The 64774-nt window shown below is 39.6% G+C and overlaps 6 protein-coding genes across 6 annotated transcripts; 3 read left to right on the top strand and 3 right to left on the bottom strand.

Annotated features, from left to right (window-relative positions):
* The first annotated feature begins 14990 nt into the window (after positions 1–14990).
* LOC134745006 (asparagine synthetase [glutamine-hydrolyzing]) lies at positions 14991–19949 on the top strand. The gene is made up of 2 exons (XM_063678974.1): positions 14991–15125; positions 18283–19949. Exon 2 carries the CDS (start codon positions 18292–18294, stop codon positions 19945–19947), a length of 1656 nt encoding a protein of 551 aa, XP_063535044.1. The 5' UTR covers positions 14991–15125; positions 18283–18291; the 3' UTR covers positions 19948–19949.
* Positions 19950–24449: 4500 nt separating this feature from the next.
* LOC134745005 (protein farnesyltransferase/geranylgeranyltransferase type-1 subunit alpha) lies at positions 24450–28527 on the bottom strand. The gene is made up of 5 exons (XM_063678973.1): positions 28147–28527; positions 27604–27727; positions 26969–27059; positions 26231–26370; positions 24450–24980 (listed from the first exon to the last, which is right to left on the bottom strand). Exons 1-5 carry the CDS (start codon positions 28277–28279, stop codon positions 24461–24463), a joined length of 1008 nt encoding a protein of 335 aa, XP_063535043.1. The 5' UTR covers positions 28280–28527; the 3' UTR covers positions 24450–24460.
* Positions 28528–30447: 1920 nt separating this feature from the next.
* LOC134744946 (pupal cuticle protein C1B-like) lies at positions 30448–31908 on the bottom strand (the record flags this gene model as incomplete). Its single annotated transcript, XM_063678893.1, has 3 exons — positions 30448–30586; positions 30872–31123; positions 31738–31908. Coding segments are annotated over 3 exons (525 nt in total), but the record flags the coding sequence as incomplete, so codon positions are not given.
* Positions 31909–38060: 6152 nt separating this feature from the next.
* On the top strand, positions 38061–42320 carry LOC134745003 (uncharacterized). Its single transcript, XM_063678971.1, has 8 exons — positions 38061–38676; positions 39471–39628; positions 39988–40096; positions 40249–40334; positions 40704–40844; positions 41380–41479; positions 41893–42045; positions 42181–42320. Exons 1-8 carry the CDS (start codon positions 38217–38219, stop codon positions 42279–42281), a joined length of 1308 nt encoding a protein of 435 aa, XP_063535041.1. The 5' UTR covers positions 38061–38216; the 3' UTR covers positions 42282–42320.
* Positions 42321–42565: 245 nt separating this feature from the next.
* LOC134745004 (3-ketodihydrosphingosine reductase) lies at positions 42566–45337 on the bottom strand. Its single transcript, XM_063678972.1, has 3 exons — positions 44703–45337; positions 43981–44222; positions 42566–43202 (listed from the first exon to the last, which is right to left on the bottom strand). The coding sequence occupies exons 1-3, from the start codon at positions 45244–45246 to the stop codon at positions 42996–42998; spliced, it is 993 nt and encodes a 330-aa protein (XP_063535042.1). The 5' UTR covers positions 45247–45337; the 3' UTR covers positions 42566–42995.
* Positions 45338–45979: 642 nt separating this feature from the next.
* On the top strand, positions 45980–64435 carry LOC134744729 (death-associated inhibitor of apoptosis 2). Its single transcript, XM_063678649.1, has 10 exons — positions 45980–46597; positions 48532–48677; positions 49646–49768; positions 51710–51926; positions 53605–54336; positions 55612–55683; positions 56797–56899; positions 57609–57753; positions 63224–63515; positions 64134–64435. The coding sequence occupies exons 1-10, from the start codon at positions 46193–46195 to the stop codon at positions 64254–64256; spliced, it is 2358 nt and encodes a 785-aa protein (XP_063534719.1). The 5' UTR covers positions 45980–46192; the 3' UTR covers positions 64257–64435.
* Positions 64436–64774: the final 339 nt, after the last annotated feature.

Below are 64774 nucleotides of genomic sequence, written 5' to 3'. Positions count from 1 at the left end.
TCGTCCGGCGGACTGATAGTCAGTGGGCCCAATTAACGTAGTGGTTATATACTCTTTGGTGGGCCCTTTTACGTGGAAGTGGCACCATAGCCATCTCTAAATGTTTTCGCGCCATTTTATGTAGTTATTTGCCGCCTTTTTGTACAGGCAAAACTGGTTTGTCAGTTTTGTAATTATTTTCTGGACTCTATGGTTCTTACATTCAGTTTGTCTGCAGTGGTCCCTTAATCCTAACCCTACTTTTATGTGTTCCATCCTTAACTATTTGGCAAAATGACAAATTAGAACCAATATCGGATTATGGCCCAACCACCAATTGCCGTCGATGGATAATTTATTGGAACAATATTGGATCAACAACTTATTGGTTATCGGCTACTACAAACAATGAAACTTGTTTTTAAACAATGAAAATTGTTTTTGGATGTAAGCCAATAAAAACTTGCTCTTTAATTTTTTATAATATAATAACGCGTTCCGGGTGTTGATGGGGTTGCCGCGATTGGTATGTTTGCGGAGGCACAAGTTGACAGCTTTGCGGCGATAATGCGCAAGAGGTGCGCTTCACTGATGCGTCGCCTGCGCGGCAGCCCCAGCAGCATTCTGGGCGTGTTCATGGAGCGCGAAAATGGCCCCATGCTCAACCGTTGGGAGGGGCTGCATGCACTCGCCGTCTAGTTTTTAGTTTTAGTTTTTATGCGCTACTAACACTAGTAATAAGATTGTAATGTTTGCTAACCATGTATGGACCTTTTAGTCTGCAATGTTTTTTTTTTTTTACATAGGTACCTATATCGTGTATGGTTTCATGCTGTTTTTCGTCTACTGCGGCCGTAGCACGGTCGCGTTTTTATCACTCGTCACCATGCCTGTCACGTTCTAATAATGGAACCATGCTGCCCCCGCTGGTGACACAAGTATTGTGATAAGATATTTCAAATAAAAATATATCACTGTTTAGAGAAGAGGTAGTCAAATTCACAAAAATGCCACGTCAGTCACGGGCTCTAGATCATGGCGCCCCTACACGATGGGCCATCACACTGGCCCACTAAGATGTAGAGAGGGTAGTGGTGTCGGAACTGTCGGATGCCTTATCGCGCGGCGGGATGGCGATGGGATGGCCACGGTGTCGATTTTTCGTCCGTAGATCAAAGGTAATGAATGGGCCAGCGATTGTGCATACACGTGGCCCATTCCATAGTGCGTGCTCTCAGCCATCGCATGGCCATCTCCATAGATTTAATATTTATTTCTGTGTCCATCTCGCTGGTCCAGCGATGGGCCATCGTGTAGAGGAGCCATAACCATCTCATGGCCATCTCGCTGGTCCAGCGCTGGGCCACCGTGTAAAAGAGCCATAACAGTAAAAAAATGCTTTTAGGAGCGGTATTTTACTTTGTTCTTTATCCAAGTGAAAGCTTGTGACATAGCCATCATCTTATCACAAAATACTTACTCTACATCTATAGTCCAGCAAACCAATTTATCAGTAAAAAGAGGCGCGAAATACAAAATATATTTTTCAAATTTTACGTTTTTCCTACCGAAAATTTGGTTTTCCACTTCTCGCTTTGTTACGAAATTGGTTTCCTTGCACCCATTATTCAGCAAACTTCCAACGTTAAAGATACGTCCCGCATCCGCCCGCAAGCCGCAACCGAATCGCAGCGAACTTGTGCAGCTGCCAAATCTCGGGTAAATCCATCTGTTAGATTATGCGATTTTAGTATTAAGAAAAGGTAATAGGGTAAATATTTGCTGAGGGGCGAATGGATTTAGCCGAGGTTGAAGTTAAGCGACACAAAGGGTCTTTTTGTCTCTGTTATGCGTAGCAACCGTGAATCGGTATTCAGATTGCGAGTGCAGCATGAGCCAGCATCTTCGCAGCAGCTCCGTCAACTTTTTCGGTACATTGCGTTGCATTGCGTTCGGGACATTACTCAGCTACCAAAATTGTCAGTAGAAAAATGCGGCAGATTTGAAAAGTGTAAGTGCAATGGCTCGATTTCCCATATAAATTTTCAATTTCGCGCCTTTTTCTATGATGATAAAGTTGGCTGAGTAATTGAGTATATCAATATTATCAATGCCACATTGCTGTCGCGATTAGAACGTTCAATCCGTCACATTTTTACGGTAGGGGAGAAAAAAATAAGTACGCGATTGATTTTTTCTTTATGAAGACTGACAGTGCGTGCCAATGATCAGTAAAGTATAACTGTCTCATTTCAAACATAGATATAGAATCATACTATCTTTGTCTTACACTAGTACTAGCACCGGAAAGAAAAGGATGAGCATAGTTTTTTTTTTGTTCTTATTTACTGACAATTTGGTTTGACCAATTATCTTTTTTAACGAAACACAATATTAATCAATCAAAGTAAGTAAATTCTGTAGCCGTCAATCAATAGGTTTACTGTATTATCCCGTAACAATGTAACGAATTTGATCGTTACCCGCTAATATTTGGGATACTATTGCCAGCCTCTTGTATATAATTACATTAGGGCTGTTATTCCCTGAATCCGAGACGAGCGCAAGCGAGTCAGGTTGGACTGGCAAAATAATGAAAAAGCTACCACGAACCAAGATGTAAATCGATCAATTTATTCAGTTTGAACTCATTGCCCTAACAACTACGTATGTTTATTTCAGTTTATAGTTTAAATAGTAGTCATAGAAAATAATTTAATTTGTTCTTAGAGAACTACGTATGTTATGTGATTTTCACTTTAATTTTTTTTTTTCAGTAACGCAACAATATTTCCACAGATCTTTCTTCAAATGATTCGACGACGTCGACTTGGCTTATATCGCTGCAGGGTGACAAATGAGGAAGCTTCTTGGTAACAGAATATGAATGGCTCACAACTCATTCCAGTTACTTGCCGATAAAGTTGATCATTCGTGTAAACTTATTTTATAATTTTATGATGGCAAACAAACGTACCGCTCACATGGGGCGGTATGCGGACATCGCAACTAATGGACGTTTAACTCAACGATGTCACATGCATGCCTTTATACTTAAGTAGGTGACTAGGTGTTGACAGGAAAGTATGCATGAATATACTCTTTAATAGAGAAAGATAGTCTTATTGCGATTCCTATAAGAGGAAAGAGAAAATAATGCCATGCTTTGTCCTTATCACCGACCGGGTTCTTTTTCATGGTCGGGTTATGGCAGCATAGGTAGGAGGCGATGGCGAAATACCGAAATTTATAAGAGTGAAAGAGAAAAAGGATTATGCTGCCATACATTAACCTGTCAATACATGAATATGTCTTTCTCTTACCCCTGGTCGCTCGGTTTCATGTCTATAACTACTATACTATGGTCTATGTCTATGATTAATGTCACATCACAGGAGCTTATACTTATTGTTTGTCAAAGGACTGTCTCATTTCAAACATAGACAGAGAGACTTATACTATCTTTGTCTTACACTAGTACTATAGCACCCAAAAAAAAGGTTGAGCATAGTTTTTTTTTTGTTCTTACTTACTGCCAATTTGGTTTGACCAACTATACTTACCGCGCGTGCTCACCGTCAGGAACAGACAAGTCTACAGATCAACAGATTATAGATATAGTGAGTTCTGGAGTGACGAAAGTGCGACTTTCCTCACTCCGGGGAGTGAAACAAAGTAGCTTTTTAATTTAGTGAAGACCATGAACTGCCACATAATACTTCGGGGTCTATTACAAATAAGAAATACATTTTAACCTTTAATATGTTCTCACTACTGAGGTGAAAAATTATATGTGCAACAGAGAGCAAAGTTATTTTACATCTCGTGTTTTTGAGTCCCTCGCTACGCTCAAGATTTTAACTTAGAATCAATTATAGAATTTTTCGGTTTTTCGGGACTCAAAATCAACACTCGCAAGAAAAACCAACTTTCCTCTCTTGTTGCACAAATAACTATTCCATAATGTCAATATCCAGAGACGAAAATGAGAACTAACGTTTGTATGGACAATCGGCCGCAGTGTATCTTCTTAACTGTGTCCTAAGTATGTACTTATACTTATTATCCATTTACTTATTTTTCATCATCATTTTTTTTCACTCATTTTTTCGATGTCAACTTATGCTGGTCCAGCCAAGGACTCATACACGCGCACTCTCAAATAATGACAATACACAGGATACACACTACACAACCAGTCATCAAGATGCTACTAAACTTTTCATTGTGCTACTCCATCAATCATATAAGTAGAAAGTTGAGCCCTTCCATTGTATTGTGCCAAAACCTTACGCCTTATTTCCCCGCCAACTCTGAAAAAAACATTAATCTAAATCTTCTGAATACGGTTTCTTCAGTTTGCTTGGTATCAAAAAAGTATAATTATTGTTATTAAGTTTTCTTCAGCCATATCAGTTGGGGTTTGGCACACAAAGGGGGTGTTAGTTTTATGACAAATATTTATATAACCTTTTTTGTATAGTATTTTTTTTCTATTTTAGTTTGCGCATACAACACTTTTCGATATTACTGGCAGATTACTAGAAAAAGTTACCTCTTACCCCCCTCCCCCAATCCCTAACCACACCCCCCCCTACCGACCGAAATTCGAAGGTTTATTATCATTATCAACTTAAATATAAGTACGATTAATGAAGATTGTCGTAAAAGACTTAGAATTTTGAGGAACGAACTGAATAATCACGGGAGCTAATGCCGATACTGCGGTGTTCCAAAGTTCAATTTAGATAGAAATTTTGTACTCGCAGGTGACTTACCCCGTTAGTCCGTAGTCCTCGTTTATCATTCCAAAACTTAATCTTCTTAAGCGGATGTTCAATATTCTTGCGGTATGCGGCGGGAGCGATAGTATATATCAACTTTAGCGGGCTACAATTGCAATTCAATATGCGGAATCAATATAATAGGTATACATTGATATGTAATTAGCGGTAGTTCTTCTAGAGAAGATTAGTTTTCAAGTGAAGTCCGTTGTCACTCTGTCAAATATGTCAGTGTCCTGTCTCCGTGGCCAGAGTTTTTATGTAAAAGGGTTATGCCGAAAAGGAATTTGGCGCAGTAGCGCCACCAACAATAATCTACTCAAATTAAAAAAAAAGTACTCTTATAAGCATTATTTAATTATTTATGAAAATTATATATGAAAAACTCTTTAATAACAACTGCAGATTTCACTGAACCGTTTATATTCTAATTGAACACAATAATTACAACCACCAATTTGGTATATATCTCCACTATAACACAAATCCACATGTGCAATAAGAAATGAATCTACCCGTCCGTTTGGGTAGATAAGGGTAAATACCGAGTAGATTGGTAATTTACCTGGATGGAAAAATTGCATGAACATACCCGCGACCCATATTCAACACCCTACTATATAAGTATAGTAAGCAGTGTTTGCAACACAGGTCTAGCTAGGCTAGCCATGAAAATAATATAAGTAGGTTAATAAGCATTGATTTAGTGAATGTGATAAGTTTTTTTAATATAAAGTTGTAACGAGTAAGCAAACTTGGGCCGTTCTCTGCTTGCCAGCACACCGCAATTTGGCCATAGTTCGTAACTAGTGTGCATAGAGTTAGACCGAGGTGTATCTGCAACGATTTTGATAGCACACGCGGTGCGTGTTATTTATACGTCATAATTTCATAGAAGTTTGACGTTTAAAATAACGCACTGCGTGTGCTATCAAAATCGTTGCAGGCTTGTCTTGGTCTGACTTTGGTCTGACTCTAGTTATTTATTTAGTACCGTAAGGGTAAGGGGGCACAGAAATCACAGAATAGACCTAGACAACCGTACTATCTACCAGTGTTGCCAGGGTTTTTGTTTTGAGTCATACGTTTTTAAGGATCACGTCCTTTGATCACGTCACTTCTCGTTTGTTTTCACGTCATTGACATCCCAATACATAATGACTTTTTGATTGTCGTTCGTCGATAAACGAATGTCGTCTTGACTCTTGATTAGTACTCCACCGAGTAGGCCCTCCAGCCTGACAACGACGCGGTTATAAGATTTGATCGATTACGCCTATTACTCAAACTGATGTCATATTTTAAAGGTGCGGTTCAGTGGCATTTTATCTTAATCTGTGCCATATAGGAGCTTTAAGTTACCAAAATTTTCAGTACGTACAGAACGTGGAATGAGTTGCCTCCTGAGGTATTTCCTTTAGTTTGCACTACGACTGCGACATGGGATTCTTCAAGAAGCGGGTATTTAGGGTTCTCAAGGGTCGGCAACGCTTAAGTGGCTCCTGTGATGTTGCTTATGTCCATGGGCGACGATGACCGCTTCCCATCAGGCGGCTCGTCTGTACGTTTGCTATCATATAAAAAAAAGGCTTAGTTATGAAATTTTGTGTCGTAATGTTTTTGTGCAATGAACAAATCTTATTATTGTATCGTGGTCGATCCAGGAAGACGCATTCTCAGTATACACAGTTGCTATAGATATTGAAGTCGCTATTATGTACAGGTTACCAAGATACATGATACCTATTCGTTAGAGACAGAGACACCCCACACAGTCTCCCGAGCGTCGCCGTCTAGTCAACTCTATGGCTGCGGCTCGACGCAACGTTGGCGCAACTGCGTAGCGACGTCATTTCCCATAGCGCTGACTAGAAAGTTAATTGACTTAGTTCATAATGATAAGTCTTAAAATCGCTTTCAGGTGCAAATACCTACTTTATTAGATGTCATTTTAGCGACAAAAACGAAATCTTAAAAAATATAATTCATTAAGATGTGGTAAGAGAGATATGGGCAATGTCATCTCGCTTTGTGTGAGAGGGTACAGCACAGCGGATGTCATTCCACATCTAGAGCAGAGCCCAACTGGGGTATTAGTACCTTACCTTACTGAAAACCACAGCCAAATAACACTAGACTATTCAGCATAGTGTTCTGTTCCTGCCGGTGAGTAAGGTTGCCAGAGAGCTCAACGAGGGTGCGGTGTTAGGGTCGGCAACTGTGCTCGGCTCTGGAGTTGCAGGCGTACAAAGACTACGGAGACTGCTCAACATCAGGTGGGTCGTATGCATGTTTGCCACCGATGTAGTATAAAAAAAAACCCTTTATAGGGCACAATATTATAACATTTATAACGATAAAATTTCCACCCTATTAACGTCATCCTTTTGTATTTTTTCCTTAAGCAGAATTTTTAGAAATATGACGGCAATGAGACTTGAATTGAGGATTTCTTATGATCTCCGGTCCGTTAAATTAAAGGATTTTTAAAGTTCTAATTAGCTCCCTTCCTGGTTTTATACGCCTGGGCTCGAAGCATAATACAAAAATAAACTCGACCTTACCTAAGGGCCCTCTTCGTTCGAACATTGATTCATTGGAACGAATAATTTGATTTGATCTTATAAGTGAAGAAACGGTACCGTCAAATGGGGTGAATAGGGACGGCGGGGGCAATAGGGACAAGAACCGGGAATGATACTTACCTGATAATTTAAAATAAAATAATATAGTAGATTATATTGTTTTGGTAATAGAAAGTCTGGAATAGCATGAAAGTTGTGAGTCGTTGTCAAAGTTGCAGTTTAAAATTGAGTATGTCAACGAATGATTGATATGAGCTCTAAAACTTCATTTAAAAGTAAGTTAACTTAACATTTGTGGCCACCGATGAAAAATTCCTTTAAAATCTCTCTCAAAGTTTAAAACTGTCCCTATTCACCCCGGTTGACGGTAATTATTTTCCCAGAACCAATAAACGCTTAATGAAAGCATCCCTCTTGACTGCACTCCCGTGTTTTGAAAGGTTAGTAATTTTAACTTCCTAAGTATTAACAATTTTGAATGATTTACGGTTAGTTTCCTAGGTATTGTTTATTTAATTAATTCTAGACATTGAGCAACAGGCCGGGTAGATGTAAAGGGGTCCGAATTAATTCGAGGCAATTTTTTTTTGCACAGTTAAAGGCAGCTGCAAGAAAATAGTTATTTGGTTCACTAGGGGGTAATGTTGTTGTTTAACTCCTCGTGTTAATACTGATGCACGAGCAAGCGAAAGATACCAAAATTGAACCAAAAGCGGTGCGACATGTTCGAAGAGTGGAATCTTGAGTGGAAGCGGTGTGAGGGTTTCAAGCAAAGAGTAAAGTAAGTATGGTTTCAAGGCCCGAGGGTTAAACATTAAACAAACTTTGCTTGCTTGCTTTGCTGCAAAACGTTACAAATCAAATCCAAATGAACGTTACCAAATGTATCATTCAAAATCATCATCATCATCACTTAATTAATTCCACCAGCCAACACGAAGAACCAATCAGTGGTGGATTTGCCCTCAAAGCTAGTTCGGACTACGTTAGTAAATAACAAAAAATAAGCAGTGGGGTTTCTTGCTATCGTTATTTTTAGGGTTCCGTACCCAAAGGGTAAAAACGGGACCCTATTACTAAGACTTCGCTGTCCGTCTGTCACCAGGCTGTATCTCATGATCTGTGATAGCTAGACAGCTGAAATTTTCACAGATGATGTATTTCGGTTGCCGCTATAACAACAAATACTAAAAACAGAATAAAATAGAGATTTAAGTGGGGCTCCCATACAACAAACTTGATTTTTGACCGAAGTTAAGCAACGTCGGGCGGGGTCAGTACTTGGATGGGTGACCGTTTTTATAGATAATGGTACGGAACCCTTCGTGTGCGAGTCCGACTCGCACTTGGCCGGTTTTTCAATACACTGTAGCACTATAAACTAGTATAATCCTTTGTTCTTTGTACAAAAATAAGATAATGTATTCCGTTTTGTCCCCGGCCAAAAGCCTAAAAAGTTGGACCCAAACGGATACTTTAGCCGCTTGTGTAAGTATATTGAAGTAATTCAATGTTTTAGAAAGAAAAGAAAGGGCTTTAAGCTGAAAAGCCATTTAAGCTTAGTACGATCCAAGGAACAACCGTGCCAATCGGCATCGCCTTAGACAAAAGTGCTTACTCACTGCACTTACTTCTCTACTAGTAAGATGTATGAAACCCTTCAAGTTTCAGAGAGCTTCCAAACCCACTCTAAAAAGTCACAAAAGTCAGTGTAATAGATCACGTTTAGCGAAGCGGGCCCACGGCGTTCGCGTTCGCAACGAGATCGCCCACGTAGGACACTTCTATAAGTATCAAAGGATTGATTCACCCCGCGCCGCATCGCTTCGCTTCGCGTTCGCGTGTTGTTCGCCTACGTAGTACGCTGCGTTACACCCAGCGCTGTAACTGGGAAAGCGTTAAGATATACGCTTCACCTACAACTATGAATTACATGCTCTAAAGTTTCCTAATCTGCGCTGTTCTCAATTTAATTAACATTCAATTAGGCACCCTGGTTTAGACATTAAAACAGACACGTTTACCGTTATTTACTACATTCCAGAGTATTCCAATAGCTTACATAGCACTGGCCCGGGTAGCTCGGTTCTCTATACAAACGTAGTTCCGCTCTCATTTTAGGACGGCTAGCTAGATTAATCTGAAATTTTGTACTTACAATAGGATAAGGTATATCTATATCTGTAATTAGTTTATGTAGCTTCAGATATCATAGTTTATAAAATACAGCGAATTTAAGTTTTTCATACAAAACTTGTTTTTGCTCTATTTCGTTTGTTTTATAAATTATTGTATGTGCAAAGTTTCATTACAATCCAACACGTAGTTTTAAAATGAGAGCGGAACTACGTTTGTATAAAAAGGAGCTATTCGGCCGAGCTTGCCGGAGACTCAACCCCATGCGAGTTTCGTTACATTGCGGTATTTATTTGGTCAATCGACTGAATTAATTGTACTCTGAGGGTCTACCGCGAACCGCGTTCGACGTGTTGCCTCTCTGTCGCACTTGTAAATTTGTACGTAAGTGTGACGTGGAGGCAATACGTCGAACGTGGTTCGCGGTAGGCCCTGTATAGTTAGCAATGTATCAATCCAAGTAATAAGAACTTCTACTTCCAATTAATAAGGTGTATTGTATTCTTCTGTATGGTGTCTTCTTCGAAAACGGGATAATTTTGAAAATCACAAATGTCTACTAAACTAAAGAAGCATTTTCGGTTCTAGCCACTCTAGCTTATCTTAAGCTCCCTCCACAGTCCACACTCGTGCGCGAATCGCGATGCCGCGTAGTCTGAAGCGGACTTTAAGCAAGATCTGTTTGCAGGCCGATTTTTATTTGACATATGTAATTTATTTTATTTTATTTTTGACTAATGTACCATAATTCTCTCATTTTTTTCAATTTAATTTCATTGACATTGGTTTATTATGATATTGTTTTAATAATTGCATGTTAGTAATTAGTAAATGTACCTTAATGTACCATTTTGTAAATATTTTGCATGTTGATGTTGTGTCGACTGAATACTATCTATTTTATAAGATCTGATTGTTACGTATTCAAGCAAAAAAATATATTCTATTCTTATATTCTTTCTATTCGTAGCGTAAGTGTTGCCATATTAGTAATGAACTTCTAGTTTGTTTGCAAGTGTTGCCATAGTAATAAACTTCTAGTTTAGTACATATTAGTGATTATCAGAATGAGGGCTACCGCGTTTAACTTCGCCGCTAGGGGCGCTAGTGTAGATGGAGGTCTTTCATCAAATGCGTGGAAGCTTTTTTACCGGGAATTTTCACTCCCTATTCATAATTGTGGTAAATCTTTGTCCATCTTTGATTAATCATGGTAAACAATAGATATAGCTCAATAAATGTTAGTGGTTTAAAAAAAGTGCCAACTTTAGTAGCATAACTAACTAACTTTAGTACTTATATTTTAATAGGGTATATGCAAAATTAAACAGGTTGAAAAAATGACACATTTAGACGTTAAAATACCTTTGTGTATACTAGATCGTATTGATTTTATAAAAATAAGCATAGAAGAATTTTTAAGATCTGTTTTTCTGGACCTACATCTACAGTGGCGCCAACTGGTGAGCACAAAAACGATAGCCCTCATTCCGTTATTTCGAGTTTTTGCAGTATTCTTAACTTAAATGAACATAGCGTCCGATCGGCTACTGAATCACAAGAACTAGTAAATCCACAATTTATTTCGAACACTAAGATATTTTACAGAAAGGAAACTATGCAGGGCATTTACTGTGAGTAATATCAAGCCAAGATTAGATTTCTAGTTGGAATATTGCATCTGTAAATTTTCGGTCGGTAAGCAATCTCAATAACACCCATGCGCTGAACATTATCTCCCTAACGGATGTACCAATTTGCATACTGGTGCATGCTTTTGTGGTCTAAAACAAAGACCTCCGTCGCGATGGCCAAGCGCTCTTTCCAAACTTCCTACATTACCTAACCAGTTTATAGTATAATCAACCTAGACTGCAAGGTCATAGAGTTTCGTTTTCAACATTGTGTACAAGCGAGAGTGAGGTTAGGAAAATAATTATGTAATCGAAATTGGATTGGATTTTCCTATCAGTATTCTAACTAATCGTGTGGTCTAGTAGCACAATCGGATTAAGTCTAACCTCGAAATCCTTCCAAAGTTATGAAATTTGGTATGTATGTTAATTAAAGATCTCTTTTTCATGTCCACACTATTTGACATTTGGGGACCTCGAGGAATCGCAGCCATCTTGGAAAATGTGTACCATCCTGGAGAAATTTGCGTTTTACTCTAAATATACGTTCTCTATGAAAATATAGTGTAAGGCAACATTGAAGCTTATTAAATTATACACAAAACAGTCCTAGATATCTTTGCGGAAAAAATACATCTTGTTATAGAAAATAATAGCTGAATCCAGATTTAGCGCTTATACCCTTTCAGGGGATATTCTCTTAATATGAATTTTGGTGGAATATAAATTCCACTTTTGTCTATACATTTGTACACGTTCTACCCCAATGTCAACATTTTACTCGACTGCAACTTAAACAGAAAGTAGGGTTATGGGTTTAAATACTGAAATTCAGTACACCCTGTAGCTCAGGATACTGGACGGATATTTTTAAATGACATATCGGTAGATTTCTCTTGCCCTTCACAACCTGTTTTCACTTGTTTTATTAAAGAAAAATCAATACAGCGGCCTTGAGAGGACGCCGAATAATAAATCATATTCCGCAAAGATATCTAGGACTTTTTTGTGTAGAATTTAATAAGCTTTAATGTTGCCTTACACCATATTTTCATAGGGAACGTATATTTAGAGTAAAACGCAAATTTCTCCAGGATGGTACACATTTTCCAAGCTGGCTGCGATTCCTCGAGGTCCCCAAATGTCAAATAGTGTGGACATGAAAAAGAGACCTTTAATTAACATACATACCAAATTTCATAACTTTGGAAGGATTTCGAGGTTAGACTTAATCTGATTGTGTTGTAAATGCGAGATTTAGTGCAACTGCCGTAAAATGTATTCAGAACAAAACGAAAAATTGGGGAAGCCGCTTAGGAAGGAAGCGAAGGGTTCCCGCGGAAGACCATTTAGGAAGAAAAACGAAGAAAAACATTGATTTTTCACTGCTAAACCAATGTTAGGATTTACACAATTTATACAATTATTGGTAAAAGATATTAAAATTCTTACTACTATTAGAAATTTATACTATTTGTAATATATACCTATAATAAAGAATTTTATAAGCTTAAATACTGCGCAAATTTGAATAAAACAACGGAAAGTGTATTAATTTCCGATTAATTTACGATCAAAATACTTATACAGGACCAAATAGATTTTATCTCATTATGCATAAAATTATATGTTTGTTGTGATTTAAGGGTAATGGAGCGAACATGTGGTTGAAATTTTTAATCAACTTTTATGCGGACAATGTCGCGGGCGGAAGCTAATACACTATATACAAAGATTAAAATGTGTTTCTGGATGTACCGATAAAAATAAATACATTTAGGGTTCTTGGAAAGGTCGTTTCCGCTTACTATATTGTGTGTCTATTTGCAAACGCCACAGGCTACATTCAATAACGAGAAAATCAACTGGAATTTAATAAAACTCGTTTAAATTAAGGTTACATTCTGGTTGCAACTGCAGCAGCATTGCTGCGGGAACAAGCAATGTCACTGTCAATTTCCTTGATAAACTGCGTAGAGTTAGACCAAGACAAGTCTGCAACGATTTTGACCACACGCAGTGCAAGTGTTATTTATACGTCATAATTTCATGCAAGTTTGACTGATTGAGTTAGTTAATGTCAGGAATTCAGGAGTCGTCGCAAAAAGGCATCTCGTTCGACTCGCTCGCACTTATTGATGTGCGTGAGATGCCTCGTGACAGAGGGCCTACCGCGAACCACGTTCGACGTGTTGCCTCCCTGTCACACGTACGTACGAATTTACAAGTGCGACAGAGAGGCAACACGTCGAACGTGGTTCGCTGTAGGCCCTCAGGATCAGGACCCAAGGTCGTGTCAAAATAAGACCAAAACTTATCAAATTATTAAAACTGAATTGGCCCTATAGTATAGACTAGACATGCCCCGAATAGTGGTTTTGGCCGAATACCGAATATTCGTCCCCTGTCACGGCCAAATCGACACATATAGGTACTGCACTACTGCCTATCTACCTGCTTAAAAAAAACTTTAAATTCGTGTGACGTAATTTATGGATGACCCCTAATTACATGTAGGTCCTTCCCTTTTGTTTAGTGCGAGTTTTCATATTCGTACCAAAAGTAACAGTTAAGTACCTATACCTACACAGGAAAACTAATGGGGAGTACCGTGCTTATCAATGAAGTATGTATATTTAGGTATGCCTAATGCCTACCTACGTCATTTAATAATGCAACAAACGTGTCTGTTTTTTTATTCCGTAGACTAAAATGACGTTTCATGTGTATGACATGACGTTTCTTAGTACCACATGAAATGTCATTTTAGTCTACGGAATAAAAAAAAACAGAATTACTAAGGTATATAGGTGCCTACGCTAAAACCATTTTAGTACTGATTACTATTAATAGATCAATATTTCACTGATCTCACAATTCTCGATACATTTAAGTATTTTTTGTAATTAATCAATTAAATTATTGTTTTGTAGCCCAAAAGTATTAGGTACTTACTTACCTATATGCCTATATCCATTTTCCACTATATATTACTAGGTAAATTTTTTACAAAAAATGTTAGCAAAACTGTAAAATCTCGAATTTTATAATAGCTCGCCTAATATTTTCGAAGTCGATAAGAATGCAGCCTAAGTCACTGCCTGGCCATAAAAAAGGATAAATTAATTTGTCAAAAACCTCATTTATCAAAATCAGTTCAGTCGTTTCAATGCTACGGTACCTACAAATGCTGCTATATGTGAGTTTACGACTACGACACTAAAACTAAACACATTATTTTATGTACCTAGGGTTTAGGTACTTACCTAGTAAGAATTTTTTAAGGTGTTTGAAAAACAAATCTACTTTACATAGACGACTTAATAAGGACCCATCCCATACGGTAAAAATATGCTGCATAAATCCATAGTGTTAAATTTAAACCGGCCGGCCATAGAAATGGGACCCGCCATTTATATCCAACAACACAGACATGCGCAATCAACTCGACACACACAACACGATGATGCAATACGCCGCATGGATGGCAGAATAGTATAACCCGGTTAAATCAAATACCCCTCGACTAATAACCCAACTCATTCTTTCACGGCACGACTCATGTTTGCCTCTCATCAAATAAAACTAGCCATAATCTTCGTATTTCTGAAGGATTAATTTCTTACATCAGATCCAGACACAGTGTCTGTCAACTAAAGTCTGCATAAACGCAAAATCTGATTTTATTTCTACGGGTGTACGGTTCAGAACACCAGTTTAATTTTAATTTTAACACGTGGTTCAACCTTGCCGGCCTGCTAAAACTGAACATTAACAAATGTCACTATATTATTGTCTCGTTTCTGTCGCTGACTTATGAAAAGGATAAAAATAAAAGTCGATTGGTCTAAGCTTCATTTCATTACAGTGTATTAGAAGTGCTAGTGGGAAAACGAGTGTCTGACACAATGTCCATGTCCACGTCTAGTCATCGTTGACGTGCCAAAGCCGGTGGCTGCTGTTTTAACGTAGAATTTTTCTGCCAAATCTCGAATTTTATAATACAAGTAAGTGTTTTTAATTAAATAATTTAACTAGAATCAATAGAACTAAAATCTATAAAATCAAAGTGATTATTCTCATTTACGTGAAATGAAAAAATATTGGTGCCGTATTGAAGACAGTTTTCTATTCATTGGTGTTTAATTATTGGTTTTAATTTATCTCCAAAGGTATTTACCTATAAATACTATCTAACCAAATAATAATCGCAAATCATAGGGTAAATGTGTCTATACTTGCAGTGCACATTACATGTTCTTTCGAAGATATAATTATACCGACACAGAGGGCCTACCGCGAACCACGTACGATTCGACGTGTTGCCTCCCTGTCACACTTGCGTACGAATTAACAAATGCGACAGAGAGGCAACACGTCGGACGTGGTTCGCGGTAGGCCCTCTGGGCCTGGGGTCGGATTAGGGTTGCCAGATCGAATGACCCTATTATCGGGAGAAAATAGTTATTTGTTATACAAGGGTGCAAAGTTGTATTTTACCCGCGAGTGTGGAATTGAAATACGAGCAAGCGAAAGGATTCTATAGTTCTAAAATAGAATCCTGAGCGTAGCGAGTGTTTTAACACACGAGAAGTAAAATACATTTGCACCCGTGTGTAACACAAAACTTTTCCCCTCACTATAGCGAGGAAAGTGCAACATCCACAGGCGTTAGATCATCTTCATCAACTGCAATCACTCATTTTTGTACGATATTATAACAAAAAACTCTGGAAATTCTGTACTTTTACGTGAGAAGTTTTTAAGTAAAATTTTTGTTGACAATGTTGACATTTCTGACGTATGAAATGTCAATGATGCGTTTTGAAATTGCATCGACTTAACAGAATTATATTTAACATAATTATTAAAAAACAAACGTTTATTATGGAATTTTAAGGTTTATGACTTCAAAACATTAAATAAAGCTAAATCTGGTATTTTTTATTAGATTCTCAAACCATTTATTTAATGATAATTAATATCAAACGAACCATTATTATGAGCGTTTTACGTTTTGTTATCTGTCAAGCTACTTAAACACGCCCCATCCAAGGTCAATTTACTTTCCCCACTAGTGGATAAAATGCGTTTTTCCCCGCTTGTTTTAAAGGATAAAAGACGGCTTTCCGAGCTAGTGAAGGGAAAAATATTTTTTTCGGGATTTTGGAACTTTTGTCGAGAGAAACAAAAAAAAACAAATTAAAGTAAATATATTAAAAACAACAACATTTAGAATAGACCTCGCGAGCATAGCTTAAAGCTGAATAAATGTATGGCCCCGCCGTTTAGAATAATTTAAAAAATTGAAATGACAAAAAAAAAACTTTTTTTTGGGCTATTTAAATAAAAGCTTGTAAAAATGAGACGTGTTTAAAAATGAAACGAATACGCTTAGCCCGCGCTTGATCAATCAACAATACGAATTTTTTTATTAAAACGTTGCCAGCGTAATGGGGACATTTGAGCCAGGTACGATTCGTAACGGTTATTTTATTTAAACAAAAAAAAATGACGAGGCCTGTTGCGGATATCATCATTGGTATTTTTGGGACGAAGCATGTTGCTGATTTGCATTTGTAGCCACCAGACGAAGCCTGCGTTGCGGATTTTTTACATGTAACTAGATTATTTTTCAAGATTTTCTCAATTTCTGTATTCTTTTAAATGTAGTGTGCACATTTTTATTGTTTTGTGTGAAAAAATTTAATAAAACAATATGAAATTGAAGCGTAAAAAAATACAAAAAGTTATGTCAAAACCCAACATACAATTACTGGGGATCGAACCAGGGACCTCCCTACTTCAAAGCGAATGTTTTCAAACCGCGCCATGATCTCTTATTTTTTTTTTATGATGAATAGGCAGGCGTTCTTAGCTAAGCTGACGAAATTTGGGTACTAATTCTCGAGTAAATACTACTTAGACCAGCGATACAAATTTGCTGCATTTTTGCCATTTACTCTGTAAACATATCTTATAAAGAAAAAAACTTATGATATCGATACGACTATTTGCTTAGGCGCGAGCTATCACGACTCCCGCCATTTTTGAAACATTTCCAAAAACCGGATCGATAAAAAAATTCTATTTAATCATAAAATTTGGTCACAAAATTTCACGAGAATCGATTGAGAATTGTGACCTGTAGAGGAGAACATTCGAACGTACGAAAGCAAAATGCCCGAGGCAAAACGTAGACCTTCGCTATGCTTCGGTAAAAAGAAATGGTTTTCTCATTACCTACCAATTATCATATGCGTGTTACTTTTCACAAATTTAACCATTTTTGTCCTTTGGAGCGCCGGAGCGGCAACGTTTCGCTTGACGAAAATTTGGAACTTTAGGTACCTCTTACTCGTAGTTATTTTTCGGGCCTTTTTTCACTTTGTCGGAATTCGGGAGTACCTAATGTAAAAAATCTGGAGAATCCCGCCAAATCCCGACCATCTGGCAACTCACAAAAATATCGGTATTATTATGTTCTTTTTCGTTCAAAATATTGGGCTATTCCGGGGTTTTTTTTTAATACCGGTTCCGAGCCGGTTCGGTTCAATGCCCGAAGTTGCCAACCAAAATCTGGCTACAATTTGTTTTTAGTAGCACAATATTTTTGGCACATCAATGGAACGTCAAAGTACAAATGGCGGACTTAACACCTTAAAAAGGCATTATATTTAGTTTACTCATCAGTCCATGGACGGATTTAGAAAAAAGTGATGTCATTTGATAGGTCTTACTTGAATAATATAAAAATAAAATACGTGGAATTGTTACATATGTGTACCAAATTTCAACCTAATTGGTCCAGTAGTTTTGGAGCAAATAGGCTGTGACAGACAGACGGCCAGACTCATGAGCAGGGACCGGCCCGCTATCCCTTATCGGGGTTTTATAAGGGTATTGCATAAGGCTTAACTCACCATACCCTTTGCCAGACGAAACCCTTATTAAGAGCTAGCCTTATTTTTGGTTAGCTTTTCGGTATTGTGACCCTTAAAACCTTAAACAACTCTGATAAGGAGCTGAAGGGCAGCAGCCCTTACTTGTTTTTGCAATTTAGACCTGTTTTTATCTGAGATCATTCTAAGAAACTTCTTAGTATTTACATAAACTCACATGACATTAGGTACCTAAGTACTTACAACAATTTATTCATTTCAGATCACAAAAATGTGCGGAATTTGGGCGATATTCGGAACCAAAGACGGGGTGAACCTAAAATGCATCAAGTGTTTCGCCGCGATCACGCACCGCGGGCCAGACGCGTGGCGCGTCGAACAAGACGCGCGCGAGCCCGGCGCGCTGCTGGGCTTCAGTCGCATCGCCATCGTTGACGGCCTACACGGCATGCAGCCCATGAAACTCCACTGCTACCCCCGCACCGTCCTCATCTGCAACGGCGAAATCTTTAACTGCAAAACCCTCCAAACCGAACACGATTTCCCCTACGAGACAAACTGCGACGTCGAGGCCATCATCCACTTGTATCACAATTTCGGCATTGCCGAAGCCGTGAGGAGGCTTGACGCCGAATTCGTCTTTTGTCTCGTTGATGGTGACAAAAGGAAAATTTACTTAGCCAGAGACCCATACGGTGTCCGCCCGATGTTTCGCTTCCATGACCCAGAGAGTGGAACCATGGGCATCTGCTCAGAAGCTAAAGGATTAGTCGGAATCAAAGAATCCGCCAGTGAAACGGCAACATTAGAACCATTTCCGCCCGGCCATTTCCAAATTTGGAGTATGCTTGATGGCGGTAAGGTAAAATTGGATCATACGGAGCAATTTTTCAAGCCTGGAATGTCCCTAAATTATAAACCGTATGTCCCAGCAAGTGTTATGGCAACAATGAATGTTTACGAGAAAACGGCGCATTTACTAGAAGCCGCCTGCCGCAAGAGATTGATGTCGGATCGTCGAATCGGCTGCTTCCTCAGTGGTGGACTGGATTCTTCGCTAGTCACCGCCTTGGTAGTTAAGCTCGCGAAAGAATACAAACTGCCATACAAAATACAAACATTTGCGATAGGAATGGGAGATTCCCCAGATTTAGCTGCGGCTCGAATCGTAGCGGATCATTTAGGCACAGAGCACCATGAAGTCCAATTTGATGAGAATGACGTACGAGAAGCCTTAGACAACGTGATCTATCATCTTGAAACATTTGACATTACCACGATCCGCGCAAGCATCCCTATGTATATTTTGTCAAAGTATATAAAGGAGAAAACTGACACTACAGTAGTGTTTAGTGGGGAAGGCGCGGATGAAGTGGCTCAGGGCTATATATATTTCAGAGACGCACCTTCTGCAGAGGCAGGGCATGAAGAAAGCTTGCGATTGCTATCAGATATCTACTTGTACGACGGCTTGAGAGCAGACCGCACAACGAGCGCGTTCAGCTTAGAACTCAGAGTACCGTTCTTAGATATTGAACTCACACATCATTACCTAGGCACGGATCCGAAATTGCGTCAGCCACAAGATGGAGTAGAAAAATACTTGTTACGGAAAAGTTTGGCGAAAAGCGATCTGCTACCAGACTCTATACTGTGGAGACATAAAGAGGCATTTTCAGATGGCGTGGCGTCGGTGAAGAAGTCCCTATTCACAACTATAGGAGAAATTATAGCAGACCGATACAAAGAAGAGCCTATACAGTACAAGGGCGTCCAGCCTACTACGACGGAGTCAAAATATTATCGTCATGTATTTGAAAAATCATTCCCGGGCCAATATAACTTCACGCCATACTACTGGATGCCCAAGTGGGTGGAAGTCTCAGATCCTTCGGCACGGTTCATAAAGCATTATGCTGCTAAATAATACACAAGGTACCAAATTTAGGTATATTATAATCATTTATTGAAATAAAAAGTACTGCTGTTAGTTGACTTTTATATATTTCCCTAAAATAACCCTGATGTAGATTTATTTTTATCTTTGAATCAAATATTATTTATTGGAAAATTCTATGGCTCTTATTTATGACTGGTTTCGCCTCAAGCAACAACCTTCTTTTAATTTAATGCCACCTGATATAACATAATCAGTAGAGACAATTAATGACAACTAAAGAACAAAATGCACCTATAAATTGTATAACCTATGACTAATACAGGTTTATAAGAGATATAGATCGATTCGCTTCTACCATGAGTAAACCTGGCCTCTGGATGTTAATGATGAAAGTAGTGTGCTACGGCTAATCGTCACTGTCTATTGCTAGAGTACGTGCATTTACCCTATTGTTCCAATTGCCTTGCCTGATGTAAATAGGTACACGTTCACCTTATCTATAAAATTTAAAAACTCACCAAAGGTCTAATAGAATTAATAAAATTCTCTATGTACGCGACATCTACATTATGTACTTGAAAACGCCGCCAGTGTTCTTTCGGGTCACCTCCAAGGTGAAATCTGACACGACTGCTGCTGTTGGATTGATAGCAAGTTTCACTCGATTGAGGGGATGGGGAATATTCGCTTAAATTTCGTGATAACGCAAGTAGTCTACTGGTCATGGAGGTGGATTTCTCAACGCTGGAAACGTTGCGCGAGGTAGCTTTATCACAACCCAAAATTTCTTTGACGGTTTCTGATTCCTCGTCTTTATAAATTTTGGTAACACCATTGCGAAGAAGACTGAATGCGTATAGGCATGTTGGACACGCTTTATTGTCCTCGCACAGCATAATCACGCCGCTCTGTGATGACTGAGTTTTTGCTTGAGTTGAAGCATTCCGAGGACTGACTTGAATAAGTTTGTTGGTATAGCACTGCTGTGTTTGATCAGTTTGGACTGCTGTGACGGTGCGTTGATGTGTGTTGAGTTGATTGCATACCCGACTACGTGTTGCACAAGTCCCGCATTTACAATTCAAGTGAGCCAGCTGGTATTTGAGTTGTCGAAGTTCAGTCGACTCGCCAATTGAGTCAGTCTTACAGCCTTGCCAAGGATGAAGGGGCACAGGTTTCTGCAATTTTCTTATGCTCTGCATTTTTACAGCGAATTAATGCCGTAGACGGAATTAAATTCACTGTTGGGTGTAGGTAATTTTAATACCTACTTATACTTTTTGTAATCATTCTGTTAAATTTGTTATTGTCCAGTTGATTTAGTACATATTTATTTAATAAAGATTTAGTACGATAATGATGGAATGTCTAATACAAACGTCATATTTTTAAGGGACGTCCACGCAGGCGTGACATACATATATTATTATACATGAGGTAAGTATAATTCTCTTTTGTTCTGCTGAGGTTCTGCCTATGTTCCCCTGAAAAGTCTTGCCAAACAAAAGAAAGTACCTATAGGTACCTACTTTTTGTACGAACACCAAAACAGACTAAATTTTTCTGAAGACGCACATGTCACATGTGGTCACAATGTCACGTTGATATGACGTCGATGATGACGTTTCAGCGTTCAGCAAGTGTGAACAGTAAATAAAAACCGATAAATTCAAATCCTCTTCATGCATTTCAAGGTAATTCGTTCAGGTACGATGTGACTAACTAAAACAAACGCACATTGCTGTTGCAATAAACTATTAAATACATAGGATATATAAAAAGAGCACAACAAACCTATAATGTCAAAACGCAGCCCACCGTGTCAGGTAAGATTTTAAATAGCTAATGCTGTGTCGAGTACCTATGGAGCTTTCCTTTTAGGGATATGCATGCATTTTTACTGCTAAGTTTGTGAAGCTGTCAGAATCTAGGCCACCAATAAATATTACCTGGGTAGTGCCTGGGTACCTATATTATAGTTTGGTCTGACCGACCGTTTCCGTCAAAAAATAGCGGCAAACTTGAAAAATAGGTACCTACGACGTGGAAGATTGATCGCCTATATAGCAATTTCGAAGGCCGCAATCTGTGATCATATTTCTATGATAGTCTAACTGCAGCCGAATGTCTTCCTGCTCCAATTTATTTATATATGTTACTATATAAATACCTACCTGAGCCTTAAGAGTAAAGGCGACCGTTTCTCCATAGAAACGTGGTCCCCATTTTCCTCTCTAGATATTGACATTATGGAAAATGTTACTTGATCCTAAATCTTATAATAATTGAAAACTCAAAAAAAGAAACCAACAACAAAGGGGCAGCTGTGATTGATCTACCTACATCAAATTGTATCAAAATATTTTTAATAATGTTAATATCCAAAGGAGGGAATTTACGTTTGTATGAAGAGGTGATTTCGCGCGGCTGTCCACTTTCGTCTGCACTCACTGCTCTTTAATTACCTATAATTTCAGCCTTCCTGTGACTGCCGAGGCTGCGAATGTCCAAACTGTCCAAACGTTTTGACTTCAACACAAGAATTGGGTTCGAGTTCCTACATCTGCGATCACGGAACGAAGCCTAAGTGCACCTGTAACACTAACACTCTTAAACCAAAAGAAAATACCGCTAAGGCTAAAAGCATTCCTGACTGCTGTTTCGAGCCCGAGCCAATACCAGACCCTGAGCGCACACAGAGCATTATGAAATTGCTGAAAGTCGATAAGAACTGCTTTTGCAAGGTACAGTTTTGGACTAAGGGTTAGGGTCAGCGTTCCGCGCATAAATCTAAAAAGAAAAACTTAATTTTGATTTGTCAATATAAATATTCAAAATACAAATGGAAGACCTTTTAGAGCGATAGGGCGGATTGGCGAGCTGTTGGGGCGTGACGACCCCACAGACCCGAGTGCTCCAGAGAGTCGGTCAGAGTCTCCGTCTCCGGCGTGACTTCGTCGGTCGGAGTGGACCCCAAGGGGACCTGCAGGACTCTCAGCTCTGGCTTGCCTTCATTGGCCGTCCAGAGGGCAGTCGTAAGAGCTATATATAGACGCGAGTTGGCACAGTGGCTGTTATAACATCAGTCACTGGGTAGAAAGCGGCACACACCTCTCGACATCCCCGAGCCTCCCACACCGGTGTTGCTCCTGGTCGTCTTCACGACGGCAGTTTCAGGGGCCCATCTAGTCAGCGGCAAGGCACCTGCCTCGATAACGTGTGTTAGCATTGTTATGGCAGGTGTCCAGACTTATATACAATAGCCCAGTCTCATTTTCCACCCAAACTTCAATCCATAGACCGGTATACTGTTCACTTTTTCTACAATAGTCCCAATGCCTGCTGCGACCGGTTCATGGGTGTCTATTGTTGCACCTGTGAACGGGTTCCAGCAGGCGTTCTACATGACATTAAAGCTCTCCAAGGGGACTCTACGTGTTGGATCTATATCCCCACGCAAGCCTATCAAAACGTTACGTTTCCGAATATACCACCTGATTAAACACCAGTCAATTTTTGTCTAACAAACTATTTGCCTCTAATTTCTTTTTTATTTTAGTAGTTTAGTACGGTTGGCAGAGTACGAGAGAAAAAAAATTGCCGGCGCGATCAAACTATAGTCAGTAAAAAAAGGAGGCAGAAAAATGTAAGCGTAAAGGGTCCCTTATACCTAAATGTTTAATTTCACTCTTTTTTCTACTGACTAAATTGGTTTGCCGGACTCGCTATTAGTGTTAATAAGGTCGATCTATGTACAATTTATATACAACTCATTTTAGGTGGTGACCCGCGCTCTTCGCGCCGACGTGCACCGTTACCTCGGAATGATGGACCGACATCATCAAGACACCCAAAATATGTGCTCCAACGATACACAGACCTGCTGCCGAGACGCTTAGATCCTTACCCAACAAAATGTGTAATAAATAACTCTACAAATGTGTTTTTATATTCTTAAAATGATCCTTTTGGTTCGCTTATAAGATCGTAATTTAAATTGACTATAACGTTGGCAGTTTTAAAACATTGTTTTTGCCGCATTCAAAATGTTAAAATGCCATGTAAATTAAAAGCTTTTCGTTTAAATTTCATTTTATTGAACAGAGATAAAGAGTAGGTATATGAAAAACAAGACATGCCAAAAAAGGGGAAAATACAAACATATGTCTCTTGGATAAAACTAATAAGGCAATTACAGCATAAAATATTCAAAATTAATTTGTTTTTAGTTAGCACTTTGCTTTTAAAGTATTTCTACGGCTGGTATAAATATAAAAATGAGCAGCGTGATATTAAGATTGATCTAACTATCAAATTATAATACCTTCTTAATTGTAAAACAAATTTAATTACGCGAAGAATAAATTCGATATTTTCACTTTCATTCCGGTGGTTGAAAGGATACGAGTTTGGTTTCGTAAACTGAGGTACAGGGTTCAATTCTTGGTCAGCTAGAGAAACTATAAATATTTTTGTACCTCCATCATACCAATAAGGTTTTGTCGGAGTTTTCACATAGAAAAAAATATTTTAAAGGAAATTAAATTGTTCGCTCAACTTTATCGCCATCTTCATTTTTAGCAGCTAACTCATCCTTCGCTTTTCTAAACTTCTCAGACATATAGTTCCAATACTTGCTTCTAATTTTATCGTACTTCGTCGCCAGATCCTCGCACAGCGCTACACCTCTAGTAGGATTATGTAGGCAACCTATTTCATCCTTCTTAATAGCCTCGTCACAAATATCTAGAATAAAAGCGAGAAGGAACGGCGAACGACACTTATTTTTATACAAATCCTCGCAGAACCCTGTCACTACGCAATTTCCACTAAGTCCCCTTTTATCGTGTAGTAATAGACCTCTTAAATAGTTCCAAGCGCTCTCGTTATTTTTGACATATTTGATTTTTTCCATAGTGTAGCATATTTCTTTTTGCACGTTCATGTCTGACCAGCCGAGATGGTTGTTCATGATGAAGTATCGCTGGTTCCAGGCGGAGTTGTTGCGCACGTCTTGGGTGATGAGGTTGTCCACGAAGTCCATTTCGCGGTCGTACAGTCTGGAAAGGTTCTACTTTATAACACTTTTTCATTTCAAATATTTTGAATACCAAGTTTTAAGAACGATAATCGATGATTTCCTAATCAGTTTTGGGTTTTAAAATTACTATATTTCTTTTGTAAAAAAATTTTTGATAAAATATTAATAAAACTTAATTCGATTTGCCGATTTCGTTAAAAAAATGTGACGTCACACCAGGGGGAGGGGTTTGCCAAATGTGACCAAGTGTGACAAGGAGGGGGAGGGGTCAAAAACCTAGAAATTCGTGTGACGTAATTAATGGATGCACCCTTTGGAGGGTCGACCAAGTGCTTTTTTGCTTAAGGTGTGCGCAGGTCATTTTGCATACAAGTCATGAGTGTCATGACAAATATTTTTGTATTTATCGGCGCAAATGTATGACCACGCAGGGCCAAATCGAAAGCCCCCAAAAAAAATGAAAAAGTCCCCAAAATTCTCTAAAAAGGTGCAGAAACTATCACATCCAACTTTCTTTAACATTTTGTCCACCACCAACTGACATACATGACAACCCATCAGGGATCGGCCCGCTATCCCTTATCGGGGTTTTATAAGGGTATTGCATAAGGCTTAACTCACCATACCCTTTGCACAGACGAAACCCTTTGTTTTGCTTTTAAAAACCCTTATATAAAGCTACCACATTTGAGTAATCGGTAGCACAAATACCCTTACAAAACCCTTATCATCCGCTCACCAACACCTTGCATATTGCTTATAAGGGTTAGCCTTATAAAGGGATTCCCTTTTAGCATATAAGCGTGCTAATTTAAGTCGTCTACCTTGTTCATAAAGCACACATTACTTCGAATCCGAGCGATCGTCGGCGGCGACGGCGGCGTTCTTTGACTAGGCACGTATTTTCTTTCCTTTTCATACACTACCGTAGATATATACTAATCCTGTCTCTTTCACGCAAAGGGAAACCTTTATAAAAAGCGCTTAAAGATAAGGGTAACCCTTATTTTTGGTTAGCTTTTCGGTAAGGGTTAGTCAAAGGTAGGGGTATGAATGGGCTTGCAGTTCAAAAGGGAAAGTCTTTCAATGTGTTAGCCGTGTTTAAGTGTCGCCCATTGAAAGGGTTTTATCGCGGAAAGGGTTGTCCGGTCCCTGCAACCCATAGGTAAAGTTTAAAATACACATTCATTCCATTAAATTAAGGTTTACTACATATACTGCGAGTGGTATAAATTAGATGTGGCAATTACGAGGTTAGTCAGAACATACCCAAAGGTCTTGACAGCCCATTGCCTGTGTTGCCAGGCGTGGTAGTTCTTGGGGTCCTGTATTAAGGCGTCGCTCGTCAGGGCCAGCTCCTGCGATGGGTCTTGCAGCCATTCCACTAGAACTTTCCGGTGATGCCACACCTGGAAAGTTATATTTGTTGTTGTTATTTTATATAACATTGACAAAACATACACACAGACATTCAAAAACATAACAAACCATTTAGACATAGGTATTTAAGTTCAGTTTAAACTAGCGACCCGCCCCAGCTTCGCACGGGTACATAGGGCTTAACAAATTATACACCTAAACTCTCAAGAATCACTCTATTGATGATGATGATGATGATGTATTCCTGTTATCCCTCATTAGGGACATAGGGCTCGCAAAAGAATCCTCCATTTGTCACGATCTTGCGCGGCTACTTCCAGCTCTTTCCAGTTGAGTCCAGTCCAGTGCAGTCCAGTGGCGTTGGATCGGACACGTACTCCGTAGGCCGGACAGCCATCTGGCCAAGCAGGGTCTCCGCTGGAATTCGGCTGGCAGTAGACGGTCAGGGAGGCCGTGTACTACATGGAGGCGATCAGTTGAGAAAGAGGCTGGCTCAATCACTATTAATAGGTGAAAATTGAATGAAAATCCGTTCAGCAGTTTTTGAGTTTATCGCGAACATACACACAAACAGACAGACGCTGCGGGGAACTTTGTTTTATAAAATAAAGTATAGTGATTACTCACTTGATAATTCTTGGGTGAATGTGTGATAACTGATTCAACATAATCTAGCTCAGGTCTCAAATCTGTCCCCAAAGCTTTCAGCAAGTCTCTCCTGAAACATTAAAATACAGATTTTAAATATCATAATAAATCAAAGGAATACTAAAAGAAAGGTAGGCTACAGAAATAAAGATAGGTTTGTGATTTGTTTGAATTCTGATATGTTAAATCTAAGCATTCAGAGGCTTTAGATGGCCACTTATAGATATGTACTTAACAATACTAACAAGCCTTACACACAGGGAGACAACTTAATTCCTAAAGACCTTTTGTTCAAATAAAGAATAGTTTATAGAGACGCATTTAAGCAAAACTAAGTCTCTTTCTCTCTTTTCTTATTTAAACTTCTATATCAGCCATACCAAACCTTTTTAGGGTTATTTTTACGCGGGCCACAAAGACGGACCTTGTAGACATGAATTTGGTTAGATGACATTCAAATGGCAAGGACCTATACGAGGATCACCTAGCAGGCTAACTAAAAAAGCTTGGGGGACCGCAGGTGAAAAAAGGTGGGTTGAGTATGGCTGTTTTATATGGTTAATTTTTATTCAAGAATTTGTCTCATCAAAAACTTTTAACACAAAATAAAATACCTGTATTGCCACACAGTGTAGTTTGCTGGGTTAAGTTCAACTGCATCTTTTGTCAGTTTCAAGGCCCGTTCAGACTTCTCGTTGCTCTGCAGTACTGCCCTAAAGTACCCGTACACATCTTCAACTGAAAGTTATGAATACATAGTTACGACAACTAGTAGCGACTCACCCTGGCTTTGCACAGGGTAACAAATGATAAACCTAAACCCTTCCTCAAGAATCAATTTATTGATAGGTGAAAACCGCATGAAAATCCGTTCAGTAGTTTTTATTGCAAACATACATACACACAAACAGACAGATGCGTCAGGGGTCTTTGTTTTATAAGGTGAATAAGCACAATAGGATAAACTGCAAGTGTGCACACAGTTTTAAAAGCAATTTATTTGCCTTTAAACAACATAATCAATAAAAAAATTAAATGTTAAACTTTGTACCACCTTGTACCTACTAACATAAAAATAGATCATAACTGATTACTATTTTTATAGCTCTGTAGTGAATGAAATTACATTTGAAGTGTAATCATGACATGATACATACATTTCTCAGAATGAGCAATGACCACAACAGGCCTTGGCCCATCATTTTCAGGAACCGGCGTCACGTCTTTCCACTCAGGGCGGTCCCGATAAGGCACCCAGGTAGCTTCACCATCATACTCATTATCAGACATGTTCACTGAACACTAGAACGACTAATACTACTATTACACCGCTTTGGTACACTAAAACAACACTCTTATCGATAAAATGTACATAGACGTGATCAAACAGTAGTACACTCAATGGGTCTTTCAATTTAAGTCACCGGTTTATCTTTATTTATATGCGGATTTTAACACAGGTAATTTTATTTGAACAGGGACTTGGCAATGAAAGTGGAAGTTGTTTTACGGCCTATCGAACGAGAACGTCGAGAACGAGCAACCTCTATTTGTCACTTGACAGCACTATGAGCACTGACACTGACACAACTGACACATTAAATTTGACAGTCAATGACGTAATGACGTATTGACGTGCGTGACTGACGTGACAGTCGGTCGGACACAATCGGTCCGTCCCCTAAGCGCGCTCGGCGGATCCCCAGTTTCGGACGAAAGGGACGGTTTTTATCACCAATGGGACGAAACGAAAACAAAGTTGGAACATTTTTATCATAATTTGTGTACCTGCGATCAATGCAAACAGTCAATCAATGTTAGTGTGTCGTTAGTACATCAGGCTTCTTCAAAACAGGCAAATGATCGATGTATAGACAAATACACAGGCAAATGCTACTTAGGTACTCGATATTTACCGTCGATGGACGATGTCGGTAAAGATTTTCAAAATCTTTTATACTGGACTCTTGATGCCCAAAAGGGACGGTAGTTCGGAAGGGACGACAAAGGGACGGCGGAAAATCTTCCTATTCAGACAACACTGCGGCGGAGACTGAGCGCGCAGCGTCTGTGCTGTGCAGCGTGATTTATACGTCTTTTATAAATATTTCAATTTACGGCAAAATAGGTCCTATAGTTATGATTTTTTTTATGGGTTCACATGAAGTTACAGTCTGCTATAATATTATTTTGAGGGCAAAATATAATAAGTACAATTTGCGATAAAAAAATATAATGCGACCCTGTTTTCACCGAAAAAATGAAGAAAACTCGGAAGGTATTTTATCAATTTTTTAAAATGAATCTTTGATTTTCAATCATTTCAGCCCCTCGTACAAGATATGGTGAATTGAATTGTAATCATTCATGTATCAAATTATTCTTGTTTACTGCAAAATTGACAACCGAAACGACACTTCTCACTGCAAATTTTGAAAAATACTCCCAAGAAAACTCATTTATTTTAGGTTTAAAAAGAGAAAATGAAAACTAACTATTTCAGCCGCTAGTTTAGGAAATGATTATTTAAGAACGTTAACAGGTTTTGAATAAATACAATTAGTTACGTCGTAATGTTGAATGAAAAAGGATGCATTTTGCAAAGTACGCTCGTTTGTAGGAATAAGGACTCTTAATAATGGCGTAAGCGCCATCGACAATAAGGTCCCTCTTTATCGAAAACACCACAATTTATCTCTATTCATTTTTTCGTTCAATATTCGATTGTTACATTATGACTAAATAGTAGATTGTGTCACAAGGGAGCAAAATGACATATTTACGGCGAGGGCGTACATTGGATCCTGAGCGTAGTGAGGGATTTAAGTGTTAACGCCCAAGGCGGAAATCATTTTGCTACCATGTGACACATACTGCTTTTCACATCACCTATGAGGAAATTATTATGTTCAAAAATATTATTAAACCAAAAAAATTGTATGCAAAAAAGATAAAAAAATCGTGTCCTAGAACAGCAAAATGCCACTTTGATCCCTCTTAGCAGGAAAGAAAAGTGCCACTTTGATCTCTCCTAGCGGGGAAGAAAAAACCCTTTTTCGAATAGGTGATGTGAAAATTACCATGCCTTCGCTAAACCGGCCAGGGCCAGGCAAGATGCAAAAGCCAAAGAGAATAATTATGTATTGTACCTATATTAAGCAATAGCACACGGTACACTGGAAAATGTCAATGGCGGCAAATTAAAATCTAGGTGTGCATATGTGCTAGGCCTTTCGCTCGCTTGCATTGCACCTAGATGCTGAGAAAGGAATGGGTACCCCTAATCATTAGTCACCCTTCTATCCCTCCATGGCATTGTGTTTAAAAAATAATAAAAAACGACGAAATATTTCAATAATAAAATTAATGTATTCAATAATAAGTTACTATGTTACAACTATCTGGTAATAAATTAAGAGGAATCTTTGAGCTCACTTAAGATCTAATTTTTACAGTAGGTAATCATCATTTGAACATAATTTACAGAGCGTAGGTCTACCATGCGTAGGTCAGGCCAAGTCCGTTGCTGTAGGTCATGTGAGAGACAGCGGGAGCCGCGGAATATGCTACGCCGAGAAGTCCACCAGCTGTTGACACCTGAAACATAGATATTATTTTAATATAAGTAATTAATGACAGGTTTTTAAATACAATACAAGCTTAAACATATTCGCGAGGTTTTATTATAACTTATTCATTAACTTAGTATTGCGAACATCAAAAATCGAGATTTCGTTATCTGCCTATTCGGGTAGCCAGGTTCATGGGTGCTAGGTGCTAGACTATGAAACCCAATGCAAAAGCACTGTAGTCACTGGCGTTGAACCTTGAATGGCGCGCGTCCCAGGGTATGGGTGTTAGACTGTAGTACTTTAAACTCACTTTAGCAACAGGAGCAGCATACGGAGAAACGCCGACATGGGACACCAGTGGCGCAGCTACAGCTCCATGATACGCCGTGGTCACTGGTAGGCCATGATAGGCCGGCGTGGCCAGACCGTGGTACGCGGGTATACCATGGTACGCCGAAGCCAAGCCGAGTCCACCGACCGCTAGTCCGGGGTTGCTAACACGCACATCGGATTTGCGCACGCTTGAAAATGGTGTATCGATTGCCTTTGAATATGTAGATATCTGAAAGAAATATGGAGTTAGTACCTACGTAATCACTGATCAGATTCTGACTGCTTGTCTGGAAGAGATCACTCTTTGGCGATAAGGCCGCCTTTTGCTTACCTCTGTCTATGTAATAGGTATTATGTGTGTTTCCTTGTAAATTGATTTTGAGGTTGTGCAATAAAGAGGATTTGTATTGTATTATATTATACATAACGCAAGCAAGGATAATCCAAGTAGGTATATACCTATACATACGTTCGAAATTCATTACTCAGAACTGAACCTTAAAACTAAATAAAACAGAAGGACACTAAATGAGACTGTATTAATATCATCAGCCATGTCCAGAAGTGGACATTTTTCGTCTGATATGATGTCTCACATTCAGTCCATGGTTTAAAGGCGATCTCGGTATATTTGACCGGTGTTTGGCGAAATTTGGGCCGGGAAGCTGAACTTAACACAGTTAACACTGTAAGAGTAGCCGCCGTATGCTAAATACATAGAACATGATTTGTTGATGACTATGATGGCCGGTTGTGCCGGCTAGTTGTTAAGGGTAGCCGCCACTATAGACGATAGGAACCAGAATAGATACATTATTAACTAATAAAGTATGTAATAGGTACCTGTCCAAGGTTATAAGGCGACCTCCATATATTCGACTGGTGCGAGGCGATGGCAGGTTGGGTCGGATAGTTGTTGTAAGGGTAGTCGCCGTAGGCGACAGGAGCAAGGATGCCTGCAGCCTGGCAGACTGAGGCCACACAGGCGAAGATAACGATCTGAAAGGACTCCGTTTATGTATGTGGAAACCAATAGCAAATTTGCGTAGAGTAAAATGGCTCTTTTATATTTTGTGGACTTATTATGGACTTACATATATACATCTATCATATATCTATATATATCTATATCATATATCTTATCAAATAATTTTAATATCTTAAAGACTGAAACTATCTCTATTTGTCTCTACCAAATTTCATCAATCGGTGCAGCGGTTTGTGCGAGGAGGTAACGGACAGAAAGACAGACAGAAATTAATAAAGTTGATTTTCCAAATTTAGTAGGTACACGGCGGGAAGAAGTTGATAACTCGAGATAAAATTGAAGAAATTTGAACTTAAAATAGAATTACATATACCTAAGGTTCAAATTTCTTCAATTTTGTGTCTCGAGTCAACTTCTTCCCGCCGCGTACGGATCTACTTTGGGATTAATCATATTAATAGGGATTGATATTACAAAACATTTCAAACAAAGAAGTATTTCATAATACTCACTTTAAAAGACATTGCTCGACGTCGGAAGCTCGGGTACGAATATGTAGCGCCTTTGGGCCCACTAAGGCTTTTATACTTCGTCAATGACAACACACACTGTGCAAAGGGCCATGTGTGATAATGATAACGCCCATGTAACTGTCTACTTCTGATCTAGGGCGTGGTAAGACTTATTGTCCGGTTCACGGTAGCGAGCTTACCTGTCACTCTTTTTTATTTTTTCACGGCAAAACTAGGTAACAGATACCCAAACAGATTTTTATGAATTTTGCGTAGCAAGTTGAAGCCTCAGGGTTCCCCAGGGATGAACAATATTTTACTTCATATATATAACATAACGTTACCTCATAATATTCGGAAATTCAATCAATTCTAGATCCTCCAAGTGTGAAAGTTCTCAAGGTTCGATTCGTGAGATGCTTGATGCTTAAATACCTAATTATTAATTATTTTACCTTATTTCTTCGCATGTTTGGAGAAAAACATTATTCCTTCGGCAGGAAAATCGTGGAATCGTCTTCTGCTTTGTCGAATCTCATCCACGAATTGCCATTTCCTGGCCTCTGCAGTAAAATAAATAATGTAAGTACTAAGTAATAATATTGAACTGCAATCATACAAATACAAATAATGTTATGAAAGTGAAGGAAGCGAAAGAGGTATGTCAGGATCGTAACAAGTGGAAATCCGTGGTGCCTACCCCTCCGAGAAATAGGCGTGATTATATGTATGTATGTATGTATGCATGCAATCATATACAGTAGGTATACATGGTATATATACGGTATATACCCCTACCCAACCCACACGCGTGAATCGAAGTTGGATATAGGTAATTAAGGTATGTAACTATGTAATAGATCAATTGACATTACATCATACTCATACAATACAAACCCATTACAAACCTAATTTGCAAAATTGCAAAAAATTAGACAGCAGTGTATTTAGGAGACATTTACACGGCCAATTAATGGTGAGATAAATTAGCGTTCCAGATTTTATATGAGACAATTAAGTGTTGGGCCTATTTATGCATGCACTTATGCACTCATTTGCATGTTTAGTAGACATGAAATAGCCTATGCATAATAGGACCAGACTTCAGACCACATAACTTTTTGCAAGCGGATGTGAGTATGACGATAGGTATGTCAGTAGGTTAAGGTAAGGATTTTCTTTTAAGGGTTCCGTACCCAAAGGGTAAAAACGGGACCCTAATACTAAGACTCCGCTGTCCGTCTGTCTGTCTGTCACCATGCTGTATCTTTCTTATGAACCGTGATAGCTAGACAGTTGAAATTTTCACAGATGATGTATTTCTGTTTGATGATGTGTTTGCCGCTATAACAACAAATACTAAAAAGTACGGAACCCTCGGTGCGCGCGTCCGACATGCACTTGGCCGGTTTTTTTTGTGGTACGAAAATGGGAATCATTTCTGATGAGTCACAATTAAATGTCACAATTCAGGTGATTTAGTGAGTATGTTCGAAAAACCCGCACGATAGCAGAGGATCTGTCGCGTAAATCGAAATATCGTTATCTGCTTCTCTATCGCTCGAATGAGAAAGTGATAGAGAGGCGGGTAATAAAATAGCTGAAATGGCAATCGTTAATAGAAAACGCCAATCAAAACATTCGAAACTTAAATAAGTAAGTAATAAATAGAAATAGTCACGTGACTTTTCGTAGCATCTGTCATCCGGATACATTTTTTTCGTTTAGCGTTTGTCGATGTACGGTCGTTATTTTGGCTAGGCCCCCAGGTATGGTCATAAATCATAAGATTTTTTCACATCAGCTATTCGAAAAAGGGCTGTTTCTTCCCCGCTAGGAGGGATTAAAGTGGCACTTCTGTTCTAGAACACGATTTGTTTTCTTTTTCGCGTACAATATTTTTAGGTTAGCTCATATTTTGGAACATAACAATTTCCTCATGGGTGATGTGAAAAGCAGTATGTGTCACATGGTAGCAAAATTATTTCCACCTTAGGTGTTATCCGGTATCACAATGAATCCCTCACTACGCTTAGGATTCTATTTTAGAATCCCTCGATACGCTCAGGATTCAATTATAGAATCCTTCGCTTCGTTCAAGATACGCCCTCGTCATAAATATGTCATTTTGCTCCCTTGTGACACAATCTACTATTGATGTCTCGAGCTGACAAAATCAACGTCAAATTGGGCCCCTAAGTATCCGTCATCCGTTAAAAAGTAGAGCAAGATCGCCTAGTTTGTCATAGTCAAGTCCGTGCATTTATGTAATCTCTTATCAGCCGTTCATGTGCGCAACTTATTATGTTGTTTGCAAGTGCATTATTTGTCCTTGTTTTACAATGTGATTTTTATGAATCTGGTCCATGCACTTACATTTTTATAGTCAAAGAGTCACTGCCGTGCCCCCAGATGTATAACTCGGTCCTCGGTCCTACTGAAGATGTCTTTGTTTTGCATTAAAGTAGGTACTGGATTAATAGGTAGAAGTATAGGTACCCGCTTTAAAAACTTGAAATATGTATTACCTACCTAAACCTATAGGAATTAGGTACATAAGAGTATTTCTCGTGTGCATGTGCATGAATGCTTTTTGGTTAAATATACTTAACAAGTGCCTATATGCCTAAAACTATATCAATTAACTCACTATATTACATAGTACCTACTACCCCCTAAGCCTTTGACACTTTAACTTGAGGACCATGAGAAGATTTATTTCGAATACCAAATATTTTACATTCTTCTGACACCGAATCTATTCACGAAAGCGGATATGGTGTAGGTATTAGTATGTCACGAGCCCTCATTAAACACGTCGAATTAGCCACCTGAATCATGCATTATATTTTCATTGGCTATTTTGTCTGTCGTCGAAGCACGTGTGTAATTGGCACTTTAATCGCACCCGCCTTGTTCTCTGGCGTTATTATTGCATTATTGTTTGAGGCCAGACATATATCTTACTACAAGTTGTGGCTGTGTTAAGGCCAGACGTGAACAATTTCTCGCCAATCTGATTTAATTGTCTGATCATATCAGGTGGTGGGGACGCAAACGTCAATTTTGCTCGCCGATTATGTCCGATATTACCGATAAAATGGAGATGCAGACGCAACAATACTAATTTAAGACGCTGAATACTATCGAGTTTGGGGACATTTTTTTAAATTTAGGTAGAGCGCTCAAATATCACCATATTCACCATAAATATAAAATTGGTGATTAAATTGGAGATTGACGTTAATTTCTTTTCTGATCAAATCGGTCGATTTGATCATCCCTTCTGGACTGGCCTTTAGCGACCCCATGGAATTTGGTCTGTGCAAGTGTGCAGGTTTGTGTCATTAATAGTTACAGGGTGAAATGTGCTATAAGTACAATTTTTTTTAGATTTCTAATTTACTTACCCCTCAAAAATGGCCGCAAAGTTAAAATTTATTTATTTAAGTATCAAATTTAAACTCAATCGATCCAGTAGTTTCGGAGCAAATTGGTTGTGACAGACGGACAGACAAAAACAAACACACACGAGTTTATTAGGCCGGGTTGGGTTTAGTTTTTAACCGACTTCCAAATCTCAAAAGGAGGTTCTCAATTCGGTTGTATGTTTTTAGGATTCCTTACCCAAAGGGTAAAAACGGAACCCTATTACCTACTAAGACTCCGCTGTCTGCCTGTCTGTCGTCTGGCGCCAGGCTGTATCTCATCAACCGTGATAGCTAGACAGTTGAAATTTTCACAGATGATGTATTTCTGTTGCCACTATACTAACAACAAATACTAAAAACAGAATAAAATAAACATTTAAGTGGGCCTCCCATACAAACGTTTTTTTTGCCGTTTTTTGCGTAATGGTACGGAACCCTTAGTGCGTGAGTCCGACTCGCATTCGGACGGTGTTTTCTTTTGAGGTAGGGATACAAATTACCCTCACTGTACTATATTAGGTACGGGAGGTTGTCTTTCTTGGTAAATGTCTGCGCGAATATGTGACCTAAACCCGTCACCACGTTAGACAACACGTATGCCAACTCAGTAAAATGCCACGCAGCTGTTGTGTACCGGTCATTAATTCTCATTGCTCACCTACATAGTACATACTTGCTTTCCAGTAACCACCTACTAGGCCTGAATGCCGTAAAATGCTCACTAAAGCTTAATACGTATAATATATAAGAGACACTAAGTGTAAGGTAAGGCCTGAGTGGACGCTTGAAGCAGAGCGTTCGGCGGGGCATACAGCGTAGCGTCGGGCTAACAAGTGATTTGAGCAGCGTGCACTAAGGCAAGGCCTCTCCTCCCCGCTGCACGTACTCGAGCATCCACTGAGGCCTTACACTTAGGACCCACATCCGAACAGAAGTCAGCAAATCGGTATGCTATATGCTAGTGAGGTGGAGTTCACGAAATATCGTGAACTGGACCTCAATAACTTTCAAGTATATCTATGGGGACTTGGGGGAGTGGTGTCTATTTATTTATCTATTATGTAACACAATCCAGCGTCGACCCAAAGGACCTAACTTGTAAATTGCTGTGTTGTATATATCCAATTTGTAAATATGTTTTTACTACTATTACACAAATGGCGCTGTATGAACCTTCACTTTTTAACGTTACTTTATTACCTGACACCTCATCCTTACTTAGGTAGTAACGTTAAAAAGTTATGGCGCCATCTACTTCAGCAGTCAGTTGCGTCTACAATATCTTGTCCATAGTATTACGGCTCTGAGGCCAAAGTTATACCTACCCTAACTAAGCCTATAAGTAGTACCTACTGTTTCTGTCTCAACTATTAGCTCTAGCTAAGCAAGATACAACTGCTCTAAATTTAATGCCCGACAGGCACCTGTAAGTACCTACTGACCTTTATTTACCTGTTCCTACCCAAGTAGCCAGTAACCTGGACTAATTAATCACCGACAGGCCACATCGCCTAGATAGTTGACGAAATTAGGCCAGGATGATCATGGATTGGCCAAACCTACGACACGGCCTTGATGTCTTACCTAAATATCTCAGTTAAAACAGTCGAGCTCATATTTAAGTATCACTTACTTTTTCCCCTCCACCAGCCTAAGTTCAAAAATTCATCTGATGTTAGCTCATATCTTCTTGTCACCAGAGGCCTTAGTACAAATTTCAACATTTTTTAAAACAAAAAGACGGTTCCAAAACAAAACTACTTTTGGGATCTAGGGAGCGTACCATACACAAGAGACAGAAGTTGGAATAAGCTTCATGCCAAGGTTTCCTGAGGCACTGCAGCTAGGTTCTTTGAAAAAAGAAAGTACGCGATAGCGCGACGCAACGCTTCGTGTGTCCATCGCCTTATCTTACACTAAATTACTATAAATGACAATATACTATTTGCGGTCAACGGACATGTGGAACGAATTAACGAACCAAAGCATTTTCTAAACATTTAATTACGTACATTACATCCGCCATGGCTTCCCCACGGAATCCGTCAAGTGCATCGCAAAGTGCAGTTGGACTTGCACTCGTACCTTCGGGCATACGCGTACCTTCTTTCATAAATAGGAAGTGCGAATTGTATTTATGAACGAATAGAGGACTGTTTTAATTTTTTAATATTGTATCACACACTAAAAGGTGACCATATCGAGCGTATTTTTACCTAAGGATACAACATGGGTCAACAAATCAATCGACTGATTATTATTTCCATAATTACAACGATAAATGGAGAAAGATGGTATTCAGCGACGATATTCGAAAACCGCTCAAATCCAGTCCCGGAAAAAGGAAATACATTTAGACGTAACTACATACAAGATGCTGAACACCGATATATGCCGTCATCGATCTATAATAGGACGATAAATGAATGGAGAGGTATTACGAACGCCGCAAACGCTACTGATGAAACTTCGCTTGACTATACCTATCGAAAAGGCGAAGTTTTTCCCCAAAATTACCAAGAATTGACGATTGAGAAACCAAAAAATAAACTGTTACGAACTTACCAATATAACAACACTATTCACAACATAAACTTGTTTAGACATACTCAACAAAAACGAAAAGTGATAAGAAAAAGGTGTCCAGCATTGCGGCCAAGACAAAAAAAACAATTGAACAACGAGAAGACGAAGAAGTTTCTAGAAGTGTTTGAAGTAGTGGAGTTTGATCACGTCGCTTGTACGTCGAGCAGTGGGTTGGAAGGAACGTGCCTGCATGAGTATGATTGTGTTAATACTGGAGGACTGCCGATGGGCAGTTGTGCTGATGGCTATGGGGTATGTTGCGTGAGTGAGTATCAATCATCTGACTGGCTTACTGAGTTTGCGGGTTCGGAATAGGTACGTTTGAGGACCGCAACAGGGGCACCGAGCGTAATTTTACTAGATTTATATTATATTTATAAGTAGCCAAGGCCAGGTGAAACAGTACCTACATACTGCTTTGCGATCATTGAGATAATATTACTCGTACTATAGAGACGACATGCCAAACAATGAAATTGTCGCTATTACAACCTGTACCACGTGACCAAAACGTCGTAAGCGCCGTAAACTTCATGGCGCTTACGCGTTTAGGTCGCGAGATTCACGCTTTGCTTTTATGGTTTGATGCCAAAACGGCAGCAACTCATGGCGCAAAATACTGGTTCTGTGTGCCGGTTCTATACGTTAGTAATAATAGTTCAATGTTTGCGATTATGCATTTATATCTTTCTTGATAAGGATCCCGAAGTAACTGTTTGGCCTGAGCGTTTTCCTCGTCTTCCATTAGAGTTTAGTGACAGGTTCCTGGATCCGGTCACTGATTAAACACCGCTTAAAATAGATTGCGATCTGATCTGACATGTTAGACATGACCAACAATTTTCGACGCCAGAAAAGTCCCGAAATTCTCCAAGTCACCCTTAATAATTTTCGAATTTGCCGGAATTTTATTGATACGCCAATACAAGAACGCAAAAATAAGGTTGCTGGCCAGTAAGTAAACCTTTTTTTTTGCGTTCCTCTTTTGTCCATGAGTATATTTAGTCAGATTTTATTCGTTCCCCATACGAGAATTATTCTAATGCTCTCAATGTTCAGTTCAGATTTCTTGCGATGACGCCACCGCCGCGCCTACAGGGTGGTTTGTTAACCCAGGCTTTCCCGATCCGAGCTCTGAGAGATTAGCCTGTGCTGTAACAGTCAACAAAACTTCAGAGGACATTAAACAGATTCGTCTGGACTTCTTTAATTTTGAGGTAAATTACACGTAGGTATATACTCTTAATAAAATTCCGTGTTTAAAACATTGCATGCGTGCTCACAAAGGCGTGAAAGGCGAACCGCCGGGAAATGCTTTAAGCTAATGCTTAATACAGGATAAGTATAGGTAAGTACCTAACGGTTTTTCTCGATCCTATTTTTTTTTGACAGTAACTATCAGTACCAACAAAATTCGAGGCTTTACTTATCTGAATGTTTAAAAAGCATCGGAATTAATCTTCTTGTTGAAACAAGCCACTCGGAACTCATACCGAAAACCAACCTTGAGTGCTTGAGTTTATGTGTAAAACGTTTATGTGAAAATAGTCCATATTTTATTTAATGATTGTTTCAGCTCCTACCGCCGACTGCGGGGTCATGTGAGCAGGATCAATTCGTAGTATCAGGACAGAATGTGAACAGCATGATGCCCATTCTGTGCGGCGTCAACACCGGCCTTCACGGTATGTTCAACAGTAAAAGGTTCAAGCATTCCTGGGTGTAGTATCCTCCTTTTTTATAAACATTCATAATAGGTCTACCAACGTCAAACTTCAATAAAAAATCACCCCAAAAAATATATCGTATGTATTTTTTTAAATATTCATGTTTTCAGTTTACGTCGAGGTTGGTGATGTGAATGGGCCAATCACCTTGTCCATCCAAACGGCTTCGGCGGAAAGCCGATTGTTTGCCATTAAGGTACGGAATATTTACATAATTAATTATAAACGGATCTCTAAAACTGTGTCGTACGGGCGACGCTAAATAATTATAATGCTTACCATTAGGCATTTCGCCTGATCGTTAAAGAAAAGTAAAAAAAAAACTGTGACTCCAGTAAAAAAGGGTATAAGTAGATATCATACAAGTTTTATGTACCTCTTGTAGGTACGCCTTTTCAAGGGCCACAGTTCCTACCATTGTTGACACAGTTAACTGACAATTTGGGTTCCTTATTGCAACGATATAAGGCCTACCATTGTTCAGATAATAGTGTTGCTATTCGGTATTAGTAGGCACTTACGAAGAATTCTACCTATCCATTTATTGCGACGTTATTTGCCACAGGTGTCGCAGCTATCCGCTAGCGACGACTTAGAGGCACCGGCTGGGTGTCTTCAGTACTTCAAAGGACCAATCGGATACATGGAATCATTTAACTACCGTGACACATCTGACACTTCAATAGCTAAAGCTCCATCTTATTTGGTATGGACTGCTTTTTACCATAGCTTAATTACTTACACTTAGGGACCTATTTAAAAAAAGCAGGTACCTACCTAGGTTTAAGTGCTCTCGATGGTTGATTGGGTCACTATTCCGAAGATACAGAAGGTTGTGGTCGATCCCATGATAACTTAATAAGCGACCGCCAGGCACAGATGGGAATAGGCGCTGCATATAAATCATTCCCATTTGTCCCCGCTTCATGTGGCGGCGGTCACGTGGGGAGGGGACAAATGGGAATTACACCCTTTCAAGTGGTTACTGGGCACTGAACCTTGATAGGTAGTCAAACACAGTAAGTATCTTTATAGTCTTTGCAGTTAGCCTTCGAATGATTTAAAAACACTTGATATTCAGTACTTACTTTCTAAAAAAAATGCTTACCTACTTCCAGCACTTGGGAATAGATAGTGGAGTGGTGCAGCCGATGGTCGACCTCATACCTACTTCAATTGTATTATCTCAGTGAAGCTAAACTGTGTTAGTCAAATAATAATAGCACTGTGTTTAATTGCAGAACAATCTTAATTATGCAATGTGCATAGAACGGGAGCCTGGGTCTTGCAGCATCACGTACACGAATGCGGGCATTATGCGGATCACCAATTACGATTCAGGTAATAGGCAACTGAAAAGTTCTAATAAAATAATTAAAAAATAAAGGAGTACCTAAATATTTATTTGATTACACGTCAATGACATCATCGCACCCCCGGAATACATGCATTATTCTGTGACTGGACCAGCTGATTGTGATTACTTTATAGAGGATCCATGTAAGAATCGTGCAAATTATAGCATTGTCGTAACGAGTTTTTCTAATACAAATATGCTGGGTGATGTTGCGACTTGCGATCATGAACGTATGCTGCAAGGGACCATAAAGGCTTCATCTACATTCTATTCTAAGTCTATCACATACTTACATATGTAGGTAGTAGGTAATTTAGTTCGTTTATGCGATCCATTCATACGATCTTGGGTGAATACTGTGAATAGACCTGTACCTACTCGTACATATTGTTTACAGACGGCTTACCAGTTATCCCCCCGGGTCAAGCTGGAGTTGAGATATTTAACTGCCCCAGCGACTGGTTGCTAATGTCAGCGGCGCGGCTCTGCGGAGACCGGCTGAACGACGGTTCAGTTCTGCAGGACTTTGCTCTTGATGCGCCGATTACAGGTACAGAACTAATATACACTTTTTATGTAACTTTGTTGCTGCACAGCTGTCACTCTGGCAAGTTGAATAGGCCCCCCTGTACCGGTACCTATACCTGTATAGCTACCTATATGCTTCAAAATTTTATTGTTTCAGATAATGGCGCAGGCCCCATAGTTGTGTGGTTCAGGTCGGATGAAGGATATGTTGCTCGGGGTTTTAAAATACAATATCAACAAAACTCATGTAATGCTTAGAGATAAAGAAGCGTAATGTAAGCTAAACACCTTTTGGTAAGAACCCAAAGGTTTTTACAACTATATGTCTGTAGGTAATTGAAGGGATTTTGATTGGTGGCTACCCAAACACCTGCTGCAGGGCAGGGATTGAACCCTCAATTCTGCCCCATTACCGATAACAACATTAAAAGCTATTGAGAAACACACATTACCCAATTATTTACTGTATTCTCGTGCAATAATTTCATGTGCACCAATGGTAGGACCGAGGTGTACTGAAAATAGTGGGGTGCGAGGAGGAATTAAATTCATCTGTTCACAGCTTCACACTGAAAAACATCCTTAACTCAGGAACAAAGATCTGTGATAAACACACAAACACTGAAAAATAGTTACATTATGTGTAGAGAAATCCCAGAATTGCTCCTACATTCACGCGTCCGACATCGGCCCTGCAGCAGGTGTGTAAGTGGCTGGCTTATGTAAACTAAACAATATTAAAGAATACTTATGAAAGTGAAAATAGTTTTATTAAGTAACTCTTCTTTAAAATATTAAATAAAATGTGAACTTAAAAGTTTATTATGACATGGTTAAATATGTAATAACATCAATACTTGTGAATATGTATACCAAAATAAATTAGAAATGTCAGGAGTACTTCTGACTATTGAAAGCATTGAAACTCCACTACCTACCTACTGTATAATAATGTTAATATTGAGACTTATCTTATTTACTCTTTCGAGTCTCCTTTTTCTCTTTCAAGCCATCCCATACTATTTTGTGAAAGTACAACAACACACCAACCATGACGGTCCGTAGAATCCCCATGCAGGATATTTGCACCAGTATTTGGCTCAAGCTGTCTATGGAACCGCAGAACAGGAGAGACATTAAGTTACCACTGAACCCAAATACTGAATACTTTCTTCCAATCTGAAAAATAAACATTTAATAAATATGAGAATGAACCTTTGAAGAATCAGAATCAGAATCAGAATGCATTTATTCGTTATAACATAGGTACATTGTATTGGTCTTATAGTTAGAGCATATTGCGAACGCTATGTTTTGCCGCTAGGCGTACGAATTTGTTTACCTATATAAACTAAGTTCCATACTTGTTAGAACCACTTACATACTTGTTAGAACATGACAGGCATGATGACAGATGATAAAAAACCGACCAACTTAGCTCTGCAGGTTAACATTGAAGAAGTAATTTACGAGTTTGATTAAAAATAGCATTCAAATATAAACTAACATTAAATAATTTTATAGTATTGACTCGCTTGTTTTTAGTCACTCGCGCGACATGTTTCAGACCGTCGTGAATGCTGTTTGCACTGTTAGTGCTTGAGAAAGGAGACCTAGGCTCTCTGAAACATGTCGCGCGAGTGACTAAAAACAAGTGAGTCTAAACCGTAAAATTATTAAGAAATAATATTACGCATTTTAAGAAGCAATTTTTGAGTTAATAGCTTTTGTCAAAATATAGTTACAAATTTTTAATGGTGTGTCTCAAGACCTATGTTCGTCACACTTTTCTATCAAGTTTCGGATCAAAGAAGTTACTAAAGAAAGGCCTCAAGATTACTATTCTTATTTTTTGGCAACCATAATATGATCTAAAGTGATCAGGGTCTACAATTTTTCAATAACTGCTGGGTGAACCCATTGCACCTTTAGATATGTAAAATATACAGGATCCTACCATAGCATCATGGACCATCTTCTTGCCCACCATATCCGCTGACTGCAGCCCACCACTTCCAGATATAAGCATGGTTTCTTTAGGCTTTGTCAAGTTTTCATTCTTCAGACCAGGGGTGTCTGTGTCTGGTGGGAAGGCCAGTGTCAGCCGCACCCCTGTGCCTAGCAGTTCCATGAATAGAGTTTCGGCTAAGCCTCGAACTGCCCACTTTCCACCGCTGTAGGCACTGTAGCCATAAATGCCTAAAATTTAAATATACAAGAAAGTCAGCACACGTTTATATGTAATAAAATAAATAAAATAGCCTTTATTTGCTGAACAAGGAATAGTTACACATTATCTCTCTATTATCTCCCATCTTTTGAATTCCCTGCCTGTTTGCCCTTCGGCAAAGGCCTCCTCCAACCTTCTCTACTCTCTCCGGTCCGTTTATTATAGTTTGAAACTAATATGGACTTAAAGGAAAAAACTCTAGGGCAAACAACCAAACATGTGAAGACAGAAGTATTTAGGCTGTTCACACAAATACCTATCACATAAAGATATCCCAATAATTGTTTAGTTCACATCTTTCATTGTTGTTCTTTTTGATGAACAATAAAGAATATTTCTGATTTTTTGATTAGGGTTTACAAGGCAAACACCACTAGCTAGGACCACTGACTATCATTACAGTAACTTTTAATTTAACACTAATAAAGTACGTAGCAATTGACACTTACCAAGGAATGCAGCTTCTGATGCTACAAATACGACGATCCCTTCGCGCCTCTGCTTCATTCCAGGTAAAACATACCTAGTAGGATATGCCGTGCCAAAGTAGTTCAAATCAATCATTTGTTTAACATCCTCAACCTTCATTTTATCAAATTCTCCACAAATGCACATTCCGGCAGAATTTATTAGCATAAAAATTGGACCCACAGAAGTTTCTAATTCGGACAAACATTTTGATATAGCGTTGTAATCTGATGTTACATCTAAGGCCGCGAATTGTATCTTTTGCCCTTTGTCCTTACATTTCGCGACTATCTCAGTAACTGCAGCGGTCAGTTTGCTAACATCACGACCGATAATTGTGACGTGGGCTCCCAAGCTGGCTGCTTCTGCTGCTGCAGCTTTGCCAATGCCACTGGATCCTCCGGTTACAACTACATGTTTACCTTTCAAATCGGTGTAAACAGTTTGCTTCTCTGATGAATAATATACGGCAAAGGCTAAACCAACTATAACAGCTAATATTAAGAGACCTATTATAATATACATGATAGAAATTATTTTGTATTGTTTAATTCAATGTAGAATTCTGACATAGGTTAGATTTGGGTTGGGCGCGGGCGGCTTTTTATTGTCAAATTTGACATTGACAGTTACACAATCGCTTTTTTTGTGGTTTGTTTGTTGGTATCTCAGTTGGTATGGACCAAGGACCGAGTATAGACTCAATGCCAAAGTTACCCACAGCCAATATTATGTTTGAAATTCTCTTCACTTCATACCCGAGCTTTTCCCGAGCTTCTTTAGGCGATTTCTTATTGTTTTATAACTCACTAGTCATATTGTAGTTCACTAGCTGTAGAAAAAAATCTCCCAATAATCTAAAGCTCTTGCTAGACGGTCTCCGACAAACCCCTCGGACCGCGTGGCCTTGGTCTGGACGGACCCAACAAAATTTCATACAAACATTACCAAGGTCAGACCAAGGTTTGTCAGCGGCTTGTCAGCGACCGTCTAGCACATGCTTAATAACTGACAGCCAACTTTAATCTCACTTTGATCTCACTCCAGACTACGTGGCGCGAAGCCGCGAACGTGAGTGTGGAGTCCACACTCCACACTCACGGTCGCAGCTTCGCGCCGCAATTCGCGCACGAGTGTGGAGGACCCTTATAGCCAACCGAAGACAGCCGCTAATATTCTATGTCAAACGAAATGTAGCGAAGGGATGTAGTCTATGGTCGATCCTCCTAGGTACGTGAAATGTCAAACTTTACTTTAGTCTTTCGTCATTCATTGCTTAAGTTTTATTGTATTGAAATATAACAAATTTTGTCCTTCAACATTGCTGTTATGTGATTATACGTTTTAAAAACAGCACAATTGATCATAAATCAAATCAATTTGATGAATCAGTTATTTTATTGAATACGTTGTAAACAGTGCAAGCAGTGCTATCTAGTTAGTGCGAAGTTTTTGTTTTATTTTAGAAAAAATGAATTTAGAGATTAATAGATTGAATACTTTTTCAAACTGGCCCATGGGAGCCCCAGTAGATCCGATACCAATAGCGAAGGGGGGCTTCTTTTATACTGGGCAAGGTACAGAGGTGGAGTGTTTTAGTTGTGGTGGAAAAATTTCGCAGTGGAATTACGGTGATCAAGTGATGATGCGACATCGGCGGATGGATCCCAACTGTCCATTCGTGGTGAACCCGCAGATGGCGGGGAACGAGCCACTCGTTTTAGATCGCGCGTTCACCACCCAGTCAGCCGCAGTTCCTGTGTCTGCTCCTGTCCCTGATGAGCTTGTGACAAACTCGCAAGACGCTGGGCCGACTGAAGAGGATGAAATGTATAAAAGTGATGCTCTCAGGCTGCTATCTTTTATCAATTGGCAGGTATGATGACTGTTTTGATTATGGTTTGTTGTTTATAAATTATAAACAATGCTAATTTTGTTATTTTTCTATTTATTTAGTCGTATGGCATATACGATTCATGGTCGCTTTACAAATTAATAGTTAGTTTTTGATTTACAATACCCTGGAAAATGTTTTTGTTCTTTATTAGCCACCATTGAAACATTGTAAATTTTGAAATTTCCAATGATTTAGTACTACTTTACTATGAATAACTGTATGAGGACACAGGCTTTTAGTCAATAGAGTGATCCGCTATTATCTCCCACATGATTAACCATTTGATTCTGAGAATTCACAAGCAGTCTGTATTCCTGTTACACATAACTATGCTTTACTTAATTTTATATTACTGATTGAATGTTACATAAGTGTTGGTCACTCCTAAACAATAAAATTTGGTGATATTTTCTTGAACACAACAATATAAAATTATAAATAACTTACACAAGCTATATATAGCCTTTATAGCTTGTGTATTTGTGTGTTATTTATTATTGAATGCAACTGCAGTGACCTATGTGGGCACTTACTTAATCAAGTTCAGTGGTTGACACACAATGCCAAACAAACATGAATAATGTATGCTATTGGCAATTGCTTTTTTTGTATCACTTCACATTGCCAAGTAGATGTTCAATAAATAACATTACCATATAAGATTTACGTACCTTCTGCCTGCAACTTGCAGACATGCATAGAAGTATCCATTGGAAATTCCACTCCCCTTTTAAGGTAGAACTTCTGTTATAAAAACTTTCCTGATTAACTTTGAAGCATTATCTTTTTTGGGGACTCAAACTATCTCCATAACAAATTTCATCCAAATTGGTTAAATGGTTTAAGATATACAGAAAACAGACAGAAAGAGTTATTCTCGTATTTATTGTATTAGTAAAGATAATATAGGTATTTAGCGACATTTATCTAGTTACATTCCTTATCATGAATGAATGTTAATTGCAATCTTGTATGATCTTTTAATTATCTTTGAATGTTGATTGAGGCAAAAGCTAGTTATCTACATTTCCTGGCTGTAATAATCTACTAAGTATATAATTTTACAGCCTTCACATCTAACAATGTCAAAGCAATAAATAATTTTAATGATGAAATAGACTAAGTAATTGGATTTTTGATTGTCACATTTCAAGGTCAACATTGTTTATTGAATCATGGCCAATCAGCTGACTAGCACAGGAATTCGCAGGACTTGTGACCTTGCTTGTGAAAAATTACCATTCTAATAAGTATAGTTTTCCTCGATCAATTAGCATGATTCACTCAGGCACACTATTGTATACCATAAATAGTCTAATAGATATTAACATCATCTATTGCATGTGTAAGTATTTGTATTATTTGAAAGCTAGAATGACCTAGGCCTCTTAAAGCTGTTGAATATTCGCTAACAGAGGTTATAGGTTTTCGCGGGCTTATTTTACCCCAACTCGACGTCATATTATTGCGCCTGTTTTGCGTGATGGGTTGTCAGCACTTTTCTCGCCAAAACTCTTCCAAGAAGAAGAACTTGACCAATATTCTTGTATGTAGCTTTGTGGATTGCAATCTATAACTACTTGTGGAATCCGTTTAATATGAGTCCAGTTACACTGACGTAATTACTGTATAAAGTTTGGTTTTCACATGTATAAAAATCTTTGTGACAAAGTCGGATAAGATGACTTCGCTTATAGAGACAAATCGCTTACTATGACCTATAAATAGTATAAATCCTATTTTTATGAAATTATGTCCAGTTATACTGACACATTCGGTTTTCGTGGCCGTCCCCACGTCTTTACCTGCGAGGATGTTTGGTGTGTGCATGGCGTGTATGTAGTTTAGGTTTTGATCCTCAGTAACAATGTCTAGCAAATTATCATTCAATTATTAAATTATGATTTTTCCAGGATGATTCCATATCCCGAGAAGCACTGGTCAATGCGGGGTTCTACCATGCCGGTGAGGGACGGCTGCGCTGCGCCTGGTGTGGGGGAGAGTTGGCTCCTTTTAGAAATCTTGGCTCTTTGGGAGCACCTGTAGATATACATCGGAGGTAAGTGGTTCTATCTTAAAGCAGTGTAAAAAAGTAGTGCTGGTTATTGACCGATAGGTAGTTCATTCATTAGAATTTAGCATTAACCAATAAACCCCACACCTTGATAAACTCTTTTAAAAACAAACTCGATGAACACTTTCGAAGACTACAAAACACAAGTGGACATTGATGTGCACGTGTCAGCTTTATGCTGCCTGTGCATTCACACATAATAATATTAATAATAATTATATGTAATGTAAAATGTAAGCAATGCTGGGGCGCCATTTAAGAAAATTTGCTTTAAACTATACCAAGTATAGTAAGAGTAGGGAATATGAAGGGAATTCCCTATTGGCGATAAGAAGAATTATACAAGATCTGGAGTCTATAATAGGCAAGGCAAGGCATGTGTACAAATTGAAATCACTGGCCTTTATTGCCTTCATCTGTGCTAAATGAACGTTTACTTATTTTGGCTTCTGAGCCCACAAAAATATTTACGATCTAAAAATGTTTGGTGCGTAATAATTTCAATTTTTTTTAACAGTAATTTTATGTGGAGAGGATACGTTACTTAACGTTGTTAAAAGAAATTACTGATTTTTGAAATTAGTAATACTTATATCTACTTAATAAACTGTTTTAGACTACTTCTTATTTTAGCGTTCCGTATAAAAATAGCAAAACATAAACTCGGTTAGGTTACCTAGTACTTACCTACATAAATATTTTTTTTTACCTTTAACATTTAGGCTCAAGTTTCTTTGACCATCAAGTAGCACATGGAATGAATCCTCTATCGAAGGACAGCCTCTGTTTTCTAGTGAACACTCAAACGCACCACGAAAAAAGTATTTGTATAAGGAAATAGTTAATCGTGCCAGCCGAATACGAGACGCAAGTCGTCGAAAAGTACACAGCACCAAGGTTTACGAATGCGTGGTCAGTTATCTAAGTCATTTATAGTATTTTACCTTTTACAGGTATTTCCCGCGGTGCGATTACGCTCTCCGACTAGATAATGCGTATCGCGCGTCCAACATATCGCCGCCATTCTCGCCACCACACACCCCCCAGGTGGAGTCTCCACGGAACTCCGTAATGTCGTAAGTGTTTTTAAATTTTTGACACAATTAATTATTTACCTGGTGGAACTTAACCTTTCATTGAGTGTGTCTATGTGGGTTTTAATACCCTTTCCAATAAAGGTGTAAATATTCTAGCCCGCCGCTTACGAGTTAATTTTGAGAACTGTTATTTCAAAAAAATGTCTAAACCAACAAACCTTTTTTTTAACGTTGGGAAAATGCGTTTATGCATGCCACCGGGCCCGGGGGAGCCAGGAGCGATGACGTACTAGCCAGTGGTAGGACTACTGTCTAAAACCACCAACGAATGCCGACTGCGCCTTGTAGAGGAGCGCCGCACGATCACTATCAGCATTCGACTGCGTACAAAACTAACAAACCTGCTAACCGCGCAAAGTCAGCCAGATCTCAATTCAATCCAGTACCGCTAGCTTTATATACATACATAATTATTCTAAAGCATATGAAAAACTTGCAGATGAATGATGTGTCACTGCCAAAAATTAAGATTATTTCATGGGGTAATCTAAATTCCTGTACCTACAAATTTGTATGACGTCACGTCATAATGTTGTAATAGAGTGGAGAGAAAAAGAGTCACATTCCATAAGCGTGCGTTATAGGTAAACCTACCTCACAGTGACTGAGCACCAATAATTTCGTACATGTGTCGTCAGGGGTCCCCCAAGGCTCCCATCTTGGTCCGTTGTTATTCAACGTTTTTATTAATGATGTCATTGAATGTTTTCAGCATTCGGAAGTCTTATTGTACCCAGATGACATGAAGATATTCAGTGTTATCACGTCACATAACGATTGTCTCAATCTACAATATGATCTCGACAGATTGAATAACTACTGCCAAAACAATAAACTAGGCCTTAACATTGAAAAATGTTGTTCTATCACATTTTCCCGTAAACGTAAGCCCATAGTTTATGACTACTCCATAAATGACAACCGCCTTAAAAAGGTGACGGAAATAAAAGATCTTGGCGTAAATATTGACCATGAGTTGCGGCTGACCGCCCATCTTGATAAAATTGTTCGGAAGGCCTACAGTATGCTCGGGTTTATATTTAGACAGAGTAAAGATTTTAAAGATCCTAAAACAATTATTCTTTTATATAATGCTTACGTAAGATCTCACCTAGAGTATGCCTCCACAGTATGGAGTCCTCATTTCTCTATCCATATTAATGCAATAGAAGGAATTAAAAAAAAAAAATCATTATCAAGCGGATGAAGTATAAATTCAAAGAATTTGATTCAGATAATATTATACCCCTTCAAATCAGACGCGAAATTAGGGATCAAACCTTACTATATAAAATCCTAAATAGGCTGGTCGACTCCCCCGCGCTACTCGCCCGCGCCTCTCTGCGCTGCGCGGACCCCCGCACGCGCTCCTCTAAATTATTCGCTGTCCCTTTCCATCGAACCACTTACGCAAAGAACAGATTTATCGTAAGAGCGTGTAAAAATTACAATGACAAATATTCTCATGTTGACTTGTTTTTCATTTCGTCAGTACAAAAATTTGTTTCTGCAATTAATAAGAGCAAATGAACAAATAATATAATATATTACTCTGCTACTATTAGGGCAAAAATACAATTGATTTTGATAGTTTACTATTGTAAAATTAAGTTAAATTAATGCATGTCACGTTTGTGGTTTCAAATTCGCATTGTTTAGTTCTTTAGCACTAGATCTAGAGATAGTTTAATTGAATTGTACAAACAAGTCTTGTTATTATCTAATTTCAGTAGTGGAAACTATTTTGGCTTATGTATGTATTTAAGTGTAATTATCTATATGTGTCATTTTTCGCTGTTTGTTTCCCATTATCAATAAATAAAAAATAAAAAAAATACATTTACCCGTCATTTAATATTTCATTTAAGACTCATCGTATCATTTACGAACCGCAAATATAGTCATAATATTGTATTGCAGTGAAGGCGCACTCCACAACTCACGTCTACTAGCGCGAAACGGCCAGAACTGTACCCAACTAGGCGTGGTAGGAGTGTCTGGGCCCGGCGTGCAGCACCCCGCGCTGGCGAGCCTGGCCGCGCGCCTGGCCACGTTCGCGGAGTGGCCGCGGGGCCGGCCGCAGGGACCAGACACCCTGGCCGAGGCGGGATTCTTTTACACCGGACAGGATGACCAAGTAAGGCGTTCTAATTTTTAGGGTTCCGTACCCAAAGGGTAAAAACGAGACCCTATTACTAAGACTCCGCTGTCCGTCTGTCTGCCACCAGGCTGTATCTCATGAACCATGATAGCTAGACAGTTGAAATTTTCCCAGATGATGTATTTCTGTTGCCGCTATAACAACTAATACTAAAAAGTACGGAACCCTCCGTGCGCGAGTCCGACTCGCACTTGGCCGGTTTTTTAATTGTTGTTTGCCGCAGCTGTCATGAGTTTAAGCTGGTGATCTAATGGAAATCGATTTTCGTCGGAAGTCGAAACATACAGAATCCGGCGACAAAATTTGCAACTCGGCCTTTGAAAAGAAACAATAAGCTAAATGCTAATAATAATAAAAAAACTACTGTTCCATAGAAAACATTTACAGATGATTCGCCCAAATGTATGAGACGGCAGATTTTTCTCGATTTCGTAGTTGAACCTCCCATAGTAAAAGTTGTTCAGTATGACCTATATGTTTACCTCTCAGAGTATGGACAAACATAACAAAAACACCCTGTATATAGAGAAATATTTAACAATTTTTTTCACAGATCGATGCAATCTAATACGATAGACATGATCATACATCGGGGTTTTTGGTGCGAAAATGATTTCGTGTATTTATGACTTTGTTTATTGTAAAATAATTACCAAACTATTAATTAAAAATAGGTAGTAAGCTCCAAATGTACTTAGAAATGTTAAAATAGTATCGGTTTTTACAAACTTTTACCTATTTTTTGGCTAGTGTAAAACATTCCCGCACCAAAACCCCCGATGTATGGACATAATATCAGAGATGCCATGTCTCAGTAAAAATCATTTCAAGAAAGTTTAATGATAATATGCAGATAACCTTATGTTCTCCTTATAAAAGTAATCAGATGAGACTATTTGCAACTCGATATTGTATGCTCAACCTTTGAAGGGAACGTGTTTATCAATAATGGACACTGGCGCGCATTGAACATAAGAACTTGTTCTTATTTTTGAGACCTTTTTAGGTGATTCGCTTGATTGATTTCATGTTTATTTATAGACAAAGGAATACTGAGACGCGTTAAGTAGTGCAAAGTATTATAGCCGCAATTTTACAGTATCTGCTTAAGACACAATTTAATACTACTCCACCACTTTGTTCTTTAGTTGTTCACCAATAAAGGAACTTGAATAATAAGATTGGTAGACGGTAGATTAAAGACGGTTTTATCGCTAAAAAGTAACAGTACAGTATTTATTACCTTTCTATGTAATTAGTAGTGGAAAAGAATAGGTATCTTTTTTATGATATAGGAGGCAAACGAGCAGACAGATACGCTGATGGTAAGCGATTATCGCCGCCCATGGACACCCGCAACACCAGGTTGTGAGTGCGTTGCCAGCCTTTAAGATGGTAGTACGCTCTTTTCTTGGTTTGAAGGTCATATCGGTCTGGAAATACCGCAGGCGACAGTTCATTTTACCGTTTAGCTGTGCGAGGCAGGAAGTTTCTGGAGAAACCGTCAGTTGAGGACTGCCAACCATCTAACTCTGTACTCGAAATGCATGATGGTGGTGGTTTCATCTGTACTTGAAGTGATAAATTAATAGTTATCAGGCTACTTGAGTATTTTTTGATTTATTGAATAACCATTATAACGTTTCGCCGCCAGGTGTGCTGTTTCTACTGCGACGGCGGGCTGGGGAAGTGGGAGGCGAGCGACGAGCCGTGGGCGGAGCACGCGCGCTGGTTCCCCGGCTGCGGCTTCGTGCAGCTCGTGAAGGGCGCGGACTTCGTGGCCCAACACCGAGCCGGCCAGCTGCCACCGCGGGCGGTAAGTACGTGGGCGGAGCACGCGCGCTGGTTCCCCGGCTGCGGCTTCGTGCAGCTCGTGAAGGGCGCGGACTTCGTGGCCCAACACCGAGCCGGCCAGCTGCCACCGCGGGCGGTAAGTACGTGGGCGGAGCACGCGCGCTGGTTCCCCGGCTGCGGCTTCGTGCAGCTCGTGAAGGGCGCGGACTTCGTGGCCCAACACCGAGCCGGCCAGCTGCCACCGCGGGCGGTAAGTACGTGGGCGGAGCACGCGCGCTGGTTCCCCGGCTGCGGCTTCGTGCAGCTCGTGAAGGGCGCGGACTTCGTGGCCCAACACCGAGCCGGCCAGCTGCCACCGCGGGCGGTAAGTACGTGGGCGGAGCACGCGCGCTGGTTCCCCGGCTGCGGCTTCGTGCAGCTCGTGAAGGGCGCGGACTTCGTGGCCCAACACCGAGCCGGCCAGCTGCCACCGCGGGCGGTAAGTACGTGGGCGGAGCACGCGCGCTGGTTCCCCGGCTGCGGCTTCGTGCAGCTCGTGAAGGGCGCGGACTTCGTGGCCCAACACCGAGCCGGCCAGCTGCCACCGCGGGCGGTACGTACTCGATAACGATATAAGTAACAGAGTTTCGATGTTCGCTAAACTGTCTTTCACGTATACTCTGTACGTGAGATTCGAGAAATGAGAATAAAAACACATGTCCACACAAAGTTTGACGCAAATTCCCCCACCGCGCTCCGGCATGTGAGTGAGACTAGGGCTATGTATGTACAGTCAGCAATACTATTAGCTTAGCACCTTTGCATACAAATTTCTATGCAGGAGGGGGTAACGTTTTCTCTGCAGCTGACTGTACATAGCAATGTCCCGCTCACACACATCCAATGTAAATACCGCTTACACTGGATACACATTATAGAGACATTTGCGATGCAGTCTGTAAATGATTTATTTATTTTATTATTCAAATTAGTTACACGGCATTACAGTATTACTACTAAAGCACTGCGAACTACAAAACAAATAAAAATACAAAGATACGAGAAAACACAAATAATAACAAAATACAATTTAAGCACTCGATTTGGGTGACGACGTAACAGCGTGGCTCCGTTGCGTCGTCTGACTCGGCGTAGGATTCGGCAGATTGCGCCGGAACCGTCGAAACACCACACCCTTCGGCCAGAACTCCGCGTTTGTGATGGTGGTTGCGAGGCTTGTGGTGGTGATGATGAAGTTTCTGGAACGGTAAAATTGCGATTTTAAAACATTTTAAGATGTATCGACAATTGAGTATCATCACGGTTGGCATATCCTGCCAGGATTCGTGTGAGACGGAAGGATTGGTGTGACGGTGTGACTTAATTAGTTAAGACGTGCTGATTGTACACAACAACACAACTTTGGGAACAAATTAAACTATTTTATTAAATACTAGCTTTTGCCCGCGACTTCGTCTGCGTGGAGTTAGTAATTTGGGTAGCTTTCCTTAATCCAATCTGCTTTTTATCGATTCCCCGTACAAACGTCTAGAAGGATGACTTCTGGGATAAAAAGTATAAAAACTACCATATGTCCTTCCCCGGGACTCAAACTATCTCCATACCAAATTTCAACTAAATCGGTTCATCTGTTTAAGCATAAGAGGTAACAGACAGACACACTTTCGTATTTATAATATTAGTATGGATTTTGATTTGTGTCCCGTTGCGGCAGTATGTGCCGGTTCGAATCCGGCCCTCACCACTGGAGGGCTTCGTCACTTTTTCTTTAATATATGACTTGTATTTCAGTTTATGTGTTGATGTTTTAGGAAATTTTAGTTATTCATATTGTACCTATATCTATATACCGATTTGTTTCTTGCAGAGGCCCGGTGACAGATCAGTTAACAATAGACAACGCAATCCATCAGTAAATTTTCCAGTCAATGAGAGCCAGGTAAATAACACATGCAATGCTATTAAATAACCGCGCTATTTGTTTTTGTTGTACAAAACGGGTTTGTGTGTTAGCCTGAACCCGTGGTGCCTTAAGGGGTCCACTGATTATCAGTCCGCCGGACGATATCAGCCTGTCAGTTAGAACAAAAATTTGACAGTTCTGAACAACTGACAGACCGTTATCGTCCGGCGGACTGGTAATCAGTAGGCCCCTTTAGAAAAACACCATCATTATCATCATCATCATTGGCCTTTTCTTCTATTGCCGACGATTTATGTTGCAACACCAGAGATACACCGTTTTTGGTGGCTGAATAGATGCGAGACCGACATGGTCTACCGCAGGCCTGACAAGACAGGTTTGCGGAAAACGATACTGAAACGCCTTGTTATCGTTTTTGCCTCTTGTCAACGAGTGCGTGTTTCCTCTCTGTCGCACTTGTAAATTCATACGTAAGTGTGACAGGGAGGCAACACGTCGAACGTGGTTCGCGGTAGGTCTCATCACAAACGTTGCGATCCTCCACAACGCGTTTGCGACACTCTGTCCGTTGTTCTGCGAGCATCTCCTATAAGCCTATATGTATCTGCCGAATCCGGAAAAAGTGACTCAAAAGAAAACTGTCGTCAAAATTATTTTTAGCTTTTAAGATTTTTATAATGTCTATTAGTTTGTAAGGTCGATTCACGGAAGCTGGCACGAATGGAATGAACGAATGAATGAATGGAAACATCTATGTGTGTAATGTAACAGATTAACCAATAAAATGGTGACTCTGGCTTTACGTATACCGATACATGTCACGCAATGACAGATACAATTCGGTTCATTCATTCCATTCGCGCCAGCTTTCGTGAATCGACCAGAGGGGCTACCGCGAAAACCGAAATTCGCAAATTACGCGGATCTTTCTCTATTACTCCAATGAAGGCGTAATTAGAGTGACAAAGACAGATACCCGCAATTTGCGAACTTCGATTTCGCGGTTATAGCCCTGTATCTTAGGAGCCTTAGTTGCCTGAAAATTAATGATATTTGATTTGATAAACAATAAAATACCTAATCCATACGTGTGTGTCGAGGTTAATTTTTTTAAATTTAATTTATCAGGTAGAGGAACAAATGGACTCTCAACAGGCGCTGGTCGCTTTAGGTGCAGGTTTGGACGCGGCGCGGGTACGACGCGCTATTCGACGCCGGTTGCAGACCACTGGTATGTTACCAATATCAATCAATACATTAACCGAGGGCTCCGTACTTTTTAGTATTGTTGTTATAGCGGCAACAGAAATACACCATTTGTTAAAATTTCAACTGTCTACTATCACGGTTCATGAGATACAGCCTGGTGACAGACAGACGGACAGCGGAGTGTTAGTAACAGGGTCCCGTTTTTACCCTTTGGGTATGGAACCCTAAAAACTAGTAACGGGTCAGTTTGTATTTTACTTTCTACTGCTAGAAGTACACGTACCACTTAACCTCATGCCGTCCAATGTACATTACGATCTACGATGTACACTCAGTTTCGTTGGAATGTCAACGTTTGTTAAAATAAACAAAGAAGGATTAAAAGTAAGAAAGTGTACTCTTATGAAAAAAGCCTAAAATATTAAAAATGTAATTTATATTTATAAGACGTAAAAACTAGCAACACATGAAATGTCATTGTAGTCTACGGATTAAAAAAACAGACTAGTCTAATCGTTTTCGGAGTAATAACGACGTAAAGATTCATTTGAATACAAGAACGTAAAAATTTACTCAAAGAATCTTATTTTCTTTAACGTTAATACTAACCATAAGTAGGAGCTGTATAGAAAAAGTGGACTTTGTTAGGACACCGACTTTACAGGTTTGATATTTTATGTTTTTGCTCGGTTTCCTTTAAATAATTTACCAAAAAAAACTTTAATCTTCAGGGTTGCCGTTCACGTCATCGGAGGCGCTGATTGACGCGGTACTGGACGAGCAGCTAAACGAAGAGAGTTGGGGAGTGACCACCAACCAGCGGTTCGCTAGAGATATCCTCGCCGAAGCGCTGAGGGAGTTTGCTCCTGCTGCTGGGTAAATATTTAACCCAAAAGGTATTCTTTTTAATCCATGCTGCCCGAGAGACATGTTGAAAGCAGTAATCAAACGCCTGCCTATTCATCATAAAAAAAAATAAAAAAATCACAAGAATGAAGCTTTTATAACGGCTCCCTGAAAAGCGCTAATAGATGCAACTGAATGAAGAAAGTTGGGGAGTGAACACCAACCAGCGCTTCGGTAGAGATATCCTCGCCAAAGCGCTGAGGGAGTTTGCTCCTGCTGCCGAGTAAATATACGACCCGGAGGATATTTTTTAGGGTTCCGTACCCAAAGGGTAAAAACGGGACCCTATTACTAAGACTCCGCTGTCCGTCTGTCTGTCACCAGGCTGTATCTCATGAACCGTGATAGCTAGGCAGTTGAAATTTTCACAGATGATGTATTTCTGTTGCCGCTATAAAAACAAATACTAAAAAGTACGGAACCCTCGGTGCGCGAGTCCGACCCGCACTTGGCCGGTTTTTGTTATTTAAATCCATACTGCCTGAGAAACATGCTGAACTTACTATGTGAGAGTCACGAGGCCGTTGTATTCAAGTCGAAGTTTCTCTTCAACTCCTATTAGAAAGATACTCTTTAGTTTCTGAACTACCTACAAAAAAATGTCTGCAGAAGTTTCTGTAAAAAATCTATTCTAAATAATAGTGATATAACAAATTACCTATACCTATATATAGGGTATTTGACTTCTATAGTCAAATCAGTTTCTTTTTACGAACTGTCAAAATGATTTGCCACTGCGAAATTTATATGAAATACTAGCAAATGACGTCACGGTCAAGTTACCAACTCTTTATAGTTAAAATGAATTATTTCACACCATGCATGAAATAAAGCACCAGAACATTAACAGATTTCGTAGACAGCAGTTATTTTTAGACACAATTTCTGTCTATAAATAAATAATTTGTGTCTAAAAATAACTGCTGTCTACGAAATCTATTAATGTTCTGGTGCTTTATTTCATGCATGGTGTGAAATAGGTCATTTGAAACATAGTCAACATCCCTATTACTGCTTACTGCTTACTGCTAGCCTTTCTCCGCAGACGTCTTGTCTGGTTGCCCTTGGCATAGGCCTCTCCCATATTCCTCCACGAGTCCCTGTCCAGAGCCTGTCTTCTCCAGAAGGCTCCAGCCACCTGCCTGAACTCGTCTTCCCATCTCATTTTTTGTCTTCCATCATCCCTTTTTCCGTCTCTTGGGTACCATGTTGTGATGTCTTTTGACCATTTTTCTCTTTTGTCTCGGAGCATGTGGCCGGTCCACTTCCATTTTAGTTTTTTCATAGTGTGGTTTACGTCGATTATTTTTGTTCTCTTTCTAATGTCCTCCAGTTTTATTCTATCTCTAAGTTTTATATTCAACATGCTTCATACTATTTTGGCAGACTTGGAGAGCTTTCCTCTCCTTGACAGTTAGGGGCCAAGTTTGACATCCATATGTAAGGCAGGGAAGGATACAAGTGTTAAATACTTTGGACTTAATGTTTGTTGGTATTTGGTTGTTCTTCACTATTTCCTTTAAAGACCAATATCTTTTCCATGAGTTCCCGATTCTAGTGTCTACTTCTTGTTGTGTCAAGTTTTGAGGTGATATCACTTGTCCAAGATATGTGTATTGTTCTACATAGGCAATGAGGTTGTGGTCTATGTATATGTCTTCCTTTACACTGTTGGTCATTATCTTGGTTTTTTCAGTGTTCATAGATAGCCCCACTTCTTTGCTGCGGTCTGCAAGCTGTTGTAGCATTAGGTTTAGGTCCTTCGGGTTGTCACTCAGTAGAATAATGTCGTCAGCAAACCTTAGATTTGTTAGTTTTGCTCCATTTATGTTAAGACCAAAAGATTCCCAGTTAAGTTTTCTAAATACATATTCAAGAACTGCAGAAAACAGCTTTGGTGATAAGGGGTCTCCCTGCTTAACTCCTTTCTGCATGTTAAATAATTGACCATCTCTTTCTGTTCGTATTTTAGCTGTTGAATTTTTATATAGTTCTTGGATTATCCTTATGTATTTTGTTGGTATGTTTTGTGTCCTCAACGCTTCCCATATGTACTTATGTTTCAGTGAGTCGAACGCTTTATTGTAATCTATGAAAGCAAAGTAGTAGATTTTGTTGTATTCTTCATATTTTTCTATCAGCTGTTTGATTGTATGGATATGGTCGACAGTTGAAAATCCACTTCGAAACCCAGCTTGCTCCTTAGGTTGGTTTTCCTCTAATTCTCTGTTTATTCGGTTTAAGGTAACTTTGGAAAATATTTTGTACAAGTTTGTTATTAAGCTGATGGGTCTGTAGTTGTTGACTAGGCTTTTGTCGCCCTTTTTATGAAGTAGTATAATTGTAGAGGTTGTCCATTGTTCTGGTATAGTTTCCGCTATCATAATGTCATTAAATAATTTTGTTGTGGTTCCTAAGATTTGGTCTATACATCCTTTTATTATTTCGTTAGGTATTTTGTCATCACCAGGGGCTTTTCCATTTTTTTGAGATAGGATTGCTTGTCTTACTTCACTTTCCAGAATAGTAGGGACTTCTTCCTCATCTTTATATTCTAGGGGACTGTTGGTGTTCTCTGTATCACTGTATAGTTCCCGATAGAATTCTGTTGCGGTGTCTATGATCAGTGGGCGGGTAGAGACTTTAGTTGCTGTTACTTTGTTGTGTAGGTTGGGTATCCATTCAGTTTTATCCCTTAGTTCTTTTAGTGCCTTTTTTGTTCCTCCTGTTCTCTCTATATGGTGTTGTATCGTCTGCAGTCTAGATCTTGCTGTATGTTTTCTAATTTTGTTGTTGATTTCTTTACTCAATTCTGCAATTTCTTTTCTGTTCACGGTTCTGTTCACTATAAGACGCTTTCTAGTTTCCATCAGAGCCCTTGCTTCATCCCCAATCTTATCTTTGTATATTTTCGAGTTGTTGATTTTGCAGGATATAGCTTTTAGTTCTCTTTCTAGTGTATTGTACTTATTCTGAATTGTATCCTCATTTTTGTTTTTGATCATCTGGAGATTAGTTTTTAAAGGTGTTAATAGGTCTTTCGGGAGCGGTAGGTGTATTGGTCTACTGTTTGTTGCTCTAATTATTTGTTTTCTACTTGTTTTAGGCTGCTTCATATTAATTTTGCTTCTTACCATGCGGTGGTTTGTGTTGAAGTTGAGTTGGTTTACTGTGTCTAGATCTTTGAAAATGGATGGCTTGTTGGTCAGAATGTAGTCTATCTCATTTTTTGTTTGGCCATTTGGCGAAACCCATGTCCATTTCTTACTATGTTTCTTTTTATAAAAGCTGTTCATTATCTTGAGGTTGTAGGTGAAGGCTAGGTTTATCAAGCGTTTCCCGTTGTCATTCCTTTCTCCAGTGCTGAATTTACCAATAACTGCATTTACTCTATTGTCGGTTGTCTGGTTTCCACCACTTTCTTGACTTTTCTTCCCTATTTTGCCATTAAAATCTCCCATGACAATAATGTTTTTATGGGCAGCCTCTAGTGTAGTCGAAAGTTGCTGGTAGAACTCATCTTTTTTGCTTTTGATGCTGCTTCGGTTGGTGCATAGATTTGTATAATAGTCCACACGTTCTTATGTCCTTGCAGGTCTATATTTAATATTGCAATCCTTTCGGATATACCTTTGAACTCTATAATTTGCTTTTTAAGATGTTTTTTTACCATAAATCCGACTCCGTGGTGTCCTTTGGTTTCACCTATATAGTAGAGGATATAGTTTTCGTGTTCTTCAATTTGGTTTCCTTGTCGTCTTACTTCGCTTATGCCGAGAATGTCCCATTTGATGTTTTCCAATGCTGTTTCGAGTTCCAGTAGTTTTTCATTGGTTCTTAGAGACAGTGTGTTCAGGGTGGCTATGTATATGTTGTTGGAATTTGTTCGGAGGGTTTGGTCATCTTCCCCCACGGTGACCAACCGGCTTGGGGTGTGTTTAGATTTTGTTGTTTTAGTTAAGGTTTTGACACTTATTTCCGTTAGGTTCTGGATGTTTTTATTTGTTGTTGTTTTAGATTTAGTTTTAACATTTTCTTTAGTTTTCTTGCAGGTGTGTTTTTTTGTTTTTGTTTTAGATAAAGTTTTGAAATTTGTTTCAGTTTGGTTCCGGGTATTTGTTGTTGTTTTAGATAAGGTTTGGACGTTTGTTTTGGTTTGGTTCTCGTTGTTGTTGTTGTTGGTGGCGCAGGTCAGTTTTTTGAGATTTCCGACATGGACGTGGATCTACTTCTTTCAAGGAAATTTAAAATGTTAGGTTTTATAATTTCTCTTGGCGTTCCTGTGTTTTTTGGTGCATCTGTTGTATTTATTTTCTTCTGATTTGAGGCATCTGGTGAGACTGACTCTTCTCTTTTCCTTTTATCCCTGATATTATTTGTTGGTTTTTTCACTATAAGCTTATCATACTTTATGAAGGCCACATTTCCTTTCTTCTTTTCTTCCTCCACTTGGTTTTGTAGCTGTTTTCTCTTTTCAAGTACCTCCTTAGGGAAATCTTCTTTTATGTAGATACCTTCCGGAAGTTTCGCTCTGTTTTTAAGTATCAAGTGTTTTTTCCATGTTGATGCAATGGAGATGACAACGGGCCGGTTTTTGTCGCTGACTTTTTTGCCGATTCTATATATATTGTTGATTTCTTGACTGTCCAAGTATGTTCCGGATTCAACTATAGTTTCCTTCACGTAATCAACCAGTTCGGCTTCAGTTTTTCCGATTTCCTCAATTCCAAACACTACCAAGTTATTTTTTCTTTTTTCTCTTTCGATAAAACTGAGTTTTTCCTCTAAAGTACATATTTTTGTCTTAAGTTGAGTATTTTCGTCCGTTAATGATTTGAGCCTGTCATCAATCGCCACCATGACGTTACTTGTCACTGCGTTTGTTATGTTGGCAGTTTGTTCGTCTAATTTTTTGTCTATGCGTGCCCACAGTTCTTCAATACATTTCTTCATTATTTGTATTTTTTGTTAGGTTGGTATTTGTATGCACCGAGTTCCTGTTTTAGGTTATGTCGTCGGATTTTATTTTATGTTTTTTCTTAATTAATGCGTTCCCCACCGTAACACTTCCTATTATTATCCTTTTATTGCTCACAACACAAGTTTTGGTAACCAGCTGGCACTTTTCGCACTAATGTTTGACTATTTCACTTCGATTCTAATGGCGGCCGTGCAGCGTCGGGTCGGATGTTTTAGCAATTATTCTGCAAGTACTGCGTTTCACACCGTGTCACTTTTCACTATTGTTTTTTAATGTTCACTGCACTGTTTTCCACTGTTTTTGGTATCCAACTCGCACTATTTCCACTTAAGTTAATTAATTACTTGCGGAGCGTAATGGCGGACGTGTTCGCTCTACGATCACCGGAACCGGCCTATATACATCCCTATTACGATAACCTAAATTCATTAATTATGTACTAAACTATCACAATTCCAGATTAATACCATCACCAGACTGCGACCAAACATCTCAGTCAGAAAGTTCCTCGCGATCGCGGACGCCCAACGAACCTCAACCCAGCCAAGAAGTTATAGTAGCACATGCTGATACTAGTCAAACTGCCAGAGACCCTGTCAGGCTAAACAGTAGAGTTAGCAATGACAGTGATAGAACTGACAGAGTGGAAAGTGAGAAGGAAACCAGTCCGGTGAGGAAGAAATTGTCTTTGGAGGAGGAGAATAGGCAGCTGAAGGAAGCGAGGCTGTGCAAAGTGTGTATGGATAGTGAGGTGAGTGGTCTTAATTTTTTTATTCTTATATTATATATGCGCCACTGAAGCCACAGTACACAGACACCGCATTATGAGGCGTTTATAAAGAGCAAGAGGTCACCACACATAAGGTGCAATTTTACTTCTAAATTGCTACGATTCGAGCAGCACAATTGAGTTATATTCTACATCATATTATAATAACAGTCCAAATACACCCCTAAAGCATAATAATTTTTTTGAAATATTTTCTATTAAACGAGTACTGGTAATAATAGTGGACGTAACTGAAATTAGCGGTCGCGCTCACATACTAAAGGTCGGTTGCACCAACTGTTAGTAATCGTTAAAGAGTTCGCTAAATTTTATTGTATGGATAGTTTCATAGTAAACCGCCGCGGCGCTCCCGGTGACGTTGATCAGTCTGTCAAGTGCGGATGGTGCAACTGGCACTAAATGTATAGGAGAGATGTGGTGACCTTGATTGTCTTATTGCTCCGTTTAGTAGTAAAGGTGGTCTGTGGTCCCGGGCACATAAGCTCCGCGCTCAAACTCCGCTGCAGCGTGACGAAGCCTTTAACCGTATGATGCCTCTGAGATGCAGTCCTCCTTCAGTATTGTGTATGTGTGTGTCAGGTGAGCGTGGTGTTCCTGCCGTGCGGGCACCTGGTGTCGTGCGCGCGCTGCGGCGCGGCGCTGGCGTCGTGCCCGCTGTGCCGCGAGCCCGTGCGCGCGCTTGTACGCGCCTACCTCGCGTGACGTCACCAGGTGAGTGTGTGTCAGGTGAGCGTGGTGTTCCTGCCGTGCGGGCACCTGGTGTCGTGCGCGCGCTGCGGCGCGGCGCTGGCGTCGTGCCCGCTGTGCCGCGAGCCCGTGCGCGCGCTTGTACGCGCCTACCTCGCGTGACGTCACCAGGTGAGTGTGTGTCGGGGAGCGTGGTGTTCCTGCCGTGCGGGCACCTGGTGTCGTGCGCGCGCTGCGGCGCGGCGCTGGCGTCGTGCCCGCTGTGCCGCGAGCCCGTGCGCGCGCTTGTACGCGCCTACCTCGCGTGACGTCACCAGGTGAGTGTGTGTCGGGGAGCGTGGTGTTCCTGCCGTGCGGGCACCTGGTGTCGTGCGCGCGCTGCGGCGCGGCGCTGGCGTCGTGCCCGCTGTGCCGCGAGCCCGTGCGCGCGCTTGTACGCGCCTACCTCGCGTGACGTCACCAGGTGAGTGTGTGTCGGGGAGCGTGGTGTTCCTGCCGTGCGGGCACCTGGTGTCGTGCGCGCGCTGCGGCGC

This window comes from Cydia strobilella, chromosome 10 (assembly GCF_947568885.1).
Source record: "Cydia strobilella chromosome 10, ilCydStro3.1, whole genome shotgun sequence".
Lineage (NCBI taxonomy): Eukaryota > Metazoa > Arthropoda > Insecta > Lepidoptera > Tortricidae > Cydia > Cydia strobilella.
This window is presented reverse-complemented; position numbering and strand designations above follow the sequence as displayed.

Bases quoted from the DNA above. Each gene is read 5' to 3' on its own strand.
- LOC134744729 (XM_063678649.1), top strand. From the start codon at position 46,193: ATGAATTTAGAGATTAATAGATTGAATACTTTTTCAAACTGGCCCATG. The intron at 49,769-51,709 runs GTAAGTGTTTTT...ATTGTATTGCAG, and splicing joins CCACGGAACTCCGTAATGTC to TGAAGGCGCACTCCACAACT. The intron at 57,754-63,223 runs GTAAATATTTAA...TCACAATTCCAG, and splicing joins GAGTTTGCTCCTGCTGCTGG to ATTAATACCATCACCAGACT.
- LOC134745005 (XM_063678973.1), bottom strand. From the start codon at position 28,279: ATGTCTGATAATGAGTATGATGGTGAAGCTACCTGGGTGCCTTATCGG. The intron at 27,728-28,146 runs GTATGTATCATG...CATAACTTTCAG, and splicing joins CATTGCTCATTCTGAGAAAT to TTGAAGATGTGTACGGGTAC. The intron at 26,371-26,968 runs GTGAGTAATCAC...ATAACTTTCCAG, and splicing joins ATTCACCCAAGAATTATCAA to GTGTGGCATCACCGGAAAGT.
- LOC134745006 (XM_063678974.1), top strand. From the start codon at position 18,292: ATGTGCGGAATTTGGGCGATATTCGGAACCAAAGACGGGGTGAACCTA.
- LOC134745003 (XM_063678971.1), top strand. From the start codon at position 38,217: ATGCCGTCATCGATCTATAATAGGACGATAAATGAATGGAGAGGTATT. The intron at 39,629-39,987 runs GTAAATTACACG...TGATTGTTTCAG, and splicing joins TGGACTTCTTTAATTTTGAG to CTCCTACCGCCGACTGCGGG. The intron at 41,480-41,892 runs GTAATAGGCAAC...TATTGTTTACAG, and splicing joins GATCACCAATTACGATTCAG to ACGGCTTACCAGTTATCCCC.
- LOC134745004 (XM_063678972.1), bottom strand. From the start codon at position 45,246: ATGTATATTATAATAGGTCTCTTAATATTAGCTGTTATAGTTGGTTTA. The intron at 44,223-44,702 runs GTAAGTGTCAAT...TTTAAATTTTAG, and splicing joins ATCAGAAGCTGCATTCCTTG to GCATTTATGGCTACAGTGCC. The intron at 43,203-43,980 runs GTAGGATCCTGT...TTTATTTTTCAG, and splicing joins AGATGGTCCATGATGCTATG to ATTGGAAGAAAGTATTCAGT.